The 68,240-nt window shown below is 50.8% G+C and overlaps 5 protein-coding genes, 1 long non-coding RNA gene and 1 pseudogene across 45 annotated transcripts in view; 4 read left to right on the top strand and 3 right to left on the bottom strand.

Annotated features, from left to right (window-relative positions):
- Positions 1-2,851, top strand: part of LOC107975448 (uncharacterized) — a 12,525-nt gene extending 9,674 nt beyond the window's left edge. Inside the window, exon 2 of the long non-coding RNA XR_001718996.4 lies at positions 2,035-2,851. This is a non-coding gene — a long non-coding RNA (uncharacterized LOC107975448). The remainder of the gene's footprint in view (positions 1-2,034) is intronic.
- A 19,690-nt stretch (positions 2,852-22,541) lies between these two features.
- Positions 22,542-28,569, top strand: POU5F1 (POU class 5 homeobox 1). Its single transcript, NM_001252041.1, has 5 exons — positions 22,542-22,989; positions 26,927-27,047; positions 27,281-27,411; positions 27,696-27,854; positions 28,039-28,569. The coding sequence occupies exons 1-5, from the start codon at positions 22,585-22,587 to the stop codon at positions 28,303-28,305; spliced, it is 1,083 nt and encodes a 360-aa protein (NP_001238970.1). The 5' UTR covers positions 22,542-22,584; the 3' UTR covers positions 28,306-28,569.
- A 121-nt stretch (positions 28,570-28,690) lies between these two features.
- Positions 28,691-34,553, bottom strand: TCF19 (transcription factor 19). Of its 2 annotated transcripts, XM_009450790.5 has the most exons (4): positions 34,155-34,553; positions 33,170-33,734; positions 30,873-31,431; positions 28,691-30,401 (listed from the first exon to the last, which is right to left on the bottom strand). In XM_009450790.5, exons 2-4 carry the CDS (start codon positions 33,405-33,407, stop codon positions 30,161-30,163), a joined length of 1,038 nt encoding a protein of 345 aa, XP_009449065.2. In that variant the 5' UTR covers positions 33,408-33,734; positions 34,155-34,553; the 3' UTR covers positions 28,691-30,160.
- Positions 32,985-50,489, top strand: CCHCR1 (coiled-coil alpha-helical rod protein 1). 39 transcript variants are annotated; one of them, XM_063811840.1, is made up of 19 exons: positions 34,693-34,710; positions 35,381-35,523; positions 35,796-35,862; positions 35,941-36,154; positions 38,096-38,399; positions 41,805-41,968; positions 42,067-42,202; positions 42,362-42,472; positions 42,712-42,861; positions 44,206-44,316; positions 44,423-44,529; positions 47,118-47,230; positions 47,433-47,478; positions 47,626-47,762; positions 47,855-48,043; positions 48,140-48,241; positions 49,515-49,666; positions 49,794-49,965; positions 50,212-50,489. In XM_063811840.1, the coding sequence occupies exons 3-19, from the start codon at positions 35,847-35,849 to the stop codon at positions 50,334-50,336; spliced, it is 2,349 nt and encodes a 782-aa protein (XP_063667910.1). In that variant the 5' UTR covers positions 34,693-34,710; positions 35,381-35,523; positions 35,796-35,846; the 3' UTR covers positions 50,337-50,489.
- A 1,520-nt stretch (positions 50,490-52,009) lies between these two features.
- On the bottom strand, positions 52,010-52,250 carry LOC129144361 (DNA-directed RNA polymerases I, II, and III subunit RPABC5-like; annotated as a pseudogene).
- A 749-nt stretch (positions 52,251-52,999) lies between these two features.
- Positions 53,000-54,506, bottom strand: PSORS1C1 (psoriasis susceptibility 1 candidate 1; the record flags this gene model as incomplete). Its single annotated transcript, NM_001128140.1, is given in 3 exon segments — positions 53,000-53,291; positions 54,153-54,276; positions 54,473-54,506. Coding segments are annotated over 3 exon segments (450 nt in total), but the record flags the coding sequence as incomplete, so codon positions are not given.
- PSORS1C2 (psoriasis susceptibility 1 candidate 2) lies at positions 53,906-54,981 on the top strand. Its single transcript, NM_001045505.1, has 2 exons — positions 53,906-53,960; positions 54,626-54,981. The coding sequence occupies exons 1-2, from the start codon at positions 53,906-53,908 to the stop codon at positions 54,979-54,981; spliced, it is 411 nt and encodes a 136-aa protein (NP_001038970.1).
- Positions 54,982-68,240: the final 13,259 nt, after the last annotated feature.

Below are 68,240 nucleotides of genomic sequence, written 5' to 3'. Positions count from 1 at the left end.
GAGATCAAGACCATCCTGGCTAACGCGGTGAAACCCCGTCTCTACTAAAAATACAAAAAAATTAGCCAGGCGTGGTGGCAGTCACCCATAATCCCAGCTACTCGGGAGGCTGAGGCAGGAGAATGGCGTGAACCCGGGAAGCAGAGCTTGCAGTGAGCCGAGATCACACCACTGAACTCTAGCCTGGGCAACAGAGCAAGACTCCGTCTCAAAAAAAAAAAAAAAAAAGAGTACTGAAGTTCTAAAGGAGAGGATAAGCAGGCTGCACAAACAACTTTCGCAGAGTAGATACATAATCAGTGACTTGAAACACCTGCTGGGCACTCAAACTAGGCCAAAGGAAAGAGAAACAGAATGAGTATATGCTATAAGAACTGGAGATAAGTAAGATTCCTTACTCATATCCTTATCTCCAGTTCTTGGCACATAATGGGCACTCAGTTTATTGTTAGGTGAATAGGCTGCTGTGGAGAAAGGTAAATAAATGATGGAAAAAATTACAAGGGGAATTAACTAATCTGTACACTAAACCCCCGTGACAGGCAATTTATCTCTATAACAAACCTGCTCATATACCCCTGAACTTAATATAAAAGTTTTTAGGCCAGGCGCGGGGCTCACGCCTGTAATCCCAGCACTCTGGGAGGCCGAGGTGGGCGGATCACCTGAAGTCAGAAGTTTGAGACCAGCCTGGCCAACATGGTGAAATCCCCATCTCTACTAAAAATACAAAAAATTAGCCAGGCATGGTGGTGCATGCCTGTAGTCCCAGCTACTCGTGAGGCTGAGGCAGGAGAATCACTTGAACCCGGGAGGTGGAGGTTGCAGTGAGCTGAGATCTCACTCCAGCCTGGGTGACAGAGTGAGACTCCGTCTCAAAATAAATAAATAAAATCGGTGAGAAGCTCACTTCCTAAACCACAAACCCTCCTCAAATAATCAGAATTGTCTACTCTCATCTACCCTGCACCCTGTACTCTCCCTCTCTCCACAGTGGCTGAAAGAATGATGGGGAAGAGAGGAAGAAGAAATTGCCTTAGGCCTTCTCCCTCTTCTAGGGTCTCTGTCTTTCCACCATTTTCTTTTAAAAACTTTTTGCTTTTTTTTTTTTTTTTTGAGACACAGTCTCACTCTGTCACCCAGCCTGGAGTGCAGTGGCATGATCTCGACTAACTGCAACCTCCCCCTCCCAGGTTCAAGCCATTCCCTTTCCTCAGCCTCCCGAGTAGCTGGGACTATAGGTGTGTGCCACCATGCCCGGCTAATTTTCGTATTTTTAGTAGAGATGGAGTTTCACCATGTTGGCCAGGCTTGTCTTAAACTACTGACCTCAAGTGATCCACCCACCTCAGCCTCCCAAAGTGCTGGGATTACAGGCGTGAGCCACCATGCCCGGCCAAAAAACTTTTACATGAGCAGGTTTGTTATCGAAGTAAATTACCTGTCATGGGGATTTGGTGTACAGATTAGTTAATCCCCCATGTAATCTTTCCACCATTTATTTACCTTTCTCCACAGCAGCCTATTCCCTTTGAGGGAAGAGAGAGACCCTTTCATATTGTTTTATATTGTTTTATACTCAGTACCTGTTTTAAGAAAAAACAACAAGGAAGTAAAACCAAAGACAGGCAGCCTGGCGCCAGGCCCGAAACCAGGCCTGGGCCTGCCTGGCCTAAACCCAGTAGTTAAAAATCAACTCATGACTTAGAACCTGATGTTATTCATAGATTCCAGACATTGTATAGAAGAACATTGTGAAACTCCCTGCCCTGTTCTGTTTCTCTCTGACCACCAGTGCATGCAGCCCCTGTCATGTACCGCCTGCGTACTCAAATCAATCACGACACTTTCATGTGAAATCTTTAGTGTTGTGAGCCCTTAAAAGGGACAGACATTGTGCATTCAGGGAGCTTGGATTTTAAGGCAGTAGCTTGCCGATGCTCCCAGCTGAATAAAGCCCTTCCTTCTACAACTTGGTGTCTGAGAGGTTTTGTCTGGGGCTCGTCCTGCTACATTTCTTGGTTCCCTGAACAGGAAGCGAGGTAACTGACAGACGGCCAAGGCAGCCCCTTAGGTGGCTTAGGCCTGCCCTGTGGAGCATCCCTGCAGTGGACTCTGGCCAGCCTGAGTGACGCGATCCAAAGAGCGCTCCCGGGTAGGAAATTCCCCGGGTGGAACGCCTTGCCAGAGCAGCACGTAGCAGGCCCCCGAGGAGGATTAACACAGTGGCTGAACACTGGGAAGGAACTGGCACTTGGAGTCTGGACATCTGAAACTTGGTAAGACTAGTCTTTGGAACTTGCTCCACTCCATCTGAGTGGAAGCGTGGCCTGATCACCCATGGTGTGCCTGTACTGGCACTTTTGTTCTGGTTTTGACTTGACTTAGATTGTGTGATACTTTGGTTTTGGTTTTGGTTTTGACCTGGCTTGGGTTTCTGGATACTCTGATTTTGGTTTGGTGTAAACTGCAAAAGTGTGTGTGCCCTTTTTACCTGTTTTTTTGTTTCGTAGTGTGCGTGTGGTGTGAGCGTGGTGTTTTGTCTCGAAGAAGCATGGGTCAGGCACAAATAAGCCCACCCCACTAGGAACTATGTTAAAAAAAATTTTTTTTCAAGAAAGAATTTAAGGGAGATTACGGTGTTACTGTGACACCAGGAAAACTTAGAACTTGTGAAATAGACTGGCCAGCATTAGAGGTGGGTTGGCCATCAGAAGGAAGCCTGGACAGGTCCCTTGTTTCAAAGGTATGACACAAAGTAACCTGTAAGCCAAGGCATCCAGACCAGTTTCTGTACATAGACAGTTACAGCTGGTTTTAGACCCCCTTCCCCCCACAGTAGTTAAGAGAACAGTAGCATAAGCATCTGGCAGAGGCAAGGAAAGACCAGCAGAGAGAAAAAAAGGCCATCTATACCAATTCTAAGTTAATTTAGACTAAACAAGGTCTTATTAATAGCAAAGGATAATTGAAATCCCAAACTTACAAGGTTTTCAACAAAAGTGAAGTTTGCTAAAAATTAACAGTATAACATGTATTATGGTAACTTCTAATCTTGTGGCCTTAGACAGTCTAGTCCAAAGACAAAAAAAAAAGTTCACTTAAAAAAAAAAAAGCGGGGGAGGCAGAATTTATGTAAAAAGAGGGTTATATGGTAAATTCTTGTCCTGAAATAAATTAACTGGTTGTTTAAAGAAAAAAAAAATGTTTGTAATAAGTCAGAAAGTTGAGACATGTTGAAGAATTGTTGGCGAAAGTCGTGAAAGAAAAAATGTTATAAAAAAAGTATGCAAAAAATATTGTATAATTTAAAAGTAATAAGGCCTCCTGAGTACTATGTAAAAAAAAAAAAACAGTTTATGTGCAAGGTGTATAAGAAAAGTAAAATATACCTTTGGTAAAAAGATTATAAGGAGGCATAAGAATGTGGATTTTTACCTACATTAAAAGGTTAAAAAAATTATTGTTTTGAAAGTGTAAGCAAATTTTCAAATGTTAATTGTAAAGAAAATTCTGTGTGTAAACATATTAGCTAAAGTTAAAAAGGTATCATCCAGTTTTTCTGTGAACTGGACATTAAAGTAAAAATGTGACAGGTTTTTCTTAAAGCATCAACCTGCTCTTTAACAAAAATTATAAAAGGTTAAAAAGAGTCTATAAAACCTTACCTTATGGTCAAACATGAAAAATTGGATAAATATGTCTACAAAGTTTTATTAAAATTAAGTTTAACATTAATAACACACTAATATAAAGGTAAAATTTAGCTTATCTTGTATAAAAATCATACAAGAAGCATTATTAAATATAAAATGGTGTTTAGCTTTCTTTGGTCTAAAAACTAATAAAAATAGGTGCTAAAGGAAACATTCATTTTACTAGAGGATCATAGAAGTTAAAGACTTAAAACAAACTTTGGCAGTTAAGACAGCATACCAAGATGCAAATGCCTGGTTGGAATGGATCATATATTCCATCTGCACGTTAAACAAAAGCAATTGTTATGCTTGTGCACATGGCAGGCCAGAGGTCCTGATTGTCCCTCTTCCACTAAGGTGGTCCTCCAGTCGACCAGGTGTGGGCTGCATGGTAGCTCTTTTCCAGGATTCCACAGCCTGGAGTAATAAGTCATGCCAAGCTCTCTCTGCTATATCCTGAAGTCTCTGCGGGTCAGCCCCCGAGGGCCATCCAGCTTCCGTCTCCCAACACTAAGTTCACTTCTTGTCTCTCACGGCAGGGAGGAGATTTAGCATTCCTTGGAGACCTGAAGGGATGCAGTGAGCTTAAGAGTTTCCAAGAGCTTATCAATCAGTCAGCCCTTGTTCATCCCCGAGAGGATGTGTGGTGGTATCGGGGTGGACCTTTACTGGGCACTCTGCTGAATAACTAGAGTGGCACTTGTGCTTTAGTCCGTTTGGCTATCCCTTTCACCCTGGCATTTCATCAACCAGAGGAAGAAAAAAGTAAGACATCATAAAACGAGAGAAGCCCCTTATAGGTCTTTCAACTCTCACATCTATTTAAATGCAATTGGAGCCCCGCAAGGAATACCAGATCAATTTAAAGCTTGAAATCAAATAGTTACAGGATTTAAGTCAATATTTTAGTAGATGACAGTCAATAAAAATGTAGATTAGATAAACTACATCTATTACAACCAACAGCAAAGAGCTTTTCATGAGTTAAAAAGAAAAACTCATGTGGGCCCCAGCCCTGAGGTTACCTGACCTGACAAAACTCTTTACACTCTGTGTGTCAGAAAGAGAAAAAATGGCAGTTGGAGTTTTAACCCAGACTGTAGGGCCCTGGTCAAGGCCAGTGGCCTATCTCTCAAAACAACTAGACGGGGTTTCCAAAGGCTGGCCCCCATGTCCAAGGGCCCTGGCAGCAACTGCCCTGTTAGCACAAGAAGCAGATGAGCTAACTCTTAGGCAAAACCTAAACATAAAGTCTTCTCATGCTGTGGTGACTTTAATAAATACCAAAGGACATCATTAGCTAATAAATGCTAGACTAACTAGATACCAAAGCTTGCTCTGTGAAAATCCCCGCATAACCATTGAAGTTTCCAACACCCTAACCCAGCCACCTTACTCCTGGTATCAGAGAGCCCAGTTAAACATAACTGTTTAGAAGTGCTGGACTCAGTTTATTCTAGTAGGCTTAACCTCCGAGACCACCCTTAAACATCAGTTGACTGGGAGCTGTACGTGGATGGGAGCAGCTTTGCCAACCCCTGCAAAGTGACTCTGAAGAAGGAGACAAGCCCTGCTCCAGTCACACCCGGAAGCTGACTGGTCCACGCAGGGCCGAAGCATGAGGAAACTCACTGCGGGACTCATTTTCCTTAAAATTTGGACTTGTACAGTAAGGACTTCAACTGACCTTCCTCAGACTGAGAACTGTTTCCAGTATATACATCAAGTCACTGAGGTAGGACAAAAGATTGCTACAGTCCTATTATTTTATGGTTGTTATAAGTGTACCAGGACTCTAAAAGAAACTTGTTTGTATAATGCTATCCAAGGTATGTAGCCCAGGGAATAACCAACCCGATGTGTGTTATGACCCATTTTAAGCCTCCCGTGATCACAGTTTTTAAAATAAAATTAAGGACTTGTCCTTTTCTAGGTGACACAAGTAAGGTAATAGCTAGAACAGAAAAAAGAGGGGCCCCCAAAAATGTAATCTTAAAATTTGGTGCTTGTGCCGCTATTGATAGTAAGCAGCATGGAATAGGATGCGGTTCTCTAAATTGGAAAAAAAAAAGTTACACAGTAAAAAAAAAAAAGTGTATCTGTCAAGAATCGTATTTATGTAAGATGTGTCAATACTGGTCTTGTGTCATTTGGGCTACTTAAAAAGAAGATAAAAAAGATCCTGTTTGGCGGCTTAGTTGTCTTGGGCAAAAACTGTATAATGGTACCACAAAAATAGTTACATGGTGGAGTTCCAATTACACAGAAAGAAATCCATTCAGTAAATTTCTAAAGTTGCAGACTGTTTGGGCCCACCCAGAACTCCACCGGGACTGGACAGCCCCCACCGGGTTATACACAGAGCTTATGCTAAGCTGCCTGATCAGTGGACAGGTAGCTGTGTAATTGGCACCATTAAGCCATCTTTCTTCTTACTGCCCATAAAAACAGGTAAACTTCTGGGCTTCCCAGTCTATGCTTCCTGCGAAAAACGAAGCATAGCCATAGGTAATTGGAAAGATGATAAATGACCTCCTAAAAAAAATTATATAATACTATAGGCCTGCCACTTAGACACAAGATGGCTCATGAGGATATCGAACCCCCATCTACATGCTCAACCGAATCATACGGTTGCAAGCTGTTTAGAAATTATTACTAATAAAACCCGTCAAACCTTGACTGTTCTTGCCCGGCAAGAGACTGTGATGAGAAAGGCTATCTATCAAAATAGACTAGCTCTTGACTACTTGCTAAATATATATATATATATATATATATATATATATATATATGTATACACACACCCCATCTCTACTAAAAATACAAAAAATTAGCGGGGTATGGTGGCAGGCACCTGTAATCCCAGCTACTAGGGAGGCTGAGTCAGGAGAATCGCTTGAACCTGGGAGGCGGAGGTTGTAGTGAGCCGAGATCGCGCCATTGCACTCCAGCCTGTGCAACAAGAGTGAAACTCCATATCAAAAAATATAAATAAATAAATAATAAATTAAATAAATAAAATGGGCAGGAAGAGGTCTGAACATAAAAACACTCGACTCCACAGCGACCAAGGAGAGACAACTTAAACCTCAAATTCTCTCTCTTTTTTTTTTTGAGACGGAGTCTCACTCTGTGGCCCAGGCTGGAGTGCAGTGACGCTAGCTATATCGGCTCACTGCAACCTCCGCCTCCTGGGTTCAAGCGATTCTCCTTCCTCAGTCTCCCAAGTAGCTGGGTTTACAAGTGCGCGCCAGGGTTTCGCTATGTTGGCCAAGCTGGTCTCCAACTCCTGACCTCAGGTGATCCGCCCGCTTCGGCCCCCCACAAAGTGCTGGGATTATGCTGGGATTACAGGCGTGAGCCACCGCGCCGGGTCTCAAACCCCAAATTATTTTTTAGGGGGGACGGAGTCTTGCTCTGTCGCCCAGGCTGGAGTGCAGTGGCGCGATCTCGGCTCACTGCAAGCTCTGCCTCCAGGGTTCACGCCATTCTCCTGCCTCAGCCTCCCGAGTAGCTGGGACTACAGGTGCCCGCCACCACGCCCGGCTAATTTTTTTGTATTTTTTTAGTAGAGACAGGGTTTCACAGTGTTAGCCAGGATGGTCTCGATCTCCTGACCTTGTGATCCGCCCACTTCGGCCCCCCAGAGTGCTGGGATTACAGGCGTGAGCCACCGCACCCGGCCTCAAACCCCAAATTCTTAAGTATGGATGAGCCAAATCACCCCTCCCACTGCTGAGGAGAGACTCTTGTCTCGGACTGGACTTAACCCAATGGGGTTCAAGAAAAAGGGAAAGTCCCGCCTCCCTAGCAGCTCCGGTCCAATGGGAGCCTCCCGGTACGCTCAGCTGGAAGCTGGGCGGGACTACGCTGGGTGGGAGCACGGCATGTGATGTCCGCTGGCCTGGTTGCCGGGGACCTGGACCTGAGCGAGAAGCACGATCCCCGGCCGCCCCCGCTCTTGCATCCCCCTCGTCCTACTGCTGTGCTTGCTGGCGACGGTTCGTTCCGGAAGTCAGGCCAGTGACTGCGGGGCTCTGCTCCGCCCTCCATACCTACTAAGTGTCCCCCTCCCCCACAACGCCTGATCCCCACAGCCTGGCAGCGAGAGTCCATCCCTCCGGGGAGGTTGAGGCCCGGTGCCAGCACCACCACTGGAGGCCTGACGATGCCTGACGATGCCTCACGCGGGTGCTGAGTAGTAGGGGGGCTTAATTATTTAGCACCTCTCCCCTTCCCCTGAGCCATAACCTTCCCCAAACTGTGGCCTTTATGAGGCCTCTTGGGAGTGCTTTTTGGAGCCGGGGGAGGTCTGGGGCGATGGAGGTTGCAAGATAAGGTCAGGCTTAGGGGGTAGGTAGGGCTTCCTCTGAAACTGGTTGTATCTGGTAAGTAATTGTCCCATGTCTGCCACTTGAAGCTTAAACTTGGCCGTAGGAGGTCCTTACGCCTGTAATCCCAGGACTTTGGGAGGCCGAGCTGGGCGGAGGATTGCTTGAACACAGGAGTTTGAGACCAGCCTGGGGAACATGAGGAAAACCTGTCAATACAGAAAATACAAAAACATTAGCCAGGCGTGGTGGTGCCCGCCTGTAGTCCCAGTTACTCTGGAGGCTGAGGTGGGAGGATCGCTTAGCCTGGGACGCAGAGGTTGGAGTGGGCCTCATGATTGTGCCACTGCACTTCAACGTGGGTGACAGAGTGAGACCGTCTCGAAAAAAAAGAGAAAAGGAGCCAATGATAGCAGCTATGTTTGTTAAATATATATATATACACACATATATACGTATATGTGTGTGTGTGTGTGTATATATTTGGAGACGGAGAATCACTCAGTTGCCCAGGCTGGAGTGCAGTGGTGCAATCTCGGCTCACTACAACCTCCGCCTCCCGGGTTCTAGGGATTCTCCTGTCTCAGCCTCCCGAGTAGCTGGGATTACAGGCGTGCACCACCAGGCCCAGCTAATTTTTGTATTTTTTTAGTAGAGATGGGGTTTCGCCTCATCGTGGTTTTTAACCCGGCCTTAAAAATATATTTAAACATAACTACCAGGTGTGTTTTTTGGCATGACCTCTAATCCTCTGAGATTGGTGTAATTTTCTCATATATGAAGAATGTGGCTCAAAGAGTGAAAACCTTGTCCACGGTAGTATGTCTCAAAAGAATCATCTGAGGTGCTTGTTAAAAGTAGATTATTGGCAGGGCGCGGTCACTCACGCCTGTAATCCCAACACTTTAGGAGGCCGAGGAGGGCGGATCACCTGAGGTTGGGAATTTGAGACCAGCCTGACCAACATGGAGAAACCCCGTCTCTACTAAAAATACAAAAAAAAAATTAGCTAGGCATAGTGGTGCATGCCTGTAATACCAGCTACTCGGGAGGCTGAGGCAGGAGAATTGCTTGAACCCGGGAGGCAGAGGTTGCGGTGAGCCGAGATCGCGCCATTGCACTCCTGCCTGGGCGACAAGAGCGAAACTCCCTCTCAAAACAAAACAAAACAAAACAAAACAAAAAACAGATTCTTGGCCGGGCGTGGTCGCTCACGCCTGTAATCCCAGCACTTTGGGAGGCCGAGGCAGGCGGATCACCTGAGGTCGGGAATTCGAGACCAGTCTGGCCAACATGGTGAAACCCCGACTCTACTAAAAATACAAAAATTAGGCCGGGCACGGTGGCTCACGCCTGTAATCCTAGCACTTTGGGAGGCCGAGGCGGGCGGATCACGAGGTCAGGAGATAGAGACCATCCTGGCTAACACGGTGAAACCCCGTCTCTACTAAAAATACAAAAAATTAGCCAGGCCTGGTGGCAGGCGCCTGTAGTCCCAGCCACTCAGGAGGCTGAGGCAGGAGAATGGCGTGAACCCGGGAGACAGAGCTTGCAGTGAGCCGAGATCACGCCACTGCACTCCAGCCTGGGCAACAGAGGGAGACTCCATCTCAAAAAAAAAAAAAAAATTAGCCGGGCGTGGTGGTGCGCACCTGTAACCTCAGCACTTTGGGGGGCCGAGGCAGGCGGATCACCAGGTCAGGAGATCCAGACCATCTGGCTAACATTGAAACCCCGTCTGTACTAAAAATATAAAAAAATTCGCCAGGCCGTAATGTCACGCGCCTCTAGTCCCAGCTACTCGGGAGGCTAAGGTAGGAGAATCGCTCGAACCCAGGAGGCAGAGGTTGCAGTGAGCCGAGATTGTGCCACCACACTCCAGCCTGGGCGACAGAGCGAGACTCCGTCTCAAAAAAAAAAAAAGAAAAAAGGCCAGGCGCGGTGGCTCGTGCCTGTAATCCCAGCACTTTGGGAGGCCGAGGGGGGTGGATCACGAGGTTAGGAGATCGGAGACCATCCTGGCTAACATGGTGAAACCCCGTCTCTACTAAAAGTACAAAAAAAATTAGCCGGGCGTGGTGGTGGGCGCCTGTAGTCCCAGCTACTCGGGAGACCGAGGCAGGAGAATGGTGTGATCCCGGGAGGCAGAGCTTGCAGTAAGCCGAGATCGCACCACTGCACTCCAGCCTGGGCGACAGAGCGAGACTCCATCTCAAAAAAGAAAAGAAAAGAAAAGAAAAAAATACAGATTCTTGACTGGACGAGGTGGCTCACGCCTGTAATCCTAGCACTTTGGGAGGCCGAGGCGGGCGGAACACTTGAGGTCAGGAGTTTGAAACCAGCGTGGCCAACATGGTGAAACCCCACCTCCCATCTCTACTAAAAATACAAGAAAATTAGCTGGGCGCGGTGGTGGGCGCCTGTAATCCTACGTACTTGCGAGGCTAAGGCATGAGAATTGCTTGAACCCAGGAGGTGGAAGTTGCAGTGAGCCGAGATGGCACCACTGCATTCCAGCCTGGGCAACAGAGCAAGATTCCTTCTCAAAACAACAACAAAAAGGCTGGCTCGGTGGCTCACACCTCTAATCCCAGCACTTTGGGAGGCTAAGGCGGGCGGATCTTGAGCTCAAGAGATCAAAAGCATCCTGGCCAACACGGTGAAACCCCATCTCTACCAAAAATACAAATATTAGCTGGGGGTGATGGCGCATGCCTGTAATCCTAGCTACTTGGGATGCTAAGGCAGGAGAATGGCTTGAACCCAGGAGGCAGAGGTTGCAGTGAGCCGAGATTGCGCCACTGCACTCCAGCCTGACAACAGAGCCAGACTCTGTCTCAAAAAAAAAACCAACAAAACAAAACAAAAAAAAAAACATATTCTCGAGCTAGGTATGGTAGAACGTCCCTGTAGTTCCAGCTACTCAAGAGGCTGGGGTGGGAAGATCATTTGATCCCAGGAGTTAGGCTGCAGTGAGCTATGATTGTGCCTCTGTATTCCAGCCTGGGCAACATAGCAAGCAAGACCCCATCTTTTGTTTTGTTTTGTTTTGTTTTTGGAAACAGTTTCACTCTGTCTCCCAGGCTAGAGTCACTGCAACCTCTGCCTGCCAGGTTCAAGTCTCCTGCCTCAGCCTCCCGAGTAGCTGGGATTACAGGCACACACCACCATGCCCAGCTAATTTTTTTTTTTTTTTTTTTTTTTTTTTTTTTTTTTTTGAGGTGGAGTTTTACTCTTGTCGGCCAGGTTGGAGTGCAGTGGTGCAATCTCAGCTCACTACAACCTCCACCTCCCGGTTCAAGTGATTCTCCTGCCTCAGCCTCCCGGGCAGTTGGGATTTCGGGCACCCACCACCATGCCCAGCTAATTTTTGTGTGTTTTTTTTTTTTTTTTTCTTCGAGACAGAGTCTCGCTCTGTTGCCCAGGCTGGAGTTCAGTATGGCTATCTCTGCTCACTGCCACCTCCTCCTCCCAGGTTTAAGTGATTCTCCTGCATCAGCCTCTCAAGTAGCTGGGATTAGAGGCACTTGCCACCACGCCTGGCTAAATTTTGTATTCTTAGTAGAGACAGGATTTCACCATGTTGTCCAGGCTAGTCTGGAACTCTTGACCTCGTGATCCACCCACCTTGGCCTCCCAAAGTGCTGAGATTACAGGCGTGAGCCACTGTGCCTGGCCAAGACCCCGTTTTTGAAAAACAAAATATAGGACTGGGCACGGTGGCTCACTCCTATAATCCCAGCACTTTGGGAGGCCAAGGCAGGTGGATCACCCAAGGTCAAGAGTTCAAGACCAGCCTGGCCAACATGGCGAAACCCCACCTCTACTAAAAATACAACAATTAGCCAGGTGTGGTGGCATGTGCCTGTCATCCTAGCTACTCAGGAGGCTGAGGCAGGAGAATCGCTTGAACCCGGGAGGCGGAGGTTGCAGTGAGCTGAGATCGCACCACTGCACTCCAGCCTGGTGACAGAACAAGACTCTGTCTCAAAAAAAAAAAAAAAACATAGGCTGGGTGCAGTGGCTCATACCTGTAATCCCAGAATGTTTGGGAGGCTGAAGTGGGCAGATTGCCTGAGCCCAGGAGTTTGAGACCAGCCTGGACAACATGGCAAAACCCCACTCTACAAAAAATATAAAAATTAATTGAGTGTGGTAGCACATGCCTACTGAGGTGGGCGGATCACCTGAGGTCAGGAGTTTGAGACCAGCCTGACCAACATAGAGAAACCCCCTCTCTACTAAAAATACAAAATTAGCTGGGTATGGTGGTGCATGCCTATAATCCCAGCTACTTGGGAGGCTGAGGCAGGAGAATCACTTGAACCAGGAGGCAGAGGTTGTGGTGAGCTGAGATTGCGCCATTGCACTCCAGCCTGGTCAACAAGAGCGAAACTCCGTCTCAATAAAAAAAACAAGGCAGACAGATCACCTGAGGTCAGGAGTCAGGAGTTCAAGACCAGCCTGGCCAACATGGTGAAACCCTGCCTCTACTAAAAATACAAAATTACTCCAGCCTGGGCAACAGACCAAGACTCCATCTAAATACATACATACATATGTAAGTAATTTTGGACCCAACACTTCTGAGTCAGTCTCTTAAGGGAAAAGGGCTGGGAAACAGCCCAGGTGATTCTCAGGCTCCTAGGAGCTTGGAGAGCACTGTACTGTACCCTTTTACCTCTGTCAGGAACTGGTTTTCAGGAGGACTTCCCTGCTGGATAGAGGGAATAACCAAGGGATCAAGGGGGTTGGAGGAATCAGCTCTGAACAGGAAGAGAGATGGCCCCAAGAGGGATGCACAGCCATAGACAAGTGGTAGGGTGAGTGTCACCTCTGAGTGAAAGTCAGAGCCGTCTCTGAAATAAAGGGGTACAGCAGCGTGGTAGATGGTTTGAGGCCAGGGTAAGGGTTTAATGAAAGGGTTTAAGTGGTGTTTGGAGAAGGGAAGGATGGGTCTTCCCTTCAGGGGACCATCTCAGGAAGGCACTGGGAGGTGGAACTGCAGGAGTACAGAGGTGCTCCAACCTTCCTGTTCCAAGTGGGTCAGGTGAAGGCAGGGTGTGGTGGGAGATGAGGGTGGAGACGGCAGCCTTCAAGGGGCCTTGTTTAGCTTGCTAAGGAGCTTGGAAACCATCCCGAGGACAAAAGAGGAATCCTTAGAGGAAGAGCAGAGAGGTATGCGGTCTGATATGTATTTCTGGATAGATCACTCTGATTATATCAAGGAGGACAGATTTTATATGCTTAAGACTGGAGGGAGAGGGACCAGTTAGAAAGACTCTGGCTATAATCCAAGCAAGCCATACAATGGGCTGGTTTGGTGGAGGTAGAGGAATGTCCAGATTCGAGAAACAGGAAGTTAAAAATGGGCAGGGCTTGCTGACTGTTTGAAACTAGGAGGTGTGAAGGGAGGCAGCACTCTAGGATAAACACCAGACTTGCCAATTGTTTGGGAATATCCAATTCTGCTGTAGAAGACAGGAAAACAATAAACTCAAAAGAAGTGTTACACATAGATAACTAAATTAGTCATCTGTAGATAGTACAACATATTCGTGTGTACAGAGATCAAAAGGGACAGAAAGACCAAGAGGCACTAAATATTCACGGTACCCTAAATACGTGAGACATGAGGCACTCAGGATGCAGGAGGTTTCAATTTGACAGGACGGATGCACACTGCATGACCCACAGTTCAGCTGGTGTGATCATTCCACCCAACTTGCCCCCTCTCCCGTGTGTTGACCCACCCCAGCACCTGCCTCCTGCTTCTCAGAATGTGTTTTACATTTATTTAATAAACGATGTTATTTGAGCATTTACATTTGGTCTGTGAGCCTTTTTGTTCCATGACCTCTCAGCTCACTTCATGCTATTGTGCCAGGAGGCTACATGACATCCGGTAGTTGCCCACACCTCAACCCAGTTCTGGCTTGAGTAAGCAGGCAGGTGAGAGGATGATGCCATTCACCAGGAGTATAGGATGAGAGGCAGGTTGTTCCATGGCCAGGGCCAAGAGGAAATACTCAGTTTTGGATGTGTCAGATTTAAGGCCATATGGAACCTTAGGTCCAGATGACCAACAGGTAGGTAGTTGGATATACCGATGTGAAGAACAGGGATGTAGAGATTTGGGAGTCATTACTATTTAAAACAATGAGCCTAGATGAGGCCCTGCAGGGAAACAAGAGATTCCCTTCCCATTGTTCAGTCTGCATTCCCCTTACCCACTCCTTTGGTGCCCTCAAAAATAGTCACACAGCCTCACCACACAGGCACCTTGTGCAGTGTCTCCCAGGTAAAGACTCCTGTTGGAAAATAACCCTTTCCCATCATTCTCTTTTCCTCAGCAACCCACTCTCTGTGCTATGACTTCATTATTCTTTCCCAGCCCAGCCCTGGGCAAGCCCCTTACCAAGTCTCAGGCTACCTGGATGACCACCCTTTCTTATGATGCTGCAAGGAGGGCAGGTGGGCAGAGCTCCGTGCATCCTGGGCTCAGGCCAGGGACCCAAGAGCTTGGGAGAAGCTGGTTCTCAGACTGAAGGCCAGAGCCCAGCACCTTGTCACCATCCTGGGGAGCATCATGGCACACAACAACCAGAGCCAAGGTGATTGGGCTTGGGGGCTCAGGAGGAGGCAGAAAAGAGAGAAGAGCTCAACATAGGCCTGAAGATGTGCAGCTGCATTCGTTATTGTTCAGCTAAGATGCATTGAGCTCTGCGTGGGGCACTGTGCTAGGCACTCAAATACCACCCCACTTCACAGATCCTGATGCTATCTCCTCCTGCCTGGGGGAGTTCATCCCTGACTCAAACCTTGTTTTATGTACCCAGTGGTGCCAAAAGGACTGGGTCTTAGGTATTAGCAAGAGTAGGACAGAAGTATAAGACCCTCTGGCCGGGCGCGGTGGCTCACGCCTGTAATCCCAGCAGTTTGGGAGGCCGAGGCGGGTGGATCACAAGGTCAGGAGATCGAGACCATCCTAGCTAACACAGTGAAACCCTGTCTCTACTAAAAATACAAAAAAAATTAGCCGGGTGCGCTGGTGGGCACCTGTAGTCCCAGCTACTCGGGAGGCTGAGGCAGGAGAATGGCATGAACCCGGGAGGCGGAGCTTGCAGTGAGCCGAGATCGTGCCACTGCACTCCAGCCTGGGCGACAGAGCAAGACTCCGTCTCAAAAAAAAAAAAAAAAAAAAAGTATAAGACCCTCACCCTTTCCCTCAGTCAAGGACTAGGTCTCTAAGAAAGAAGCCATTGTCCTTAAGCTCCCAAGCCTTCCCTTCAGGTGAAAAAAGTCTGTTTTTTTTTGCTCTTGTTGCCCAGGCTGGAGTGCAATGGCACGATCTCAGCCCACTGCAAACTCCACCTCCCAGGTTCAAGCGATTCCCCTGCCTCAGCCTCCCGAGTAGCTGGGATTACAGGTGCCTGCCACCACGCCTGGCTAATTTTTATATTTTTAGTAGAGATGGGGTTTCACCATGTTGGCCAGGCTGGTCTGAAACTCCTGACCTCGTGATCCACCTGCCTGGGCCTCCCAAAGTGCTAGGATTACAGGCGTGAGCCACCGCACCTGGCCAGGTGAAAAAAACTTATCCAACTTTCTCAAATCCAGGAAATGGGAAAAACTGGCCTTTTTCAGACATTCACCTCTCGCCACCACCAGTAGTTAATAAGAAACCTGGTGACCTGAGCAAAATATATTTCTAACCAATATCATTTTTTTCATCTAGCAAACATTTAAGCCTAGTAAGTGCTGTTCATTTTGCTGTTACCAATAATACACCTTACAATAGCAGCTACTAGTTCTTGAATTCTTCTTGGTAGGTCCTACATTAACACTGGCAAGGATTATCTCATGTTATCTTTACTTGTGTGGTAGAGACTATAATTGTGTCCAGTTGCCAAATGAGGAAAGCAAGGCTTGGAGAGGTTCCATTACATTTGCCGTGGGCATATAGCCAGTAGCTGATGTGTAGATCAGGGATTTAAACACAATGCTGTCTATGCTGGGCCTTCAGGAGGGTGGGTGGGTATATGTGGCTGAACAGTGCATGCTGGGTACATGGGAGGGAGCCACTTGCTGCAGGGGAGGGAGAGCGGGTGCAGTGTGACTTTGGTGGGGATGTGGTTGACAGAGAAGATATGTCTTGGAGAATGAGTGAGGGTTTATCAGTCAGAGGAAGGGAATTTCAGGCATTTTGGGAGGAGGTAGGAGCGGAGGTGGAGAGAGCCACTGTTTCGCCCTCTTGTAACTTTGGAGTTCTGGGGTTTTGGCTTTTCAGAGTCACACACCCTCCAGACCACGGTTGTCTGTGAGTTGTTGGGGAACCGGAGCAGCTGGGGACACTGGCACTACAACTATGATGGCCAGGACTTCCTTCTTAGCACACTTGAGTCTTTCAACTCCAGCAAAAGCCAGCCAGAACCAAGCAGAGCTGCAGAAGGAGAGAAGGGAAGGAAACAATCCTTCCTGACCTAGAGCTGTGTCTACCCTCTCCGGAAATACCTGAAAGCTGGGGTGGGACCACGGCCCACCGTAGGTGTGATAGGTGCGGACTGGTCCATGTGGGGAAGGTGGAGGAGCTGACGGCACTGTGGGAGGGATGGAGTGCAGGCCCCTCAGCCAGCCTTCAAAACTCCATTTCAATACCCATGTCCTAAATGAACACAGCTCTGTTGCTGACCATCCTAGCCACTCTGCTTTCCTTCCCTCTCCCGTGCCTGGTCAGCCCTTTTTCCACTTGGTGTTCAAGTTCTGACCCAGGGCTGAGCACCCAAGGGCTCTCAAGGTGGGGCATCACCTACAGTCACCAGGGAACACAGTGGAATGGTGCCTAAAGCTCTGGTGTGGAGGATGTACAGCAGCTTGATAGGACCAGAGGCAGCCAGTTTGTCTGGGACGTCTTTGCCACCACTTTTCCCTGTCCCGCTAGCCCCCTTGATGCATGGGACTCTCTGCAAAGCCCCTGGAGAGGAGCCATCCCAACATGCTAGGCCCTTGACTTCTATCCTCCAGTGTCCAGCTAACTTAGCTGAGGGATGGGCTGCCCCAGCCCCTGAGTCCCTGGAACCCTAAGCCACTTGCCCCCTTGCATGGCGCTGCTCAGATGCTCAGAGCCAGCAGTCTGCTGTGATCCCTTTGACGTGAGCATAGGCTCTCCTGTCTGGTGATGCACCAGGCTGATGCTGAGTCTCTGTGCAACCTCAGATGAGCAGCTGGGGTTTGGAGGCATGTAGCAAAGGTAGGGAGCCCGGCTGGTCTCACAGAGACCCACATACCCTCTTGCCTCTGAGAGCCTCCCCACGTGAAGCACCCCCCAGTTTGGATCTTCTGTGGGCTCCTGGCTTCTGCAGTGGTCGTTGTGGGAGCTGCAGGTGCCTTCCTCTGGAAGAAGTGGAGAAAGGGCAGGACAGCAGGTATGCTCAGAATATTAGAGCTAGAAGCAATCTTAAGCATCACTGGACATCACTCTCTCTAGGAGGCTGGGGCTTGAGAAAAGAAATTTCAAGAAGAGCAATCTAGGGAATATGAAAAGAGAGGGGAGTGGGTAAGGGGTCCTGTTTCCTCTCTAGCTGAGTCGGGTTGCCTTCTCCTAATATACACATATATTATCTCCATCTCTCTGTCTTTGTCTCTCTCTGTCTCCCTCTCCTTCCTCCCCCATCTTACCCATGAGAAGTTTTATCTCCTGAAGTATGTTTCTCTTTTTTTTTTTTTTTTGAGATGGAGTTTCGTTTCACTCTTGTTGCCCAGGCTGGAGTGCAATGGTGTTATCTTGGCTCACTGCAACCTCCGCCTCCCGGTTCAAGCAATTCTCCTGCCTTAACCTCCCAAGTAGCTGGGATTACAGGCACCGGCCACCACGCCTGGCTAATTTTTGTATTTTTAGTAGAGACGGGGTTTCACCATGTTGGCCAGCCTTGTCTCCATCTCCTGACCTTGTGATCTGCCCGTCTCAGCCTCCCAAAGTGCTGGGATTACAGGCGTGAGCCACTGTGCCCGGGTATGTTTCTTATAAACACCTAAGCAAGCAATGAAAACCAAATCAAAACTGGGCTCCCAAATTCCTCCTATCTCTCTCTCTTTTTTACTTTTACTTTTTCTTTTCTTTTCTTTTTTTTTTTTTGAGATGCTGTCTCATTCTGCTGCCCAGGCAATGCAGTTGCCGAGTGCAGTGGCTCGATCTCAGCTCACTGCACCCTCTGCTGCCTGGGTTCAAGCGATTTTCGTTTCTCAGCCTCCTGAGTAGCTGGGATTACAGGCATGCACCACCACATGCAAAAAACAACAACAACAACAACAACAACAACAAAAAACCACCTTTTGGTATTTTTAGTAGAGACAGGGTTTCACCATGTTGGCCAGGCTGGTCTCGAACTGCTGACCTGAAGTGATCCGCCCACCTCAGCCTCCTAAAGTGCTGGGATTATAGGCATGAGCCACCGCTCCCGGCCTCCTCCTATATCTCTTGATCAAACTTCAGGGGAAAACCTGCCAGATTCCCCAGGAAGGATGTTTGGAGGTAGGTGGCAGGGTACAGGGAGGCCTATGCCAACTTCTCATTGAACACCACTCCCAGCTTTCCTACCCCCATTTCTCTTCACAGGTGTGCAGAGAAGTCTACATTCCCATGTCAAGTAAGTGGGGTGGGTAGATGGGAGGGCATATGAGAGCGGGGCAGCAATTTTATGTCTGAGTTGGAAGGAAGTTTAGAGTTCATTGAGTCCAAATCCTCTTTACTAGGTGAGGAAACTGAGGCACAGGAGGGGGAGGTGCCATTAGCCAGGGAGTCAGAGCCAGGACTTAGAACCTGGTCCATGCCTCCTAGTTTGTTCCTGACCAATCCTCCCAGCTCACCCACTCCTTTGGCTCTCACCTCTGACTCCCTACAGGCTACAGCTAGAGAGTTGACTCCTCTATTTGAGGTAAGAGTGTCTGGATTTGGGATAAGGTGACCTCAGTTTGCAGGTCTCATGGGGGAGATCAGAGGGTCCTTTGTTGAGAAGAGGGGACTTGGTCCACAGTGAGCAAAGGAATTTGTCTAAATTGCTATTAAGGGAGATCATCTCCCAAGGTGGGCCAAGCCTGAACCCTCAGCCCTCCATTTCTTCCTTTCTTTTGCCTTCAGATTGACAGGCCTCGGAAGTCAAAATAAGTGGTTTCCTAGACCGGGTCGAGAGCAAGTCTCTATTGGTCCCAACTGAGTTTTTTCAGCTGGTTTTTCAACCAAACAGCACCTCATCTCCCAGTGAGGGGAAGGGAAGCCTGGGCTGACAGCAGCAAGGCTGCTCATCTCACCTCTCCCCACCCAGCCATGCCAGCCGCCACACCTGGTGGGGAGAGGTGGGCCTCACCTGGGTCCCCTGGCAGTGCTCTGTGAAGGGTCTTGACATTGCACTGCAATAATAAAGGTGTGTATGAAGTATCTTTTTATGGTGACTTTCTAAAACCCAGGGAATCATGGGACCAGTTCTGATGACTCAGCCTGGCTTCCAGTCTCCTCCAGGCCCAACGGTGGCCCCCAGCACTGGTTGGGGCCTGGGAGAGCTGGCCTTGGCTGAAGTGAAGCCACCTACCCTTCAGGCGTAACAGGACAGTGAGAAGGAAGGAAAGCATGCCTCAACCTCCCATCAGCCCTGAGCACCCCAGAAGGGGGCCGGCTAGGAGTCTAGGCATGCAGGAGGCTGACCCCTGACTGGGCTCATATCCAGCCACAAGGCAGCCAGGGACCCAGGCACCCACCCCTTGTCTGCGTCCCTCTCGGGAATGGGCCTCTTGCCCAGGCCAGAAATACACCACCTACAGTACAAATTATAATCTAAAAACAAGAGGGTGGTGTTGAGTGGGGAAATTGGGGAAGGTGTTTTAGGAGCCACTAGGAAAATGGGCAGCAGGGACTCTCTGGACTGGCTTGGGAAGAGCACTTTTGGGGAACCTGGAGGATGGCAAGCTGAGAAACACTGGTGTGGAGATTCCAGCCGAATCCCAGGCCTGCCCCTCCCCCTCCTCTGAGAGGCTGTCTTCTTGGCAGACAGCAGAGAGATGCATGACAAAGGTGCCGTGATGGTTCTGTCCTGGGGATTGAGATGGCTGGGGAGGGGCCTCCTCCTGTTCCGAAGCATGTTCCTCCCACCCCCACCAGGCCCCATAATCTGCCTGCCTTTTGGGCAGTTAAAGGCCGAGAAGTGAACACAGCTCCAACCCCACTGCCTTGTAGACCTTCCGGCAGACCTGTGGCAGGTATTGAAATGCACGCATACAATTAGGCTCAAAAAGTCTACACAGACAGGAGATGGGCACACGAACAGAGGCAACATAACAGTGCGGAAAAGTCTCAAAAGACTCACGGATGCCACCAAGATGAAGACAGCTGGCCACGGGACACCCATCCCCTTAGAAGGCAGACAGAGCCACTGACCCCAGCAGACAAGCCCAGGCAGGGCTGAGCCTGGCGCCTGCAATGAGAAGCCTTACTTAAGTCGACAGAGGTCAGCGTGCCCAGTCCAGACCTGGCCTTCTGGCCTTCGAAGCTGTGGGGAGCCCTGGCCCAGAGCCCCCTCTGGAGCCCCCAGACTTACCCCAGGCCCTCCACTGAGATCAAGTTTTGGGAGCAGACAGACAAACATCATCCCTCACAGACAGGCATTCCGTTGGCTATTCTCTTGCAAACAGAATCAAGCACTAGACCAGCAGCATGAGCCTCAGGATACTCAGGCCAGGCCCAGAAAAACAGACCCTGAAGGGGAGCTTAGGGCAGCCTTCCTGCACCCCTCCACAAATCACTCTCCACCTCCTCTGCGTCTTTCTGCCAGCCAGCCCCACTAAACAAAGCACATCCCTCAATCTGCCGGGCTGGGGGAGGGATGCACGATGAAGCTGGACGCCTGAGTCCCCCAGAGGAAGGAGGAACTAGATACCTAGGTCCCTGTGGGGGGCCCTTGGTGCCCGTCTGAGGCTCAGTCTTTGAGGGGATTGCAGAGGGGGGTTGCTGGAGCTCCTTTTAGCGTCTCTGAAGGGGATTCTGTGTGAGGGGATTGGGACTGGGGGGTTGGGGAGCAGGAAGCAGTCCCCAGGGGAGCCATCCAGGCCCATTCAAGGGTTGAGCACTTGTTTAGGGTTAGAGCTGCCCCCTCTGGGGACCGGGATTGTCCAGCCAAGGCCATTGTCCTGCCCCCTTCCCCCAGTCCCTCCCAGGCTTCTTTGAACCTGAAGTCAGATATTTTTTTCTCCACACCCCCCACCCCCTGGTTTTCCCCACCCAGGGCCTAGGGCTGGAGGCCTGGGCCAGGGAGGTGGGGGAGGGAGAACGGGGCCTACTGTGGTATTAGATGTCTGAGTTTTGGTTGAGAGGGGAGCAAGGAACCTGATGTGCAGGTTCCATAGTGGAGGGGGCCCAAAGCGGGTGTCTTATCACTCTGTTTCAGCAAAGGTTGGGAAACTGAGGCCCAGTCAGTCCAAAGTCTGGTCCCTTGAAGGGGAAGTGGGGGCCAACCCCTTAGTCTGTTAGATGAGGAGAGTCTGGAGTCTGATTCTGGAAGACGGAGGGGTGGGGGGATGGGGGGGGGTGGGGGGATATAGCACGGAGGCCTTGTCTGGCAGTCTACTCTTGAAGATGGGGTGAAATTTGGCAGGCTGGGCAGATGGTGCCAGGCACCCAGGCTGCGGGGTGGCTGGATTTGGCCAGTATCGGGATGGGAATGCCTAGGATTCTGGATGGATCAGGAGAGGGCATAAGGGAGCAGCTGGCCATTGTGCTTATGGCTGTTGATGCATTGAGGGATAGCGCCACACACACATTCAATAAATTTGAGGAGCTGAGAGGGTGACTGGCCCCTGAAGGCACAGTGCCAGAGGTCTGTGGAGAGGGGGTCAAGCACCTGGGTTCCTGAAGAACATGGAGGTGTGGGAGTGATTCCAGACCGCTGGGATGTGCAGAGCCTGAGAGAGTGCCAGGGAGCGGGTTGGGAGTTGAAAGTTGGGTGTGGTGGCTCACGCCTTTAATCAAGACACTGGGAGGCAGAGGCGGGAGGATTTCTTGAGGACAGGAATTCAAGACCAGCCTGGGTAACATAGCAAGACCCCATCTCTACTAAAAATAAAAAAATTAACAGGGCATGGTGGTCCAAGCCTGTAGTCCCAGCCACTTAGGAGGCTGGGGCAGAAGGATTGCTTCGGCCCAGTAGATCGAGGCTACATTGAGCCATCATTGTACTCCATTGCACTCCAGTCTGGGCAACAAAGTGAGACCCTGTCTTAAAAAATAAAAATAAAAAAAGTTTCTGTGGGGGACCTGCACTGAGGTCCTGGAGGGGCGCCAGTTGTGTCTCCCGGTTTTCCCCTTCCACAGACACCATTGCCACCACCATTAGGCAAACATCCTTCGCCTCAGTTTCTCCCCCCACCTCCCTCTCCTCCACCCATCCAGGGGGCGGGGCCAGAGGTCAAGGCTAGTGGGTGGGACTGGGGAGGGAGAGAGGGGTTGAGTAGTCCCTTCGCAAGCCCTCATTTCACCAGGCCCCCGGCTTGGGGCGCCTTCCTTCCCCATGGCGGGACACCTGGCTTCGGATTTCGCCTTCTCGCCCCCTCCAGGTGGTGGAGGTGATGGGCCAGGGGGGCCGGAGCCGGGCTGGGTTGATCCTCGGACCTGGCTAAGCTTCCAAGGCCCTCCTGGAGGGCCAGGAATCGGGCCGGGGGTTGGGCCAGGCTCTGAGGTGTGGGGGATTCCCCCATGCCCCCCGCCGTATGAGTTCTGTGGGGGGATGGCGTACTGTGGGCCCCAGGTTGGAGTGGGGCTAGTGCCCCAAGGCGGCTTGGAGACCTCTCAGCCTGAGGGCGAAGCAGGAGTCGGGGTGGAGAGCAACTCCGATGGGGCCTCCCCGGAGCCCTGCACCGTCACCCCTGGTGCCGTGAAGCTGGAGAAGGAGAAGCTGGAGCAAAACCCGGAGGAGGCAAGTGAGCTTCGACGGGGTTGGGGTGTGGGGAGGTGGTCATGACAGGGCAGCCTGATGGGGAAGTGGTCACCTGCAGCTGCCCAGACCTGGCACCCAGGAGAGGAGCAGGCAGGGTCAGCTGCCCTGGCCAGGGAGGGGTGTGTATCAACTGCAGGCAGCCCTGGCAGGCAGGGGCCAGGTGGGAACTGGAAGCTGGATTTCGAAGAGACAACTGCAGGTGAGGGCAGAGCAGCCTGGGAGAGTCGGAAGCTGGCCCAGGCTGGCCTTTGCTCCGGCCCAGCCCTTGTCAGGGTCTCTCACATCTCCTAGGCCTGCCCAGGGTCTGGTCACTCATTACTGGCCCAGCACCAGACCCAGCTTGGGGTTGGTTTGAGCCCCTTTTTCCACCCTTAGTCCTGCTTGAAAATTTGATCCTTATCAGACCCAAGATTTTGGCCTTAGGGTTAAGCATAGCCTGAGGGCAAAAACAGTGCTCATTCCAGGATTATTGTTCCTGAAAGTCTAGGGTGTGACTCGTTTCTGATAGGATCTCCTGTTTGGGCTGTGTGTGTGCGCGTTGTGAGCTGGGTTTACCTCCAGTCAAGTATAGGGCTTGTCTTCCCCGGATCTCTGCCTCAGGCCAATGACTGGCCACTGTGTTAAGGTGCACACCCTGGCACCCCTTGTAGAAAGCTGGATTTTGATTGACTTCAGCCTCAGTTCCAAAGTTGTAAACAAGAAAAACGGTGAGAGATTTCTCCAGGCCATTTGCAAATATAGAGCTGCTGCGGGATTGAAGGCATCCAGCCCTGCTGAGGACTATTAAAGATGTATCTTCCAGTCCTCCAAGGCGACAAGTGTAAGCAATTAGAGATTAAATACTAAGCCTTGAGACCTCACAGAAAGGTGTGACTGGTTTCTGGAGTGACCGAGAAGCCCCAACCTCTTCGCAGGAGGTCACTGCTGAGCCTTGAATGATAATGGCGGCAATTGTGGTCCACTTCCTAAGTGCCTGGCTGTGTGCTCCGTTTATACATCATTATCTCATTAACCAGCACAAAATCTCCTAGGGGGAGGTATTATTATCCTATTTAACGGGTTTTAACTGCTAAATGATGATGAGGATTTGGACCAGTGTTTATTCCAAAACCCCAAAACAGAATTTGGAAAATCCAAGATAGCAGAGGGCATTTATCAGTTTGAGTTATTGGCTGAGCAGAAGTTGGGGATGAAAACAGCCTATTTGAAATTGGTATGATCAAGCACCATTGAAACACTTCCTTGAGGCTTCAGGACTACAAAAAGGCCTTGTTTTTTTCTCACTAGCTGTGCACCCGGCAGCCTCATATGGCGTGCCCCAGGGCTCAGTCCTTCAACCTCTGCTCTATCTACCCTTCCTTCCTCTCACCCACCCTCAAGGCTTAAATGCCATTTAGACACCAGATGACTACCGCGTTTTCTGTCTCTTGTGATGGCTCCCTGAACTGCTCCACCCTGATCACCCAGTTGCTCAAGGCCAAACCCAGTCATCCTCAGTTTCTTTCACGTCCTACATCCTATCCTTAAGAAACATCCTGAATCAATCACAACCTAACCCTGGCCTCAGCCACCATCATCTCCGCTGGGATTACCGCAGTAGCTTATCAAATTATACTGCTTCCTTCCTACTGTCTGTGGCCAACACGTCAACTAGAGTCAGTGTTTTAAAAGGTGTGGCCAGGCACTTTGGGAGGCCGAGGCAGGCGAATCACCTGAGGTCGGGAGTTCGAGTCCAGCCTGACCAACATGGAGAAACCCCATCTCTACTAAAAATACAAAATTAGCTGGGCGTGGTGACGCATGCCTGTAATCTCAGCTACTCAGGAAGCTGAGGCAGGAGAATCGCTTGAACCTGGGAGGTGGAGGTTGCGGTGAGCCGAGATCGCGCCAGTGCACTCCAGCCTGGGCAACAAAAGCGAAACTCTCAAAAAAAAAAAAAAAAGGTGAGGCTAGGTGCGGTGGTTCACACCTGTAATCCCAGCACTTTGGGAGGCCAAGGTGGACAGATCACTTGAGGTCTCCTGACCAGCCTGGCCAACATGGTGAAACCCCATATCTACTAAAAATACAAAAATTAGCCGGGCATGGTGGTGGGTGCCTGTAGTCCCAGCTACTCAGGCGGCTGAGGCAGAATAGCTTGAACCCAGAAGGCGGAGATTGCAGTGAGCCAAGTGTCACCCTCCTCCATAATCTCCTTCCCTCCTTTACCCTACTCCTATAGACTGCTTTATTTTTTTTTTTAATTTTTGAGATGGAGTCTCACTCTGTCCCTCAGGCTGGAGTGCAGTGGTGCGATCTCGGCTCACTGCAACCTCCACCTCCTAGGTTCAAGCAATTCTCCTGCCTCAGCCTCCTGAGTAGCTGGGATTATAGGGGAGCGCCATGATGCCCAGCTAATTTTTGTATTTTTAGTAGAGACAGAGTCTCACCATGTTGACCAGGCTAGTCTTGAACTCCTGACCTCAAGTGATCTACCCACCTCGGCCTCCCAAAGTGAAGGGATTACAGGCGTGACCACTGCGCCCGGACTGCTTTACTTTTTTCCATAACATTTTTTTTTTTTTAATAGAGGCAGCAGGGGTGGGAGAAGGGGCGGCACGGGTCTCACTATGTTACCCAGGCTGCTTTCCAACTCTTGGGCTCAAGCAGTCTGCCCACCTTGGCCTCCCAAAGTGCTAGGATTTACAGACATAAGCCACTGTGCCTGGCCATTTTTTATTTTATTTACTTTTTTATTTTTCAGAGTAGGAGTGGAAGTTTATTATTAAAAAGTTATAGGGCAGGGAAAAAAGGAAAGTGCACTTGGAAGAGATCCAAGTGGGCAACTTGAAGAACAAGTGCCAAATAGCACTTCTGTCATGCTGGATGTCAGGGCTCTTTGTCCACTTTTTATAGCCGCTGGCTTATAGAAGGTGCTCGATAAATCTCTTGAATTTAAAAATCAATTAGGATGCCTCTATAGTGAAAAAGATACAGTAAAGATGAGGGATAATCAATTTAAAAAATGAGGAGTAAGTACACACAAGGCACTTTATCCATTCTTATGACACCTGTTACTTTTTTGCTGTGTTTGTGTGTATGCATGCCATGTTATAGTTTGTGGGACCCTCAAAGCAAGCTGGGGAGAGTATATACTGAATTTAGCTTCTGAGACATGATGCTCTTCCTTTTTAATTAACCCAGAACTTAGCAGCTTATCTATTTCTCTAATCTCAAAACATCCTTAAACTGGGGGTGATACTTGAGTGAGAGAATTTTGCAGATATTAAATGAGCTATCTTCTTTTTTTTTTTTTTTTCTTTGAGACAGAGTCTTGCTCTGTCACCCAGGCTGGAGTGCAGTGGCGTGATCTCAGCTCACTGCAACCTCCGCCTCCCGGGTTCAAGTGATTCTCCTGCCTCAGCCTCCTGAGTAGCTGGGATTACAGGTGCGTGCCACCGTGCCCAGCTAATTTTTGTGTTTTTAGTAGAGACGGGGTTTCACCATGTTGGCCATGCTGGTCTTGAACTCCTGACCTCGTGATCTGCCCACCTCGGCCTCCCAAAGTGCTGGAATTATAGGCGTGAGCCACCGCGCCCAGCAAAGAGCTTCTAACCTTCATAACCTGACAGGTGTTCTCCTCGAGGCCAGGGTCTCTCTTTCTGTCCTTTCACGATGCTCTGCGTCCCTTGGATGTGCCAGTTTCTGGGGGAAGAGCAGTCCTTTGTTACATGCATGAGTCAGTGAACAGGGAATGGGTGAATGACATTTGTGGGTAGGTTATTTCTAGAAGTTAGGTGGGCAGCTTGGAAGGCAGAGGCACTTCTACAGACTATTCCTTGGGGCCACACGTAGGTTCTTGAATCCCGAATGAAAAGGGGAGATTGATAACTGGTGTGTTTATGTTCTTACAAGTCTTCTGCCTTTTAAAATCCAGTCCCAGGACATCAAAGCTCTGCAGAAAGAACTCGAGCAATTTGCCAAGCTCCTGAAGCAGAAGAGGATCACCCTGGGATATACACAGGCCGATGTGGGGCTCACCCTGGGGGTTCTATTTGGTGGGTTCCCCTCTGCAGATTCTGACCACATCTCCCCTCTAAGGAGTATCCCTGAACCTAGTGGGGAGGGGCAGGGGCAGACTCTACCCTCACCCATGAAGAGGAGTAGGGAGAGGGAGAAGATGCTTGGGCTTTGAGCTCCCTCTGGGAAGAGGTGGGAAGCTTGGATCTCAGGGTCACAAGGGCCGTGCGTGCTCCCTCACTTTGCTTCTCTTTTGACTGGCCTCCCCCAGGGAAGGTATTCAGCCAAACGACCATCTGCCGCTTTGAGGCTCTGCAGCTTAGCTTCAAGAACATGTGTAAGCTGCGGCCCTTGCTGCAGAAGTGGGTGGAGGAAGCTGACAACAATGAAAATCTTCAGGAGGTGAGGGTGGGAGGGGGATACCCGGGGACCTTCCCTTTCTTGGCCTAATTTCCATTGCTTCCATCCCTGGCTCGTAGCTCTCCGTCTTTGGTGCAGTGGTTCTCAGTGGGATGGAGTGAAATTCCTCAGTTCTGCTGGGATAAGGTCCAGAGCCAACCCTTCCAGGATCCTGCCTTTTCACACCACCACCTGGCTCTGCTGACACATCTAGTCACAGACCCCTGTGATGCTGTTACTCAGCAAGTCCAAAGCTTGCCCTTGTCACCCCCTTCCCACCTGCACAGATATGCAAAGCAGAAACCCTCGTGCAGGCCCGAAAGAGAAAGCGAACCAGTATCGAGAACCGAGTGAGAGGCAACCTGGAGAATTTGTTCCTGCAGTGCCCGAAACCCACACTGCAGCAGATCAGCCACATCGCCCAGCAGCTTGGGCTCGAGAAGGATGTGAGTGCCATGTCTCTTTGCGGGCTCCATCTCTTTCCCCTGTCACCACCTCGCTTTCCCTAGCTCTGGCTCCTCCTCCAACTGCTCTAGGGCTGTTGGCTTTGGACAGAATGTCCAAGCAGAGTCAGGCCCGTCTCTCAGCTCATTGTCTAATGTCATTCTCCTTTCTGTCATTCACTTGCAGGTGGTCCGAGTGTGGTTCTGTAACCGGCGCCAGAAGGGCAAGCGATCAAGCAGTGACTATGCACAACGAGAGGATTTTGAGGCTGCTGGGTCTCCTTTCTCAGGGGGACCAGTGTCCTTTCCTCTGGCCCCAGGGCCCCATTTTGGTACCCCAGGCTATGGGAGCCCTCACTTCACTGCACTGTACTCCTCGGTCCCTTTCCCTGAGGGGGAAGCCTTTCCCCCTGTCTCCGTCACCACTCTGGGCTCTCCCATGCATTCAAACTGAGGTGCCTGCCCTTCTAGGAATGGGGGACAGGGGGAGGGGAGGAGCTAGGGAAAGAAAACCTGGAGTTTGTGCCAGGGTTTTTGGGATTAAGTTCTTCATTCACTAAGGAAGGAATTGGGAACACAAAGGGTGGGGGCAGGGGAGTTTGGGGCAACTGGTTGGAGGGAAGGTGAAGTTCAATGATGCTCTTGATTTTAATCCCACATCATGTATCACTTTTTTCTTAAATAAAGAAGCCTGGGACACAGTAGATAGACACACTTATCTTGGTTTGTCCTTCAGTTACTGAGGTGGGGATGGGAATATCCAATGCTCATACCCAAGTGACCCTGAAACTAAGGTGCCATTTACACTCCTTAAGGTCACACAACATCAGAGGGAGAGCTGGGATTGCAGCCAAGTTTATTTGTACAGGGCCCTGTGATAGGCTAGTTTTGCCCATAGACTCAGTCACCATGTAGCTGTTACCTGTTCAGAGCTGGCTTTTTGCTTTCCCACCCTACTCTGGAATTCTTAAATGGCTTTAAACTTAGAAATCATCTTATTTCTGTTGAACCTAGATCACCCCAACCAGAAACTTCTACTAATACTTTGTGCTTTCTTGATACCAGGGTCTATTTGGTTTCCACTTAAGGTTTTTGCATACTCTGCCCATAAGTGACTCATTAGTTACTCAAGTTTTATTCCTGGCTCTGCCACTAGTTCATTAGGGGTCTTTGCCCGAGTCATTTCTTCCATGTAAAAAAACTTGGGCTCATTAAATCTAGGTAGGAAAGGGCGGATGTGGCAGGTTTTAATAGAACAGGTCAAGATAAGTCTTTATTTCTATAGAAATGATGCTTTGACAATAGTTTGGCTTGGTGTAAGGCTCACAAAAGAAAATCACATGTACCATGTGTGGGTTAAGCGGTTTGATTCACACTGGACCAGGCCAGCCCAGTTGCCCTCTGCTGTGTCCACCCGTGGAGTGGAGCTGTGTCACAGCCATCACACTGGTAAACTGTAGCTGGTTTACCAGGCTTTCTCTTGCCCTGACGGTACAGGTGAAGCCTGTAAATAAATCTTCTGCTATCTTTGTGAACTTAACCAAATCCCAGTTACCTTATTTAAATGGCAATAGATCTGTTTTCCCTTAAACTAGAAACCTTAATTACCTGTATTCCTACCTCCAGCTCAACCCATATATTTGCACCTTTCCAGTAAGCAGGTTTGTATTTCCATCTCTCCCCTTCCCCTAAGATTCTGAATTAGTTCTCCAGACCTTGCCAAGCACATTCTCCCTGGAAAGCAAGGAATATCACAGACCCACAAGAAGAGTAAATGCCCAGGAGTGAATGAAGCGGCTTGTCCTTGACTTGGAAATAAAAGCAAAGCTGTGAAAAGCCAGGTCACTACGATTTTGTTGGCAGCAGGACTAGCCACAGAGTAGGGAAGTTTTGGGGCCAGGCCCTAGGTTTTCCCAGAATGCCTTGGGTGATGCCACCAAGAACCTTAAGAACTCCCTCTTACTTTTCCATCGGTTGCAGGCATGGCTTTTGCAACTGATAGGTGCTCTGACTACAGATATTCTGGTGTCCATGGCAACATGGCCTTATAGCTTGTAATAGTGGGAACTTCCAGCTCACTGGCAATTTCCTGGAGGTGGCAATATCTTTGGCAGGAAACCATCTCTTCTGTCACCTTGGCCACCAGGGTCTGCTCCAGGCCCTGAATGAGTCCACATCAATCCACCCTTCTTCCCTGTAGTCATTCCCTCCTGGGGAGGGAAGGGAAGGGGGGTATTTATCAGACCCATTTGCTCGCTGCTGTGTCTACTCATGGGCAGGTGTGTCCGATGGTGCCTTGGCGGTGGACCTTAGGTCTGGATGCCAGCCCGGCACCCTGGGCATCGGAAGTCGGCCTCCCTGGCAGCCTGGATGCTGCAGCCAACACAGGCCACATGGAACCAGACGTCACAGCCATCACACTGAACCCAGGCCACTGTCTCTTCCTGGGGCAGGCAGCAACAAGGAGCTGCACAGGGCTCCCCGCCCCCAACTGCAGGGGGAGCCACGGGAGCGCTCACTGGGTACTTCCGAGGACGGCCACGTCGATTTCTGAAGGAAGTGACACAGACACAAGGGTCACCGGAAACCTGTAGGAGAAGGCCTAGACCTTGCCACCCTATGGCTGGTCATAGGGTGAGGCCACAGAGGCACAGTGGTCTGAGAACTAAGGTGAGCCTGGACTCTGTCCTTAAAAACACATAGGGTGGGCCTAAAAACCTCTAGTGTGAGCCTGAAAGTTCCCCATCCTTAGGCACTAGAAGAATGGGGTTAAAGCCATATGAATGTAAAAAGCAGGACATGCTCACTCTGGTTGTTTTATAAGCACTGACCCACCCCACCTCTCATGTTCTCCTGCACATATTTTTCTTTTCCTATCAGAGCTAACCCAGGTCTTGCCATTCCATCTATTCCTCCTCCGGTGCCCATCCGCCCAGGCAGGGGGACCTCCTCACAGCCTAGGGATACAAGGAATCGAAAAGCAGTAAAACACTGAAAGGGCCAAGTGAGGACTCCACTTACCCAGTGGGAGTCAGTGGGGCTTTGTCTACACGGAGTTTCTTCCTGCGCTCCATAAGGACCGGTGGCGGGTTCTCAGGAGGCTCACTCTCATCATCCAGTTCCGCCAACACTCGGTGAACAGATTTCCTCCGATTGCGTTGGGGTGGAGCAGAAGGCGTGGTCCCCACTTCCCCAGGTGGGGCGGGAACAGGCAGGCTCTTTGGTCCACCCCAACTAGGGGAGAAGGTGAGGGGCTGGGGCCGGAGCTTGCTGAGGCTGCCTATGGAGTTCAGGATCAGTGTGGCCTTGGGGGCAGGGGAGAGGGTGCTGAGAGGCCGCTGTGGAGCCCCCTGCGAGGGCAGCATAGGCCGGAAACCAGCCCCAACGCGGGCTTCTCCCCTAGACCGTGGGATGGTAATGGCAGCAAAGTCCTGAGGCTTGACTCGTACTTGTTGGAACATGAAGTAGAACTCCGAGGGGCTGGTTCCTGGGGGCCCTTCAGGGCCAAAGGTCAGGAGGTCTCCATCACTCAATTCCAGCCTGTGACCTCTTGGGAGTCGGACATTATTGACCAAAGTACCTGTTGATGGTGGGGCACCAGGCAAATACGGAGGACAAAAACAGGAATGACCAGAGTCAGGAGTGGAGAAATCTGTATGATTTCTGGGGAAGAATATGAAACTGTAGTCAGATTCTCCCTCACATCCTAAGCCCCTCAGCAGGTGACAGGTACCAGGCAGTACGCTCCTTGTCAGCTAGGAACAAGTCTGTGTTTCTTGTGCTTTCCTACAAAGGATCCCTGCGCTCACTGTCCTAAGGTCCAATTTTCTTTCTTTCTTCTTTTTTTTCTTTCTTTCTTTTTTTTTTTTTTTTGAGATAGAGTTTTGCTCTATTGCCCAGGCTGGAGTGCAGTAGTGCAATCTCAGCTCACTGCACTCCGCCTCCCAGGTTCAAGCAATTCTCCTGCCTCAGCCTCCTGAGTAGCTGGGATTACAGGCATGTGCCACCACGTCTGGCTAATTTTTTTATTTTTAGCAGAGACAGGGTTTTACCATGTTGGCCAGGCTGGTCTCATACTCCTGACCTCCTGATCTGCCCGCCTCAGCCTCCCAAAGTGCTGGGATTACAGGCGTGAGCCACCGTGCCCCGCCCTAAGGTCCAGTTTTCAAACATGCTCACTCTCCCCCAGCTCCAGCTCGTTCAGATCCTAGCTCTACCACTTACCAGTTATGTGACCCTGGGCAAGCTTTTTGTTTGTTTGTTTGAGATGGAGTCTCGCTCTGTCGCCCAAGCTGGAGTGCAGTGGTGCGATCTCAGCTCACTGCAACCTCCGCCTCCCGGGTTCAAGTGATTCTCCTGCTTCAGCCTCCTGAGTAGCTGGGGTTACAGGTGCACGCCACCACACCTGGCTAATTTTTGTATTTTTTTTTTCAGTACAGATGGGGTTTCAACATGTTGGTCAGGCTGGTCTCGAACTCCTGACCTCGTGATCTGCCCATCTCGGCCTCCCAAAGTGCTGGGATTACAGGCGTGAGCCACCGCGCCCAGCCTTTTTTAAAAAAATTAATTAATTTTTTGGTAGAGACAGGTTTTCACCATGTTGCCCAGGCTGGTCTCGAACTCCTGAGCTCAAGTGATCCACCCTGCCTTAGCCTCCCAAAGTGCTGGATTACAGGTGTAAACCACCATGCCCAGCCCTGGACAAGTTCCTTAACCTCTTTGTGCCTCATTTTCCTTTACTGTAAATGAGGATAATATTAGTACCACCTACATTCAATACACTTAAAATAGTGCCTGGCTCATAACAGTAAGCACTAGATGAATGTTGGCTACTATAGTCTAATAACCACAACACTCCTACAGCTGACTTTACCAAGAGGCAGTGGCAGAACTCAAATGTGAATCTAGGCTTTCTGAGGCTAATTGCCTCAAGTCAGGGAGAAAGACACATGCCCAGATTATTAAAAACATTATTCAACATAGAACTGCCCTAACCCAGGAACAGAGTGCCTCAGCAAAGCTGGAAACTGAATCAAGTCTAAACTTGGCCTCTAGTGGCCTCAGAACATCCCCACTGTGACATCTTTCTGATGATACCCCAGGTCCTGTATGAGCTAAACGGGACCAAAAAGGGTCAGTCTGGCAGAGAGCTTCTGACTGTGCACACTTCTGGTGGGAAGATGAAGGTCTGGACCACGACCATCCATCCGATCTGATGGGAGTATGGGAGGCAGGGAGCAGGGTCTTGTGGAGACCTTACTCATTCCAGCCTGGCGCTTCAACCACCCAGGGGCAAAGCTGCCCTGCTTAATGCTCACCTTGGCTGCTGTGGTCTTCCAGGCTGACCCTCCAATCATCACCCCGGGGCTCGGCATGCAGTTCGGCGTGGATCCCAGAGATCAGGCCAGGCTCCTGCTGGGGCCGCAGAGCCACATCACACAGGTCGGCCCTGTGGCCCAAGCGATAGGTGCAGCCAGCCCCGGCGGGGGGGTGGAAGGTGTAGAGATCACCGCCCCTGCCGTCCCCTATGCGCAGCAGTTGGAAGCAGGGCAGCATGGGCGGTGCCCCCTCTGCACCACCTCTTCCACTTCAGGCATCCATTTCCTTTCCCACTCCTGGGCCACGCACCGCTGGCTTAAGTTCGCTTCCCAGTCTGATGCAAACTTGAGTTGTGCTGTATGCGGTTTCAACTTTGAGCACACTACCTGAATAGCCCAAATTCAGAGTGCAAGCAGCCTAGGACTCAATGCAAAATTGGTTAAGCCGACTTGCAAATGAAAAATTCCAGGAAGGTCTCCGTGCAATGCAAACTCAGGAACACGTCCTATGGCACCTCACTTGAGCTGGATCCTCAGATCGCAAAATATTTGGGGAGCCTCCAATCTGCAAGGCAAGGATACTTTAGGCAGCTCCTGTGTGTGTCGGGGTGGCGGGGCGCGGGGAAGGAGGTCCTGTTATACACACGTCTACGTGCAATACGAACATATCACCTCTGTGTAATTCGGAGAAGAGCAGCTTCTTCCTGTCAAACTTGCTTATCCTAATAGAGCACTCCTGCTTGCCTGCGCCCCGATCTTCTGGCCAATCCCTCACTCATAACTAGTTGAACCTCCGAGGGCAATGAATCCACTGTCATCCCCCAAAAGAAAGTGCAAACGAGTCCTTAAGTACTCCAACAAATTGGACCTAAACCCCTACTTCCCGGCTTCTCTAGGTGGGATAAAAACAGGAAGGAGCTCCCCGCGATCATGCAAGGCATACCCGGCCTTTTCCCACTCCGCCCCAGCCCCGTTTCAGATCTACCCGCGCGGCGCAGTCTCCGAGTAGCCTCCTCTTCAAGCAGTGCCAGCCTGTGCGGCGGGTCCCGGGACCCCTTGGGCTCCTCGGCCGGAGCCGACGTTGCTGCATCTGTTTGACAGCCAAGAAGCCGGGGCCAGGAGGGGCGCGGCCTCTGCGCGCGTGCAGCGCCTACCCCTCCTTCGGAATTCCCGGGCCCGAACTTCGCGCCGAGCGAGCCCGCCCCTGTGCCGTTTCCGATTGGCCAGCTCATTTGTTCTCTTCCGCGCCATTGGACAGCGCCCCAAGATCTCCCGCCTTCCACTTTTTCTGATTAGTTCACAAGTTTTCCCGGGTTGCCGCAGTGAGGAGGAGCCGCCTGGGCGCGGAGATGCTCCGACGCACGCATATAGTGGGCCCAAATTTAGACGCCACTGCGCCTGCGTACACCTTTCTCCCTCCTCCCAACAGAGTGAAATAGGACTTTAGGGCGCCCGCCTTGCGCAGGCGCAGTCAGGGACAGAGGCGGGGCCGGGAGCGAGGCGTAGGGGGTGTGGCCAAAGCGCAGTAGGGGGCTCTCGCGGTTGGTAAGGGACGTTCGGGAAGAGTCGGTTGGGGGCGGGAAGGGGCTGAGCGGGGGTCCTGGGAGGGTTCAAGGGGTCCAAAGGGGAAGGGGGTACAGGGGCCAGGTGAAGGGACAGATGAGGAGATCAGAACAGCCTTAGAGCTCAGGGGCTAACTGGGTGAAGCCTCGGGTATCTAGGGGAGCAGTGGTGGGAGAGTAGAGCCGGCTAGCGTACAGGGGGCGAGGGCAGGCTATTGAGAGATGGGGGTGAGGGTCAGGACCAGAATAATTCCTTCAGAAAAAAGTAGATTAGGTTGTAAAAAGGCACGGGAGTAGGGATCCCAGATTCGGGTAAAAAATAGATTAATGAGGGTGGGAGGGTGGGAGGAAGATCTTAAAGTGCCCACTATGTGTTAGGACTCGAGAAAGAGGAGGCGGGCTGCAGGCATGGAAGCTGAGGGGATAGTAGAGAGAAGCTGAGAGAACAGCCGCAGGAAAGATTTGAATAAGATGTCAGGACGCTGGCTTTTCTGCCTGGGGATCTAGGCTGCCTAGATTCCCAAGGTCTTGGGGAGGGTCTAGCCCTGCATGTGGCCACATTCAGCTGGGGCCAGGCCTTGGGCCAGCACTTTAACAGGGAAGGACCCAAGAGTTATGGCCTGGTGGTGTCTGGATGGGCTTCCCTCAGGCCTTGCTGAGCCATGGAGAGAACTCTGGAGATGGCGCTCAAGACCCCTGCACTGTGTACCTCCTTTCTCACCTCTGGCCAGGAGCAGCAGGGACCATAGAAACTTAAGGAGGAGGGTAGAGGCACTGCCCAGAATCCTGAAAGTATGAGTAAAGCCTCAGAGTCCCTCTCAGTCTGTCTCTTTCAGTAAATTCTCTCCACTTGATAGTTAGTTGCTTGGGTTCCATGAGGAACCAGATTGAGACAAGCAAGTGAATTTGGGGTATCTCCTACTTTGGGGAAGTAGGAAAAGAGCTGAGCATCGGGTGGACCTGGCTATAATTCAAGGATTATGACTTTGTTATTGTAGGGGCTTTCTCTTTGGAAGGTGGCCTGAAAATTGAATTGGAGTGTCTTTGTTTCTCCTCTTGTCCAGGGGAACATAGATGGCTGGAGACAGAATCTAGAGCCTTCAAATAATGTGGAGATGTTTCCACCTTCAGGTCAGTGGGACCAGACAAGGGGAGTGGTGGTTGTCTCTGCCTGGGAAACTGACCATCTTTGTTTTTGTAATTCTTCAGGTTCCACTGGGCTGATTCCCCCCTCCCACTTTCAAGCTCGGCCCCTTTCAACTCTGCCAAGAATGGCTCCCACCTGGCTCTCAGACATTCCCCTGGTCCAACCCCCAGGCCATCAAGATGTCTCAGAGAGGCGGCTAGACACCCAGAGACCTCAAGTGACCATGTGGGAACGGGATGTTTCCAGTGACAGGCAGGAGCCAGGGCGGAGAGGCAGGTAGGGATCCATCCACGCCGTTTTCTCAGGCTTGCTTGCTAGTGACCCTTCCTCACTGGAATAAACTCCTTACCCTATTTCGGCCCTAGTTTCCAGAACGTACTCATTTTTATGTAAGCAATTAGTTCCTACAGTGCATAAATAATAAAGCAGTGTGCTAAGTGCTAGGGATGAGGATAACAATAGTGAATAAGACAAATCCTGACTTAAATTTGTAATTAATAAGGAATCTAAAATCCTAAGAGGGGAGATAGATTGACCACCAGCTGATGGTAAAGCATAGCATGAGGCAAGATGAAGAAGTGCAAACTAGAGGTAGAGACCCAGCACTGTGGCAGTGTGGGTTCATTCTGATGGAAGAAAGCCTTTACAGAGGACGTGCTGTGGGAGCTGGCCATGCTGTCGTATTGTCTGTAAACATTCTTATTCTTGTTTCATGTGTCTTTTCCCAGATGTACTGGGATATCATTCTGCCATTTTGCTCCAGAGTAGGATTACATTAGAAGAAGCAGCATGATAAAGAAGGAATACTAGACTGGGTGTCAGGAGACAGAGACTCTATTTCTAGTTTGGCTACCAGCTAGAGGACATTTGGCAAGTCACTTAATTTCCCTAGCCTACAGATCCCTGCTACTAAAAAAAGAAAGAAAGAAAGAGCCAGATATGGCAGCTCACACCTTAATCCTAGCACTTTGGGAGCTGAGGCAGGAGGATCACTTGAGCCCAGGAGTTCAAGACCAGCGTGGGCAACAAAGCGAGACTCCGTCTCCACAGAAAATAATTAGCTGGCTGTGGTGGCATGCATTCGTAGTCCCAGCTACTCAGGAGGCTAAGGTGGTAGGACCCCTTGAGCTCAGAAGTTGAAGACTGCAGTGACCTATGATCCAGCCACTGCATTGAGGCCTGGGTGACACAGTGCTACCCTCTCTCTAAAAACAACAACAGCAACAACAATCTCTCATAGTCCTGGGTCTCAGAGAGCTGCCTCAGGAGCCATGTTCCAAGCTGGATTAAACTTCACGTGACATTGGTAGACGATTTCTCTAAAGGCTGGCACTGTGTTATTTATGTACTGTTCTCTCAGACTCCTCATAAAGTATACCTAACACTCAATAAATGCCTTTTTTTTTTTTTTTTGAGATGGAGTCTCACTGTGTCGCCCAGGCTGGAGTGCACTGGGGAGATCTTGGCTCACTGCAAGCTCCGCCTCCCGGGTTGACGCCATTCTCCTGCCTCAGCCTCCCAAGCAGCTGGGACTACAGGCACCTGCCGCCACGCCCAGCTAGTTTTTTACATTTTTAGTAGAGACGGGGTTTCACCGTGTTAACCAGGATGATCTCGATCTCCTGACCTCGTGATCCGCCCGCCTCCGCCTCCCAAAGTGCTGGGATTACAGGCATGAACCACTGCGCCCAGCCAATAAATGCCTTTTAACTAGCACCTGGCCTCACCATATTGATACTGGAAGCTCACGACCTCTCTATGCCCATTCCTCCCTCAAACTTCTTGCCCTTAAATTAGAATTGAGAAGTCCCTGTGTGTTCTTCCAACCTTTCCACTTAAAATGTGTGGCCTAAAAATAAAAAAATAAATAAGACAAAAAAACCACCAAAAAACAAAAAGAATGTGTGGCCTAATGATATACACATTTGATGTTGAATCCTCCTGTATGTAGCTCTCTCTAGGGAGATCATGTTCCATGATCTCAGCCCGACTTTAGGTCCTGTGAGTCCAGGCACTGGACTCAACATGCTCAATAGAGCTTTGATGAATGATGATGATGTCAATGCAGACATCCCCATACCCCAGCTTCAGCACCCCCTTCACGTCCCCACACGGAAGCAGAGGGGTCCTCTTTTCCTTCTCCTGGCTATGTTTATGCCCTCAACTATCCTTCCAGCACTGGAGACAAGTCTCACCTGCACTAACCTGTCTTTGAAGGTCCTGGGGGCTGGAGGGGTCACAGGCCCTGAGCCAGCAGGCTGAGGTGATCGCTCGGCAGCTGCAAGAGCTGCGGCGGCTGGAGGAGGAGGTTCGGCTCCTGCGGGAGACCTCGCTGCAGCAGAAGATGAGGCTAGAGGCCCAGGCCATGGAGCTAGAGGCTCTGGCACGGGCGGAGAAGGCCGGCCGAGCTGAGGCTGAGGGCCTGCGTGCTGCTTTGGCTGGGGCTGAGGTTGTCCGGAAGAACTTGGAAGAGGGGAGCCAGCGGGAGCTGGAAGAGGTTCAGAGGCTGCACCAAGAGCAGGTGAATGCAGGGGTAGAAAGGATTCAAATTCATAACGGAGAGCTGGGCAGTAGCTTCCAAGCAAAGAACAGGTATTGCAGAAAAGACCCTCCATGAGTAGTGAGTAGTAGAGTGATGAGACCTTTGGTGAAAATAAACACACATGGCCTAGAAAGATGGAGAATTTGGGTACTTTTATCTTAATTCAGGTTGCACTTTTCCCCCAAGACTCAGGTGGCCTCCCACCACTTGAAGCCCTGCTTCCCTTTCTAGTAGGAAATAGTTTGCCTCCCTACTTTACTCCAGGTACCAATTCATCAGGGGTATTGTGGAGGCCAGTGAGGAAGGTGGGTATAAGGGGGCTATGGTGGACTGGGAGAGAGAGATTATTCAGTCTGCAAACTCAGTGCTTACTCTTTGCCATCTCTAAGACTCAGTGACCAAATTAGCCTGAGTCCTGCCTTCGTGGATGGAACTGACAGCCTCGTGGGGGATATACACATCCACATTTAATTTAATCATAATTAATTGCAATCAGGAGGAATGCCTTGAAGGAGAAGGACTAGAAAGCACTAACTTAGTCTGGGGTTCAGGGAAGGCCACTGTAACCAATTGACATGTCAAGGAAAGAAACCATAGGGCTGGGTGCAGTGGCTCCCGCCTGTAATCCCAGCATTTTGGGAGGCCGAAGCAGGCAGATCACAAGGTCAGGAGTTCAAGACCAGCCTGGCCAACATGGCGAAACCCTGTCTCTACTAAAAATACAAAAATTCACCAGGCATGGTGGTGCACACCTGTAATCCCAGCTACTTGGGAGGCCGAGGCAGGAGAATCACTTGAACCTGAGCAGTGGAGGTTGCAGTGAGCCGAGACTGTGCCATTGCACTCCAGCCCGGGCGACAGAGCAAGACTCTGTCTCAAAAAATAAAATAAAATAAAAAAGGAACTGGGAGAAAACAAGGGAGAATTCCTTTATAACCTTGTAGTGGGCAAGGCCTTTCTACCTGTGAGTCAAAATCCAAAATCTAGAAGCCGTAAAGGAAAAGATTGATCCATTGACTTTATAACATGAACATTAGGAATAGCCAAAAAGAAAAAAAAAAAGCTATATTTATAGCTCAGATCACAAGAAAAGGGTAATATCCCTAACATAAAATGTGTGCCTAGAAATTGGTAAGGGAAAGACCAGCAATCCAATCAGAAAATGGACAAAGGAGATTCATGAAAGAAACTTAGAAACAAGAAGCTAGGCCAAGCACAGTGGCTCATGCCTGTAATCCCAGCACTTTGGGAGGCCGAGGTGGGCGGATCACTTGAGGCCAGGAGTTCAAGACCAACCTGGCCAACATGAAGAACTCTACAAAAAAATACAAAAATTAGCCGGGTATAGTCGTGGGCGCCTGTAATCCCCCAGCTTCTTGGGAGGCTGAGGCAGGAGAATTGCTTGAACCTGGGAGGCAGAGGTTACAGTGAGCTGACATCACACTCCAGCCTGGGCAGCAGAGCGAGACTAAAAAAACAACAAGCTACCGTTTGTGCTGAATAGGAGTTGGCCAGTGAAGAGGTATGTGAGGTCCAGTGGTAGCTGGAACCCACTTGGTGGGACAACAGGTGAAGGCGGGGACAGGAGGCCAGAAGGCTGGGGCACAGAGATGAGGGGCACAGAGATGAGGGGCACTGAGTGTGCTGCAGAGCCCAGGACCCAGGGCACAAGGCCTTGACCACTTCAGAACTTGCTACTTTCCCTTAAGAGCAATGAGCAGGCTGGGCACAGTGGCTCATACCTGTAATCCTAGCACTTTGGGAGGCCAAGGTGGAAGGATCATTTGAGCCCAGGAATTTGAGCCCAGGAGTTTGAGACCAGCCTGGGCAACAAAGCGAGACCCCCATCTCTATTTTATTAAAGAAATTAGGGCTGGGCATGGTTGCTCACATGTGTAATCCTAGCACTTTGGGAAGCTGAGGCGGGTGGATCACTTGAGGTCAGGAGTTCAAGACCAGCCTGGCCAACATGGTAAAACCTCATCTCTACTAAAAATACAAAAATTAGCTGGGCGTGGTGGCTCATGCCTGTAATCTCAGCTACTCGGGAGGGTGAGGCAGGAGAATCGCTTGAACCTGGGAGGCAGCGTTTGCAGTGAGCTGAGATTGTGCCATTGCACTCCAGTCTAGGCAACAAAGTGAAACTCCATCTCCAAAAAAACAAAAACAAAAAAAATTGTTTTTTCAAGTAATAAGCAACTGTCGAAAGGTTTTTTTTTCTTTTGAGATGGAGTCTCGCTCTGTCGCCCAGGCTGGAGTGCAGTGGCGCGATCTCGGCTCACTGCAAGCTCCGCCTCCCGGGTTCATGCCATTCTTCCGAGTAGCTGGGACTACAGGCGTCCGCCACCACGCCCAGCTAATTTTTTGTATTTTAATAGAGACGGGGGTTTCACCATGTTAGCCAGGATGGTCTCGATCTCCTGACCTTGTGATCCACCCACCTCGGCCTCCCAAAGTGCTGGAATTACAGGAATGAGCCACTGCACCCGGCCTGTTGAAAGGTTTTAAGCAGGGAAATAACATGATTAGATTTGTATTTTATGTCTAAAAAGTTTTGTCATTTATGTCCCCCAAATTAACTTTATTGTTGTATGGAGACAGGGCTAGAGGAGGCAGACCAGGAAGCAGGGTGGGCACTTTGCCCTCCTTTCCAGTCCATTCCATGACTCTTGGTGGCTCTGACACCCCTGCAACCCTTTGAGGTGCCATGAGCAAAAGACACAAAATTCCTCCTTTCCTGGAGCTTTCCTTCCAGTGTGGTCCGACAGATAGTAACACATACACATAAGCAAGATAGGGTCAGTGCTAAGTGCTCAGGAGGACGTGAATAGCTGATGGGGCAGAGTAGGGTGGGGAGGGACGGTATTAGAGGGCCCAGTGAAGCCACCCTGAGGAGGGGCTATCGCCTGGGGTCTGTGGAGCAAGGAGGGGCCGCTGTCTGGTTCTCAGCAGACTCCCCGTGGCCGGAGCGGGGAGCAGTGGGAGAGCCTCCAGGGTGAGCTCAGGAGGTAGGTAGAGGCCGGGTCCCCCGGCCTGCAGGTGTGGAGAGACACCTGGGTTTTGTTGTGAATGCTGTGAGAAGCCACTGAGGGTTTGTAAAGACTAGTTAGGAGATGGTCGCTGTTGCCCAGGCAAAAGATGAGGGTTGGTGGCAGTGGAGACGGAGACAGAGAAGTGAAGATATGTTTTGGGGGAGATCGGACAAGAACTCCTGATGGGTTGTGGGGCAGCTGCGGAGAGTGAGTTGCCAGCTCTCCATTTGCTGTGCACAATTGGCTGATTGGTTGGGTCATTCTCTAAGGTCACAGAAAGTGGGAGTGAAGGGAACAAGGAAGGCCTCCATGTGGGGTCGAGCCTCTGCTGAACCCCCTCTTCTTTCCGCAGCTGTCCTCTTTGACACAGGCTCACGAGGAGGCTCTTTCCAGTTTGACCAGCAAGGCTGAGGGCTTGGAGAAGTCTCTGAGTAGTCTGGAAACCAGAAGAGCAGGGGAAGCCAAGGAGCTGGCCGAGGCTCAGAGGGAGGCTGAGCTGCTTCGGAAGCAGCTGAGGTAGGTGGGCGGATGCCGACGGGAGCCCAGCAATTAGTGATGTGGTGGATCTGCAGGGCGCCCCACTGATGGCTGTCCCATTCCCACCCCAACCCTAGCAAGACCCAGGAAGACTTGGAGGCTCAGGTGACCCTGGTTGAGAATCTAAGAAAATATGTTGGGGAACAAGTCCCTTCTGAGGTCCACAGCCAGACATGGGAACTGGAGCGACAGAAGCTTCTGGAAACCATGCAGGTGAGGGTGCAGGAATGTATCTGTGTGCAGACTTGGGGATCAGGTTGGGAGGCAAGCGTGGCCCTTGGAGGAGCATGTAGAGCACAGCCTCCGGGAGGGAAGGTGGTACCTAAGGTGGCATGGAGGCCCTACAGAGGGGCTGCTTCCCTCTGCCCGCAGCACTTGCAGGAGGACCGGGACAGCCTGCACGCCACCGTGGAGCTGCTGCAGGTGCGGGTGCAGAGCCTCACACACATCCTCGCCCTGCAGGAGGAGGAGCTGACCAGGAAGGTACAGCCCAACCCCCAGACCCCTCACCCTCAGCCGCATCCTGCATCTACTGTCCCCTGCCTCCCTCCCTGTGGGCAGGAGGGGTCAATGTGCCCCAGAACCTGCTTAGATCTCCTTCCTGTGAACTCCTCTTGCTGTAGCTCATGTTGCCCAGGCAGGACAGAGGAGAAACAAAGATGCCACCTCCTTCCTCTCCTCCCCCAGGAGCCCACACTTTTCTCCCACTCCTTCTCCCTCAGGTACAACCCACAGATTCCCTGGAGCCTGAGTTTACCAGGAAGTGCCAGTCCCTGCTGAACCGCTGGCGGGAGAAGGTGTTTGCCCTCATGGTGCAGCTAAAGGCCCAGGAGCTGGAACACAGTGACTCTGTTAAGCAGCTGAAGGGACAGGTCACTGCACTCTCTTTTCTCCCGGTATTCCCTCCCAGCACCTTGCTCCTTCCATGAAGGTGGCATCCATTCAACCAATGTTTATTGAGTGGTTGCCACATGCTGGGCACACAGCCCTGAACAAAACTGAAATGTGGAGCTTGCATTCTAGAACAGAGACACAGAACACGCAAGTAAACAGATAATGTTGGGTAATTATATGTGCGATAGAAAGATTGAAGCCGGGTGCAGTGGCTCACACCTATAATGCGATCACTTTGGTCTCGAACTCCTGACCTCAGGTGATTCACCTGCCTCAGCCTCCCAAAGTGATGGGATTACAGGTGTGAGCCACCGTGCCCAGTCAAGTAATGCCAACAGTTTGGGAGACCGAGGCAGGTGGATCACTGGAGGTCAGGAGTTCGAGACCAGCCTGGGCAACATGTGAAATCCCGTCTCTACTAAAAATACAAAAAATTAGCCGGGCATAGTGGCTCATTCCTGTAGTCCCAGCTACTCTGGAGGATGAGGTGGGAGGATCACCTGAGGCTGGGAGGTCGAGGCCACAGTGAACTGTGATCCCATCACTGCACTCTAGCCTGGGTGACAAAGCGAGATCTTTTCTCAAAAAAAAAGAAAGTAGTAAGAAAAATTCAAAAGATAATGTGACGGAGAGACTGTGGGGTGAGTCAGCCTCAGGTAGGATGCTCAGAGACAGCCTCTCTGAGGAGGTGACAGCATCTGAGGAGAGTGGCATGGTCAGTTGGTGGGTCTTGTGGGGTGGGTCAAGGGCTATTCCCATCTTCAAGTGGACACATGGAACGTGGAACATGGAACACTGGGCTCAGATTCCATCCTCAGAACCTAAGCTTCTGTCTCCCTGCGTGGCATTCATTCTTTTTCTTTTCTTTTCTTTCTTTCTTTCTTTTTTTTTTTTTTTTTTGAGAAGGAGTCTTGTTCTTGTCGCCCAGGCTGGAGTGCAGTGGCCTGATCTCAGCTCACTGCAACCTCCGCCTCCCAGGTTCAAGTGATTCTCCTGCCTCAGCCTCCCGAGTAGCTGGGATTACAGGCACATGCCACCATGCTCAGCTAATTTTTGTATTTTTAGTAGAGACAGGCTTTCACCATGTTGGCCAGGCTGATCTTGAACCCCTGACCTCAAGTGATCCATCTGCCTCGGCCTCCCAAAGTGCTGGGATTATAGGTGTGAGCCACCGTGCTGCGACCCGCCCCCGTCCCCCGCCCCCTCCCCCCAGCCCCTGCATGGCATTCTTACAGAGATCTCTGCACCTGCCACTTTGCTTCCAGTACCCCCCTCAGCTTTTAGCTCTAGAGGGCCCTGCCCAGCTCTCTCTCCTCCCCCAGGTGGCCTCACTCCAGGAAAAAGTGACATCCCAGAGCCAGGAGCAGGCCATCCTGCAGCGATCCCTGCAGGACAAAGCCGCAGAGGTGGAGGTGGAGCGGATGGGTGCCAAGGTTGGTGTCAGCCTACTAGAGACTCGGGGAGGGCAAGGGAGCCCCTGTTCCGGGGCTGCAGCCAGGACTTAGGGAGGGACCCTGTCCTTTGCTGCATCCTCCCCAGGGCCTGCAGTTGGAGCTGAGCCGTGCTCAGGAGGCCAGGCGTCGGTGGCAGCAGCAGACAGCCTCAGCTGAGGAGCAGCTGAGGCTTGTGGTCAATGCTGTCAGCAGGTATCAGGGATGGAGGGGTGGGTGGAGTAGTGTTTCTGCCACCTCAGGTTCCTGGGCACCTTGTTGCTGAGGATCCTCAGGCAAGAGGGGCTGGAAAGTGGCCACTGGAGGCTACAGGGCTGGGCAGATTTAGCTCTATCAATGTTCCTGTGTTCGTTTCTTTTCCTGGGGAAGCCCCTTCTGCATTCATACCTGATTGCTTGTTATGAATTTCCCGTTGCATGTTTGGCTGGAGGTGAGGCCTTGCTTCATCCTGCAGTTCAGTCTAGTAATGGCTTGAGCTAAATAGAGCACCCGGGAGGATCTTCACTTGCAGTATTGTTCAAGGATGGAGAGTGTAGACACTTCATCTTCCTTTTTTTTTCTAAAATTTTACGGGCAATCCGTTTCACTGGAGAAAAATTTAGTCTATTTATTTATTTATTTTGAGACAAAATCTCGCTCTGTCACCCAGGCTGGAGTGCAATGGCGCAATCTTGGCTCACTGCAACCTCTCCTCCCTGGTTCAAGTGATTCTCCTGCCTCAGCCTCCCGAGTAGCTGGATTACAGGCATCCTCCACCAGTGTCCTCCACTACGCCCGGCTAATTTTTGCATTTTTAGTAGGGACGGGGTTTCACCATGTTGGCCAGGCTGGTCTTGAACTCCTGACCTCAGGTGATCCACCCACCTCAGCCTCCCAAAGTGCTGGAATTACAGGTGTGAGCCACTGCACCTGGCCTAGTCTATTTATTTAAAGCTATATACTTACTTGCTTATTATATACTTAACTTACTTACTATTCCATCTAAAATATAAGCCAGTTAGTTTCCTTCTAAATCAATTGCCAGCCTTTGTCTCTCCTACCAACTTCCTAGTTGTTTCATTACCTACAATTGTTATATGACCTTCAGAAAAACCTCTAAGAAAACAGCAAAGCTTCTTTGTGCTGGTGATGACTTCCCCTCAGCCTTAGACACTGAGGTACCCAAGGCAGGTAGTTCTTTTTTTTTTTTTTTTTGAGACGGAGTCTCGCACTGTCACCCAGGCTGGAGTGCAACGGCACGATCTCAGCTCACTGCAACCTCTGCCTCCCGGGTTCACACGATTTTCCTGCCTCAGCCTCCTGAGTAGCTGGGATTACAGGTGCACACCACCACACCCGGCTACTTTTTTGTATTTTTAGTAGAGACAGGGTTTCACTATGTTGGCCAGGCTGGTCTCGAACTTCTGATCTCGTGATCCGCCTGCCTCGGCCTCCCAAAGTGCTGGGATTACAGGCTTGAGCCAGCGTGCCCGGCCGGCAGGTAGTTCTTAGCACAGTCTCTGGCTTGTAAATGTTTATTGTTATCATGAGGCTCTTCTTGATGGGTTAATTTAGATAAAGATAATTTTTGGTTTAGCGAAATTAAGATGCAGGATGAGTCCTTGCCCACCACTTCCTTCTCTTGGATTTGTACCTTAGGGACTAATTTAGCTTTAAAAATTATGAAAAATTTCAAACATGCACGGAATTAAACTAGTTATAATGACCTACCACCCAGGTTCAATCCATTGCGGGTGCCCCCTACCTCCAGGAGAACAGAAAGATACACTGTGGACAGGGTTTGACTTTGGTACCAGGCGATCACAGAAATGGCCTGTGTAATGATGCATTTGCCGAAAGTCCTCCAGGCTTAAAGCAGTCCAAACTCGGATTGTTGCTGGGTTTATTAGATTGTCTCTAGGTAATTGGAGACTTTAATAAGAGCTGTGATAGGTGTTGGAAGCATCTACTGGAACAATTTCCAGATCAAAGTGAACTTTGCTGTGCTGTTGGGGATGCAGCTGCAAGCCTTCATCATCATGTGTTTTTCTGTGGGTGCAGACCTGGACTCTCCTGAGGAAACCCCAGCCTGGCCCCAGACACTCCTTGGCCTCCTGGGGCCTGTTTAAGCTGCTCAGTTTTCATGAGCCAGGTTGGTCCTACTTTTGGCACAGCCAGCTGGTAAAGCATGTGGACCTGCCCGTCATTGGTGCTAGATCGACACTCCTGGGCTTGGAGAGGATAACTTTGTTTTCTTTTGTTTTTTTGAGATGGAGTCTCGCTCTGTCACCCAGTCTTGAGGGCAGGGGTGCGATCTTGGCTCACTGGAACCTCCATCTCCTAGGTTCAAGTGATTCTCGTGCCTCAGCCTCTGGAGTAGCTGGGATTACAGGCATGAGCCACCATGCCCGGCTAATTTTTGTGTTTTTAGTAGAGACAGAGTTTCACCATGTTGGCCAGGCTAGTCTCCAATTCCTGACTTCAGGTGATCCGCCTGCCTCGGCCTCCCAAAGTGCTGGGATTACAGGCAGGAGCCACTGCCCCTGACCAGAGAGGATAACTTTACTCTTTGATACACGATAGTGAGCAAAACACAGTTGTGAGAAACAAGCTTAACAGGTTGCTTAAAAAGATAGTCATTTAATGCATTCTTGGGGCAAGGGTCCTTTAGATAATTGACGGAAGCTGTGCGTTCTGTACTTGTATAATGGGACAGGATTAGAGGGAGTTGTCTATACAAGGCACAGCAAGTCCTTTGGGAATGAGGGGAGGCATGGAGGATCAGTGACTTGTGCCCTCTCCAGCTCTCAGATCTGGCTCGAGACCACCATGGCTAAGGTGGAAGAGGCTGCCGCCCAGCTTCCCAGCCTCAACAACCGACTCAGCTATGCTGTCCGCAAGGTCCACACCATTCGGGGTGCGTAGGACAACTGCGAGCCACGTCCTGCCCCCACCCCACCAGCTCGGACTTTCTTCTTCCTGACCCAGCTCTCTCTGATCCCACATCCATTCACCTTCCTCCTTTCACCAGTCCTTGTATCTCTTTTTCCCTTACTCCCTGTCCCCACTTTCTCCCATGCAAACTTCATCTCTTTTTCTCCCTGCTTTTTCCCTCCCAGGCCTGATTGCTCGAAAGCTTGCCCTTGCTCAGCTGCGCCAGGAGAGGTGAAGTTTGGGCACTTTGAGGTGGATGGGGCTTTAGGGCATTGGCTGCTGGGACCCCCAAAACCATGAGGACTGAGGCGGGATGGGGGCTTTGGGATCAGGCAGCTGGGTGATTTCTCCTGACTCTGTTTCTCTTCCCCGTCCCAGCTGTCCCCTGCCACCACCGGTCGCAGACGTGAGCCTTGAGTTGCAGCAGCTGCGGGAAGAACGGAACCGCCTGGATGCAGAACTGCAGCTGAGTGCCCGCCTCATCCAGCAGGAGGTGGGCCGGGCTCGGGAGCAAGGTACACCTGGTTGCCAGGGGGTGGAGAGGATGAGGAAAAACCCAGTGTCTAGGGTGCTGGGAGAGGCCTGACCCAGCACCCCCTCCTTTTAGGGGAGGCAGAGCGACAGCAGCTGAGCAAGGTGGCCCAGCAGCTGGAGCAGGAGCTGCAGCAGACCCAGGAGTCCCTGGCTAGCTTGGGGCTGCAGCTGGAGGTAGCACGCCAGGGCCAGCAGGAGAGCACAGAGGAGGCTGCCAGTCTGCGGCAGGAGCTGACCCAGCAGCAGGAACTCTACGGGCAAGGTGTCGAGAGGGAAAGGGGTGCTTCCCTTGGAGGGTGGGGTGGGAACTGCGAATCAAAGCCCCTGCTGATATGCCCCGTCTGCACTTTCACCCCAGCCCTGCAAGAGAAGGTGGCTGAAGTGGAAACTCGGCTGCGGGAGCAACTCTCAGACACTGAGAGGAGGCTGAACGAGGCTCGGAGGGAGCATGCCAAGGCCGGTGAGCCTTGCCAGGGTGGATAGGGCCTTCCAGGAAGAGGGAAGTGTTAAGACATAAGGTTATTATTTTCCCCTCAAAGTTTGTTCAAAGCTTCATTACAGGAAGTAATGAAGGTATCCAGGAATAGCACAGATGAATTATCACATCGTGAACACACCCATGTAGCCAGCACCAGATTAAGAAACAGCATATGGCCGGTCGCGGTGGCTTATGCCTGTAATCCAAGCACTTTGGGAGGCCGAGGGGGGTGTATCACCTGAGGTCAGGAGTTTGAGGCCAGCCTGGACAACATGGAGAAACCCTGTCTCTACTAAAAATACAAAAATTAGCTAGGCCTGGTGGTGGGCACCTGTACCCCAAGCTTACTTGTGAGGCTGATGTGGGAAGATTACATGAACCCGGGAGGTCGAGGCTGCAGTGAGCCAAGATTGTGCCACTGCACTCAAGCCTGGGTGATAGAGAAAGACCATGTGTCAAAAAAAGAATTGTGTAATGAATATATCTTCTCTAACTAAATATAGCAGTTAACATTTGCCACATTTGGCCTTTTATCTATATACATGCATATTTGTACATCTTTTGAATCACTTTAAGTTGTAATCATTTAATGTTTTGTTGTTGTTGTTGTTTGAGACAGAGTCTTCCTCTGTCACCAGCTGGAGTGCAGTGGCATGATCTTGGCTCACTGTGACCTCTGCCTCCCGGGTTGAAGCCATTCTCCTGGCTCAGCCTCCCAAGTAGCTGGGATTACAGGCGCCCACCACCATGCCCAGCTAGTTTTTGTATTTTTAATAGAGACGGGATTACACCATGTTGGCCAGGATGGCCTCGAGCTCCTGACCTCGTGATCCGCCCGCCTTGGCCTCCCAAAGTGCTGGGATTATAGGCCTGAGCCACCGCGCCCAAGTAAGTTGTAAACATAAGTTGTTCAGCCGCATCTCCCAAAGCCAGTAAATTCTCCTATACAGCTGCAATCATCACACTTTAAGACAGTGAACACTAATTGCACAAAATCTAACCCAGTTCATATTCAGATTTCCCCTGAGGAACTCCAGGATGGTTCAGGGATGAGGAAGATACTTAGGTTCAGATTCCCAGGCTCCTAGAGCATCAGCCCACCCCTCCAACTGTACAGAAGAGACAGATCCACAGAGCAGAACAGCCTCCCCAAGTCACAGAGTTGGTGACCCAGCGTTTGTTCCTGTCTTCATGGTGCCTGGCTGCCTCTGGCCTGACTCACACCTGCCTCCTCTGTGCCTTGGCCTCTCTGTAGTGGTCTCCTTGCGCCAGATTCAGCGCAGAGCCGCCCAGGAAAAGGAGCGGAGCCAGGAACTCAGGCGTCTGCAGGAGGAGGCCCGGAAGGAGGAGGGGCAGCGACTGGCCCGGCGCTTGCAGGAGCTAGAGAGGGATAAGAACCTCATGCTGGTAGGAGACAGGAGGGCAGACAGGCAGACACTAGGGCCCATCCTGGGCTGGTTCCTGGGCTAGAGGTGTGGAAAGAGGATGGTGAGGGAGGCTCTATCCGGGCTAGGTTTAACCCTCTCCTTCCCAGGCCACCTTGCAGCAGGAAGGTCTCCTCTCCCGTTACAAGCAGCAGCGACTGTTGACAGTTCTTCCTTCCCTACTGGATAAGAAGAAATCTGTGGTGTCCAGCCCCAGGCCTCCAGAGTGTTCAGCATCTGCACCTATAGCAGCAGCAGTGCCCACCAGGGAGTCCATAAAAGGTCTTGGGCCAAGCACAAAGGGACAAGGGACAAATGCGCGCACTTCAGGAATCTCCTCTTCAGACTCTCGCATGATGAGTGTTGTTCTCTGCAGTCCTTCGAGGCCCTTAGCCTCTTTTAGCGATGCCCAGCTTGGACCAAAGAGCATCCTGTCTCCCATTCCTCATTTCCTGTGCCAGCCCTGTTTCCTCTGTAACCACGAGCACCTTCCCTTGTCTGGTGCTCATCTGCTGTCTTCCTTCCCAGGGTCCCTCTCTGTCCTGCTCGATGACCTGCAGGGCCTGAGTGAAGCCATTTCCAAAGAGGAAGCTGTTTGTCAAGGAGACAACCTTGACAGATGCTCCAGCTCCAATCCCCAGATGAGCAGCTAAGCAGCTGACAGTTGGAGGGAAAGCCAGCCTGGGGGCTGGGAGGATCCTGGAGAAGTGGGTGGGGACAGACCAGCCCTTCCCCATCCTGGGGTTGCCCTGGGGGATACCAGCTGAGTCTGAATTCTGCTCTAAATAAAGACGACTACAGAAGGAGCCATTGTTTGGAAATGTTATTTCTGGGAATCTGTGGGAATTCTCCCTGCAGCCATCTCTCTTGGAGATGTGAGAAGTGGTCCCACCCATAGCTCTCTCTATGGGTGGCACCTTTTCAAATCCTTTTTCTAGGCAGCTTTGGAAATGTTTGGGAAGCTCCTGCTTTTCTTTATTCTCAACTTTTGTTTTAAAACTCTTTTCTTCTGGAAGATGATAAATGCTAGGAGTGGGGAAGATGAAACATTCACTCGTTCAACAGGAATGTCAGAGCCAGGCACTGTATTAGCCTGGGGGCCACTTGGACCCTGAGAGCCTACATCCTAGTGGGAGAGAGAGCGAGCAGATGGGACCTAAACAGATGAATGAGATCATTTCAAATAAGTGCTTGAAGAGAAAGTACAGTACGATGATGTGATAGAAACTGACTCTGGGGAGAGGCCTCTGAGCAGGGGACCTTGTGCAGAGGCCTGCCTGAAGTGGGCTCCTGTGGTGGCCAGGAGGGCTCTGTAGAGAATGCTCAAGGATGCTGCTGCAAGGCCGAGATGTGGCCAAGTCTGGATTTTACTGTAAGTCAATAGAAAACCATTGGAGTACTTCTTTAAAAACGGGGAAGAAAGCCAGGTGTGGTGGCTCACGCCTGTAATCCTGACACTTTGGGAGGCTGAGGCAGGCGGATCACCTGAGTTCAGGAGTTTGAGACCAGCCTGGGCAACATGGTGAAACTTCGTCTCTACTAAAATACAAAAAATTAGCCAGGTGTGGTGGTGTGAGCCTGTAGTCCCAGCTACTCAGGAGGCTGACAGGAGAATTGCTTGGACACGGGAGGTGGAGGTTGCAGTGAGCCGGGATCATGCCACTGCACTCCAGCCTGGGTGACAGAGCGAGACTCAGCCTCAAAAGAAGAAGAAGAAAAAAAAAAAAAAAAAAACCAGGGAAGGGGGCCTGGTGCTGTGGCTCCCGCCTGTAATCCCAGCACTTTTTTTTTTTTGAGACAGTTTTGCTCTTGTTGCCAGGCTGGAGTGCAGTGGCACAATCTCAGCTCACTGCAACCTCCACCTCCCAGGTTCAAGCAATTCTCCTGCCTCAGCCTCCGGAGTAGCTGAATCCCAGCACTTTTTTGGGAGGCCGAGGTGAGCAGATCGCTTGAGCCCAGGAGTTTGAGACCAGCCAACATAGGGAGACTCCATCTATATAAAAAATAAAAATAAAAAACATTGGAGGGCATGGTGGCGTGCACCCATGGTCCTAGTTACTCCAGAGGCTGAGTTGGGAGGATTGTTTGAGCCCAAGAGGTTGAGGCTGCAATGAGCTGTGATCGCACCACTGCACCCCAGCCTAAGAGAGCGAGAACCTGTCCTCACTCTCCAAACAAAGGGAAGACGCAACATGATTTGGTGTACATTTTTTTTCCTGAGGGACTTACTGGATGGTCCCTTCCAGAGTGAGGTACACACATCCACGCACTGTGGTCAGCGATTGCTCCCGGCACCCAGCACAGCAGATGGGTGGGTCTAACAAGGTCACTTCCCCAGGAGGGCATAATTGAGCAGTTTCCGCATCAGGTCCACGTGGGCCAGCAGCATGCGGCAGGCAGTGGCTGTGGCGCTTCAGGCCCAGGGCGTCCCCATCAGTGTACTTGGCCTGCAGCAGCCCCAGGTAGGCCTCCCACGTGTTGCCCACAGTCTTGCTGCAGGTGAAGCAGCGCACACAACTCCTGAGCTCAAGTGGTCCTCCTGTGTCAGCCTCCCAAAGTGCTGGCATGAGCCACTACGCCTGGCCTGATAGATATATATATATGGTTTTTTTTTTTTTGAGACGGAATTTCACTCTTGTTGCCCAGGCTGGAGTGCAATGGTGTGATCTCAGCTCACCACAACCTCTGCCTCCTGGGTTCAAGCGATTCTCCTGCCTCAGCCTCTTGAGTAGCTGGGATTACAGGTATGTGCCACCATGTCCGGCTAATATTTTTGTATTTTTAGTAGAGACGGGGTTTCTCCATGTTGGTCAGGCTGGTCTTGAACTCCCGACCTCAGGTGATCTGCCCGCTTCGGCCTCCCAAAGTACTGGGATTACAGGTGCGAGCCACCACACCAGGCCCGCCTGATGTATATTTTAAGACCTCTTTTGCTGGTGGAGGACAGGCTTTGTGTGAGGGGGAGGGATAAAGAGTGGGAGCAAGGGGGCCAATTAGAAGGGTGTTGGGGAGGCTCAGGGGAGGTGGTGGCTCAGGATGATGGGCTGGGTTTGGACAGGGTGTGGAGGGGCTTGCAGGTGGATGGACTGTGGATAGTGGAGGAGTTTAACGAAGGTTTCTGCGTGAGCCCTGGAGGGAACAGACGAGATCACGCCATTGCATAATAAGGTGTTCCTTACTGTGGGGTAGCGGACCAGGCAGGGAACAACCTGGGAGGAATCAAATTTTATTTTGGACATGTTACTTCTGAAAGGCTAACAGACTTCCAGGCAGAAAGGTCCTTGAGGGAAACGTTCTAGGGGTCTCTCTGGGAGGCTTAGATCAAGGAGCTGAGACCAAAAGGAGAATGGGAGGGGGGAGGCGAGTACAATAGAGTTGGAGCCGAGGTCCTAGAGGCGGATAGGTGGATTCCTGACGGAGGAGGAAGGGGCTGAGGTTGCTGGAGCCTGGCAGCTTCTTCCAGAGCCATTGGCAGGACTGATGAAAACAGCTCTGGGTGGGAAGAGGGAACCAGGATATCCTCCTGTGTCCTTCCTTTTCTGCAGTCATCCTGGGTGGCTGCCAGATGGAATTCCTTGGATGTCATTGCTTGGAGGTCCCCTGCATGCCTGAAGAAGGACATGGTGGAGAGCAGGATGCCTGGATCCCATGGGGGAAGGGAAGTGCCCAGGAAAGCACGAAGCCCCAGGGGGAGCTTTCAGTGCGGGGGTGAGTGGGGAGGCTGGGGTAGTAGCTGACACTGTCCCAGCTGCATCCCAGGTTTGAAAGGCACCTCCTTCCCCAGCACAGGCATCCTGCCTCCCAACCCTGTAATTACGGTGCTTCCCAACGCCCAACGCGTGATTTGCTCCCATTCTTTGGCTTCCAATAGTTGCAAGGGATGAAGGTGGACATCTCTGTGATTACGGAGATGCCAAGTGGGTATTGACTGCTCCAGGATGTGGATGGAGGGTGTGAAAACCAGGGTGGGGTGACGCAGGCTCTGGGTCATGATAGGGAGAGCAGGCAGCTGGGTCCTGGGCTGGAGGACTAAAATAAGGGACGCCACCTTCAGGGGTGACACATCAGCCCAGGCCTTCCCAACGGGTTTGACCAGTTCTGTTCTGATGGTATTCCTGTGCCACTGGGCTGGCACCTCCTCCACTCCTCCCCTATAAAGCCTCTTGGGGTTCCCAGGCACCCAGACTCAGCCCACCCCAGCTTTGGGGGCCAGTACATAGCCATGATCCTCAACTGGAAGCTCCTGGGGATCCTGGTCCTTTGCCTGCACACCAGAGGTGAGGTGGGAACAGAGGCAGGGACTGCAGTTTGGGGTGATGAGGGATACTCAAGATGGCGGAGGTGAACTGGACGCATGGGGTTGGGGACAGGAATTCAGGGGATGCAGAAGGTGCATCTGGCTCACCAGAAATGGCTTTCTGGACACATTGGGTGGGGGACATGGTGCAGAAGGTGCATTTGGCTCTCACCAGAAATGGTTTGCTGGCTCCATGTGGCAAAGTCGGTCAGGATAAACGTGGGGGGGACGAGTTTCCTCGGAGCTGGGATCTGTGTTAAGGAGCTGGGGTCCTTGTAAAGCTGGGGTCTGTGTGCCTGGGGGCCAAGGTGTAACCCACTTTGGGTTGCAGGTTGGCCTGAGGACAAAGCTAGTGGGGTACCCCAACCAGGGGTGGATGGAGCTTATTTGGAGAAGTCTGGTCAGTTTAAAGTGGGTCAAGTGAACGGTTCAGATCCATTGGGGGTAGGGGTTCATGCCATTTTACCATCAGTTAAGTATTTACAAACCTACCAAGAGCTCTTTGAGAGTGACTTTTTTGGTCTGTTTGTGGGTCAGTTGAGGCTGCGTCCATCCAGACAGGCTCCTCCTCCTGGGGCTGGGGCTGGGTGGGGCTGGGGAGAGAAGCCCTCACCACCTCTTACCTTCCTCCTTCCTCCTTTACAGGCATCTCAGGCAGCGAGGACCACCCCTCTCACCCACCCGCAGAGGACCGAGAGGAGGCAGGCTCCCCAACATTGCCTCAGGGCCCCCCAGTCCCCGGTGACCCTTGGCCAGGGGCACCCCCTCTCTTTGAAGATCCTCCGCCTCCCCACCCCAGTCCTCCCTGGAGAGACCTGCCTGAAACTGGAGTCTGGCCCCCTGAACCGCCTAGAACGGATCCTCCTCAACCTCCCCGGCCTGATGACCCTTGGCCGGCAGGACCCCAGCCCCCAGAAAACCCCTGGCCTCCTGCCCCTGAGGTGGACCACCGACCTCAGGAGGAGCCAGACCTAGACCCACCCCGGGAAGAGTACAGATAATGGAGTCCCCTCAGCCGTTCTGCTCCCAGGCATCTCCAGGCACCCACGCCCTCTCCACCCTCTGATTCCCCGTGAATTCTTCCCAATTTAGCCAATCTCCTTAAACCTCTTCCTCATTCCCTCGGTTTTATTCTGAACCCGTAAGGTGGTGTTCTCAATATTTCCTGTCCCCTCCTGAGATCCATACTTAGTCCTCACATCGCCCGTTTTTCCCTCTGACAGCCTAAGCCTACTCTCCTACCTCACCTCCAGGCCTCGGCCCCACCTACCTCCCACCCGGTCTTCCTGCCCGCGCGATCGCTGGGGCAGGGCTATGGTACTGTGTTCCCTTCTGCCACCTGGTGGCCGGCGGCAGGAACTATCAGTAGACAGCTGCCGCTTCCATGAAACGGAAAAATAAAAATCATGTTTTCTTAATTCTGAATCTAGGCTGCTGCTTTAACTAACACTTAGGGTCTTTTTTATTTATTTTTATTTATTTGTTTTTTTCTTTTTTGAGACGAAGTCTCGCTCTGTCGCCCAGGCTGAAGTACAGTGGCACGATCTCGGCTCACTGCAAGCTCCGCCTCCCGGGTTCATGCTATTCTGCCTCAGCCTCCCGAGTAGCTGGGACTACAGGCGCCCGCCACCACGCCAGGCTAATTTTTTGTATTTTTTAGTAGAGGCGGGGTTTCACCGGGTTAGCCAGGGTGGTCTCGATCTCCTGACCTCGTGATCTGCCTGCCTGGGCCTCCCAAAGTGCTGGGATTACACGCGTGAGCCACAGCGCCCGGCCTCTTTCTTCTTTTTCTTTTTTTTTTTTTTTAGACGGAGTCTCACTCTATGCCCAGGCTGGAGTGCAATGGCACGATCTCGGCTCACTGCAACCTCCGCCTCCCGGGTTCAAGCCATTCTCCTGCCTCAGCCTTCTGAGTAGCTGGGATTACAGGTGCGCACCACCATGCCCGGCTAATTTTTGTATTTTAGTAGAGATGGGGTTTCACCATGTTGGCCAGGCTGGTCTCGAACTCCTGACATCGTGATCTGCCCGCCTCGGCCTCCCAAAGTGCTGGGATTACAGGCGTGAGCCACTGTGCCCGGCCAACATTTATGTTTTTGACTATTAGGATGCCCTCTTCACAGTCCTAAACTTACAGAGACCTGGAAGTAACTTGAGTTCCTATCTTGCCCATGTCCAGCATGTAAGGCTCTGGGGCTCAGCAGGAGGAGGGTTGGAAATGTCACTATGCAAGTCACAATAACATTCGGGCCCACATTTCTCCCTTTCTGAGAACACTATATTAAAGAATGGGAAGGCAAGTTTCATCTCTGTTTAATGGCCTATGGCTTGGATACCCCTAGTGGTATATGCAAACCTTCCCAGGGGTGTGTCGGCAGGACCAGTTTTAAGGGAATCAGTTTCCAGATTAATATGTGCCCCCACCCCAGAATGAATCTCCTGCTTCTCCTGGGCCTGACCAGAGTGTCCTTCCCAGAGCCGCCAAAGGTCAATAGGAAACAAGTCAACCTTTCCCATCTCATTAAGAGATTCATTTTTCTTTCTTTTCTTTTTTTTTTTTGAGACGTATTATCTCTCTGTCGCCCAGGCTGGAGTGCAGTGGCACGGCAGATATCAGCTCACTGCAACCTCCGCCTCCTGGATTCAAGTGATTCTCCTGCCTCAACCTCCCGAGTAGCTGGGATTACAGGTGTGTGCCACCACACCCAGATAACTTTTCTATTTTTAGTAGAGATGGGATTTTGCCATGTTGGCCAGGCTGGTCTCGAATTCCTGATCTCATGGGATCTGCTTGCCCTGGCCTCCCAAAGTGCTAGGATTACAGGTGTAAACCACCACGCCTGGCCAAGAGATGCATTTTCAATAAGTTACTTTTCATGTCTTTTTGTGTGTTTATTTGAAACAGGGTCTCCATCTGTCATCCAGGCTGGAGTGCAGTGGCACGATCATGGCTCATATAGCTTCAACCTCCTGGGCTCAAGCAATCCTCCTATCTCAGCCTCTGGAGTAGCTGAGACTACAGGTGCACCACCCCTGACTAATTTTTTGTATTTGTTTTGTTTTGTTTTGTTTTTAGAGATGGGGTTTTACCATGTTGCCCGGGCTTGTCTCAAACTCCTGAGCTCAAGTGATCGGCCCATCTTGGCCTCCCAAAGTGCTGAGATTACAGGCACGAGCCACCGCGCCTGACCAACTTTTTAAGTTTAATCCTTGTGAATATTCCTAGTTTTGATTAATTGCAATAATTGCAATACAAATAGAATAACTGTTTCTAACACTTGTTCAAGGGCTTGTTCACGTATTTTTTAAAAGGATGCTAACAGATATGAAAGTTCTATGGCATTATATTCAATTTGCTACACTTAGAGTGATGTGCAGTCTCCGACAGACTGAACACAACAAATTGTTTTTAATTTTAAAAACTGACATGGCCAGGCATGGTGGCTCACGCCTGTAATCCCAGCATTTGGGAGGCCGAGGTAGGCAGATCACTTGAGGTCAGCAATTCAAGACCAGCCTGGACAATGGTGAAACTGTCTCTACTAAAAATACAAAAAACTTAGCTGGGCATCCCAGCTACTCGGGAAGCTAGGGCATGAGAATTGCTTGAACCTGGGAGGCAGAGGTTGCAGTGAGCTGAGATCGCACCACTGCACTCCAGCCTGGGAGACAGAGTGAGACTCCATCTCAAAAATAATAAGTAAATAAATAAATACATAAATAGTGATGTGATTTTTAACATGTATTTGCAATTCCCTGAAAAGCATACCCTTTGGAATGCTATTAAATTATTACAAATGTTAAATGTTGACTTAAAAATGTGCAAGGGGCTGGGCGAGGTGGCTCATGCCTGTAATACCAGCACTTCGGGAGGCCGAATCGGGTGGATTGCTTGTGGCCAGGAGTTTGAGACCAGCCTAGGCAACATGGCAAAACTGTTTCTACAGAAAATTTAAGAAATTAGCCAGATGTGGTGGCCCACGCCTGTAGTCCCAGCTACTCAGGAGGCTGAGGTGGGAAGATTGCTTGACCCTGGGAGGTTGAGGCTATAGTGAGCCAAGATGGCACCACTGCACTCCAGTCTGGGCAACAGAGTGAGACCCTGTCTCAAAACAATACAAATGTGCAAGGGACATAGTTTTTCAAAATCCTTTAAAGAGGCAGTCAGGTTAGAAGGACAGGAGCTCAGAGATCCCAATGGTCTACTGTCAATCAAGTATCCGACCAGGGTTAGGGATGAAGAGGGGTTAAAAGAAACTGAGGTTGCATAACCTTAAATTTCACCACTTAGAACCCAGTTTGCTTATGTGGTAACTCTCATTAAAAACTACATATGAGAGGCTGGGCGCGGTGGCTCACGCCTGTAATCCCAGCACTTCGGGAGGCCAAGGCGGGCGAATCACGAGGTCAGGAGATCGAGACCATCCTGGCTAACATGGTGAAACCCAGTCTCTACTAAAAAATACAAAAAAAATTAGCCGGGCATGGTGGCTGGCGCCTGTAGTCCCAGCTACTCGGGAGGCTGAGACAGGAGAATGGCGTGAACCTGGGAGGTGGAGCTTGCAGTGAGCCGAGATCGTGGCACTGCACTCTAGCCTGGGCAACAGAGCGAGACTCCATCTCAAAAAAACAAACAAATAAAAAACCAAAAAACTACACATGAGATCAGGCGTGGTGGCTCACACCTGTAATCCTAGCACTTTGGGAGGCTGAGGCGGGTGGATTACCTGAGGTCAGGAGTTCGAGACCAGCCTCACCAACATGGTGAATCCCTGTCTCTACTAAAAATACAAAAAAATTACCTGGGCATGGTGGCGGGCGCCTGTAATCCCAGCTTCTCGGGAGGCTGAGGCAGGAGAATCCCTTGAACCTGGGAGGCAGAGGTTGCGGTGAGCCAAGATCGTGCCACTGCACTGCAGCCTGGGCGACAGAGCAAGACCCCGTCTCAGAAAACAAAAAACAAAAAAAAACTACATGTGGCCCGAATGAAACAAAACTAAGCTTAGGGTTTAGGAATAATCTGAGAACACATAAGAATTGTAGGGTGAGCCTAGTAGAATTAAATAGGCCCCAAGCTGGACTGGATTCACCCATTCATTCATTCATTATCTTACTTCCTCAATGTGTCCACGAATGCCGGGTGCCATGGGAGAATATAAGAATATAAATAATAAAAATATGTAGTTTCTACTCGGAACTTAAAATTGAGAGAGACAGAATTTACAGGCAAGTTTAAATAACATCAAAGACAGTAAAAATGCATATTTCCTAATAATGACATGAGCGAGCGCCAACGTAATAGCCTTGGCAGTAAACGCCGTGAGTTCAGAAGAGTCACGGTGAGCTGGACTAGTCAGGGGAGGCTTCTGGGAGGAGGGCCCGGAGCGGGACCTGAGAGAAGAACAGGCAGTGTGTCTGGAGGATGGACCAGGAAGGGCAGACCCGGAGCCTCATGCAGGGTGCAGGTACAGAAGCTGCCCCCAGGTGATGAGCTCTCGTGGCCAGAACCACCAGCTCTGGGGACCAGCCCTTGCGCGTATGTGCATCAGCCTTCATGTGTGCTGTTCCCTATGTCTGGAATGGCCGTCCTCTCCCAAACCAGCTGCATTTCTCCTCAGGGATGCCTCTGCCTACACCACTCCTTCCCACACCCCACCCGACCCCCAACGCCCTTCACCCCAGTCACCCTATGGCAATGATTTATTCATGTCTGTCTTCCCTTCCCAGGCCATGAATCTTGTGGGGCAGGGACTGTGTTCTACGCATTTCTTCTTGAACCCCTTTACCATTTTTGTGCCTACGGACTCCCAGAGTGCTAAATCACTCCCAACAGCCCCGCCTATGCCTCTGCCGGGACCTTTTCCAGGGGCAGAGAGCTGGAAGCACTTGGAAATTTTTCTCTCCCACATCCTCACATGCCACCACCCTCCCACTCCCCCAGCCCGCCCCCAGGCCTTAACCAATGGTGGACAAATATGAAGGTGTCAGTACCCCAGCCCTCCATGAGACTTAGCTTGGTTCCACTCATGTGCTTGGGTCCCACTTTCCCACTCCCTTTCCACTCCTCCCCACCCTCATTACTTTTTTTTTTTTTTTTTAAGACAGGGTCTCACTCTCACCCAGGCTAAAGTGCAGTGGCACAATCATAACTCATTGCAGTCTCGACCTCCTGGGCTCAAGTGGTCCTCCTGCCTCAGCCTTCTGAGTAGCTGGTACTATAGATGCACTCCACTCACTGGGCTAATTTTTTAATTTCTTGCAGAAATGATGTCTTGCCATGTTGCCCAGGCTGGTCTGGAACTCCTGGACTCAAGCAATCCTCCTGCCTTGGCCTCCCAAAGCACTGGGATTGCAGGTGTGAGCCATCATGCCCAGTCCCCTCATTACTTTTATTTATTTATTTATTTATTTATTCAATTTTTGAGACGGAGTCTCCCTCTCGTTGCCCAGACTGGAATGCAGTGGTGTGATCTTGGCCCACTGCAATCTCCGCCTCCTGAGTTCAAGCGATTCTCCTGCCTCTGCTTCCTGAGTAGCTGGGATTACAGGCATGCGCCACTATGCCCAGCTAATTTTTGTATTTTTAGTAGAAACAGGGTTTCACCATGTTGGCCAGGCTGGTCTCGAACTCCTGACCTCAGGTGATCTGCCCGCCTTGGCTTCCCAAAGTGTTGGGATTACAGGCGTGAGCCACTGTGCCTGGCCTATTTATTTTTGAGACAGTTCTCACTCTGTTGCCCAGGCTGGAGTACAGTGGCACGATCACAGCTCACTGAAGCCTGGACCCAAGCGATCCTCCCACCTAAGCCTCCCAAGTAGCTGGATCACAGGCGCACGCCACCACGTCTGGCTAATATTTTTTGTAGAGATTGGGTCTTACTATATTGCCCAACCTGGTCTCAAACTCCTGAGCTCAAGAAACCCTCCTCAAAGTGTTGGGATTATAGGCGTGAGCCACCGTGCCCAACTTCTCATTAGTTTTAAATAAATCTCTTTTACTTGAATCTTTGTCTCAGGGCCTGCTTCTGGGGAATCCAACCTAGGATGCAAAGTATTTGCTACACACTATTGCAACTACTCTCTACTGCACATGTGCCATAGGGCACTGTTGGTACACACTCTACAGCTTAAGCTCTCGTTTAATTTGCATAACAATGCTATCATGATCACTTCACAGAAGACAGAAACAGGCCTAGAGAGGTACAGTGACCCATGCAAGGTCACACAGGGGACAAATGGCAGAACTGGGATTCGAATTTAGGTCTGTGCTATGCTAACAGCACTGATTTTAACCACTACATCATCCCAGCTCTTTTTTTTTTTTTTTTTTTTTGAGACAGAGTCTTGCTCTTTTCACCCAGGCTAGAGTGCAATGGCACGATCTTGGCTCACTGCAACCTCCGCCTCCTGGGTTAAAGCAATTCTCCTGCCTTAGCCTCCCACATGGCTGGGATTACAGGCACCCGCCACCATACCTGGCTAATTTTTGTAGTTTTTTTTTAGTAGAGACGGGGTTTCACCATGTTGGCCAGGCTGGTCTTGAACTCCCGACCTCGTGATCCACCAGCCTTGGCTTCCCAAAGTGCTGGGATTACAAGCATAAGCCACCGCGCCTGGCCCATCCCAGCTCTTTATTCATCTGTGTAACCCTGACACAGAATACAGTGCCTGGGCCGTCATGCACACTTAATGTGTGTTTTGTGAAAGGCTAAATTATTTAATGAAGGGCCCAATTAACAAAGAGTAGATCAGAATGATTGGAGTAAAATAACCCGAAGAAGAGAGAGACATGTTGGAGAGACAGGTCGGGGGAAAATTAGGGAAGATCTTGGTGCCAAGTGCAGGAGCTCATATCTGAAAGTCTCTCTCCTCTATTAGAACTGTGCCTGGGCCTGGACAATATAACAAGACCCTGTCTCTGAACAAACAAAATAAGTTAGCTGAACATGGTAGGGCGCACCTGTAATCCCAGCTATTCCAGAGGCTGAGGTGGAAGATTGCTTGAGCTCAGGAGGTCAAAGTCAGCCTGGGCAACACAGCAAGACCCCATCTCTAAAAAAAAAAATTAAAATTAAAAAAGGGCCAGGCACAGTGGCTCACACCTGTAATCCTAGCACTTTGGGAGGCCAAGGCAGGAGGATCGCTTGAGCTCAGGAGTTTGATACCAGTGTGGGCAACATAGTGTGACCTCACCTCTACAAAAAAAATGTTTAACATTTAGCCAGGTTGCCAGGCGCAGTGGCTCACGCTTGTAATCCCAGCACTTTGGGAGGCCGAGGTGGGCAGATCGCGAGGTCAGGAGATCGAGACCACGGTGAAACCCGGTCTCTACTAAAAATACAAAAAAAATTAGCCAGGAGTGGTGGCAGGCGCCTGTAGTCCCAGCTACTCGGGAGGCTGAGGCAGGAGAATGGCGTGAACCCGGGAGGCGGACGTTGCAGTGAGCCGAGGTCACACCACTGCACTCCAGCCTGGACGACAGAGCAAGACTCCATCTCAAAAAAAAAAACAATTAGCCAGGTCATGGTAGTGCATGCCTGTAGTCCCAGCTACTCAGCAGGAAGATCACCTGAGCATGAGAGGTTGAAGCTGGAGTGAGATATGATTGCACCACTGCACTCCAGCTTGGATGACAGAGCTGTCTCAGAAAAAAAAAAAAAAATTGTGCCCAGGGTGGGGAGAAACACATACATCTCTGGGTATACTGTGTCAGGAAGCTAAGGATAGAAAGGAAGAAGGAGGTCTGGACCCCTCAAACTGACCCTCAAGCCAATAACGTGGAGTTAGTTAGGAGGAAAAAAAATAATTAATTAATTTTTTTATTTTTTGAGACAGGGTCTTGCTCTGTTGCCCAGGCTGGATAGTGCAGTGGTGCAATTACAGCTCACTGCAGTCTTGACCTCCTGGGCTCAAGGGATCCTCCTACCACAGCGTCCTGAGTAGCTGGGACCACAGGCATGTGCCACCACGTCCAGCTAAGAGAAATTCTTAAAGAAGAGAGAAAGGAGGGAAAGGAACTGAGCCCCTGATGTTGTCTAGGGGAAAAGTTGGGGCTCTTTACAGCATGCTACCTTCTTTAATTCCACAGCACTATGTGGGTTTCCATGCCTTTATTTCCTTGGAAAGTATGAGCTTCTTGAAGACAGCAACTGTGCCTTGTCTTTCTTTGTATCCCTTCCTTCTCTCTTAGTACCCGGCCCAGAAGGCACTCAATAAAGCAAATGATTAGCCCCATTTCACAGATGAGGAACCAACACTGAGAGAGGTAACTCACCTGTGCAAGTCATATCACAAGTGCCAAAGTCAAGACTGGATGCAGGACTGCCTGGCTGCAAACCAATTCTTCCCAGGCTGACATGGCAGGTAGATGAGTGGGAAAGAGAAGGGGGAGGCATGAGGCAATTGGAGATTTTAGTACCTATTAATAGGCAGTGGATTTTGGCACTCAAACAGGCTGTCTTCATTAGCTGGGGAGGAGACTGAGTGGGCCTGGATGGTATGGAGGTATTTGCACAGGGAAACCCATTGTGCTGGCTTATCCATTCAGATTAGACAATGCTGGTTCCTCTCTACCTGCCTTGGCTAAGCTCACCTAGGAGTAAATGCCGCAGGGACACCGTCACGTCTATGTCAACACAGAGTCATGGAATTAAATAACAGAATAGGATCACAGATTTACAGAACAATAGCCCAGAACCTTGGACATGACAGATAGTTATTAAATGCTTGGCCAATGAAAAAAAAAGAACCTAGAACTAGTATCACGGTAAAATCTAATTATACAAGCTAAGTTACCTTGAGAAAGCACCAGGCACAGCCCTGAGCCTTGGGCAGCGAATGATGTCTTTGGACTAGATAGAAGAGATGGTTGTCTGCCCTGCTTTGAAGCTCTCTGGCCAGGGAAACTCCAAACCATTCCTTTGTTCATCCATTTGCCCACACAATCAACATTCATTGAGCATCTGCTCTGTGGGGTGCTATGTGATGGTGACAGTCCCAGGAAGCAGTTTCAGTCCTCCCTGCCCTCAAGGGGCTCTGTGTTTAGGGAGGACAAACATATACATCATGACAATAAAATTTGATAAAAAGTTAAATTAGAGAGGGGGCAAACCCTGATGCAGGAGCCCAGGAGGGACTCCTAACTTCTCTGCCAATTTCATGTTTCAAAATCATTAGACCCAAGACTCGCTTTGTTATAAACTTAAGCTCTCTTACTGTACATTTTTCTTCTCTTGCTAATCTTTAATTAAGTGCCCACCAGGTGCCTGGCACTGAATCAAAACTCAAAAAACTTGCTGAATTAAGCCAAATGCACCTCCTGTGGGTTTTTTCCCCTAATATCCTCAGAGGCAGTAATCAATTCCCTCCCCAAAATCCCCAGTCCCCACCCCATCCCCACCTTTCCTTTTGCAGTATAATCTCAACTCCTGTGATGGGGGCAGGCAGGATAGCATGGTAGTGAGATCAACAGACTGTGACTTGGGTTCTTGTCGCTACTTAGCCATTCGTTCTCTGTGTGACCTTGGGATGGGACTTTAGGGGGATTTCTTTAATAACCTCTAAACTCCCGTGCCATGCTGAGAGCCAAGGTAGCGGCTCTCAGGTCTTGTTCCAAGAACTGCCACCAGAGGGCAGCCTAGAGACTCCTCTCAGGTGTTTTCCTCCAGAGCCTTTGCTCTTTCCCTCACTAATATCATCCACTCCCTGGGTCCACCATCAAGGCACACAGGTGTCCCCTTAGCCGTCAAGGTGACCGTTCTAAGGTGAGCCAGGCATGTGAGGCGAGGCGAGACAGGCTCTGAAGCCCTCAGGAAAATTCAGGCACAGGCTGCTTGTCCAAGTGGACCTCACGATCATCATTTACACATTCTCTCCCTGATTATTTCATGAGCCAGTGGTCTACAGGAGAGGATACCACAGCCAGTCAAAGGGATCAGGGCCCTGCCCTCAGGGAGCTGCCTTCCAGTGAGGGAGGAGAGAGATACACAGATGCTTACAAGGTATCTGTAGTAGGATGTCACCTAGTGATGAATGGTGTGACGCAGCTTAGGCAGAGCGAGGAAATAGGGATGGTCCAAACATGTGTGTGTGTGTGTGTGTTTTTGAGACAGAGTTTCGCTCTTGTCGCCCAGGCTGGAGTGCAGTGGTGCGATCTCAGCTCACTGCAACCTCTACCTCCCGGGTTCAAGTGATTCTCCTGTCTCAGCCTCCCGGGTAGCTAGGATTACATGTGTTCACCACCACACCCAGCTAATTTTTGTATTTTTAGTAGAGACGGGGTTTCATCATGTTGGCCAGGCTGGGCTACGAGCAAAACTCCATCTCAAAATAATAATAATAATAATAATAATAATTCCTGTCTCCTAGGGTCATTGAGAGAATGGAGATCAGTCCTGCATGGGCAGACGTCGGCACCGAGCTGAATGTTACACACTGCCAAGGAGTCGGCGCCGGTCTCTGGTGAAGATGTTCTAGTCCCAGGGCCCAAGAGAACAGAGCAGGACACGAGATGCCTCTCTAACAGGAGTCTGTGTTTCCTGGTCACCTCTGTGTGCTGGGTGATGCCTCAGGTGCCAGGGAGACACTGGGCAGTAGGAGAAGCTCCCTCCTGTGAGGACTCTCACCCAGAGGCACTCAGACAGCCCAGAACACAGGAGGGAAGATGGGCCACCAAGTCCCATTCCCAGGCGCTCCAAGGGCCAGCCCAGCCTAGAAGTCCCTCCTGGTACAAGTCTTTCCGGCCTCTCCTCTCCCGAGAGCACGTTCAGACGACTGCACCCTGGCCCTCTCTTTCACCCTGTCGAGGAAGCTGTGACTCTAATTCTGGGCGACCAGTAACAATAAAAACCACTAATAGCCCCAGTGGAAAGAATGACTATTTAACAGGTGCACATAATGAGCAGACAAGGAGCGCTCTTTTCCCTCACACTCACTCCGCAGGACAGAGAGGGGAACAGTCTTGCTACTGTGAGAGCTAATCACAGCCTCTGTGTGCCTCCCTTCTCCCAAGATAAGAGGGGTGGCCTCAGGGTGTGACTGAAACAGCCAGGAAGGCTTCGGCTCAGGGAGTGACTGCCCTGCAGCTGACTCCCTGCCGCTTTTGGGAAGTGGGGGTGAAGGGAAAAGACTCAGGGGAGCGGGGGGGAAGAAAGCTTGGTGGGCAGAACCCCACTTGCCGAATTCTTCCTCTTTCAGGATTCAGTGGCCAAAGGTGCGCCTGGCTCTGGCCCCAGTCTTCACTCCCAAGTGCCGGCTGCAGTGCCCTGGGCCCGTCGGAGGCTGGCAGGGCTGCTGGGAGGGTGAGGACAGGCATGGGAAGAGTGGAAAGTGGGGGCTGACCCAGCCAAGCTCCAGGAGGCCATTCCATAGAGGAGAGAGCCATGGACCAGGAGCCAAGCAGGGAAGAAGGAAGGAAAGGTAGAGCCGAGCACCGCCCACACCAGGAATAATCTCAGGAAGAGGATGGTGTGGACAGGCCCCAGGACAGGGCTTCTCAGCTAGGGGCAACTCGTTATGCTGCAGTGGGGGCACCTAACAGAACCCCCTAGGGTTTTTTTAAAGCATACAGCACGGTCCTGCCCACCCCTGGCATCAGATGAATGCTATGTCCAGGGGAAACCCCAGTACGTCCTCATCACAGCCATGTGAACACTACTGTTTGTTCATAAAAATGTGTTGCATCCCTAGGGGGAAATAAAAGGAGCTAATCCAATAGAAAGAAGAGTGGCTCAGGGGAGACAGTCACCCGTGAGGAATGAGGGCAGGACAAACAGGCCCAGGCCGAGATTGCACAGGGTGTTGCATGAGTGGCTGTGTCAGAGCCAAGTGCACGTGCCCACTGCCACCTCCGCCAAGGCCATCAGTGAATCCCTCCAGCACCTACAGGGGCTTTGCACATAAGAGCTGTGCTTGCAGGGGGCGGGGGGGGGGGGCACAGGGCAGGAAACCAGAGAGGAGGGCACCATGTCCCTGAGTAAGGTAGAAAGGGGAAGCACAGCCTGGACACATTCTTCCATTCTTTTATTTCAAAATATCACCAAGTGCCTGCCACAGCTATGTGCTGGGAACTCAGTGAACGCACCTGTGCTTTGCCCACTGGCATGGAGCCCATGGTCCAGGGGTGATGGTTTCTGTTGCATTTCAAAGCCACTGGGGCGCTGCATAGATGGCTGGCTGCAGAGTCTATTTGAGAGGAAGGCAAGAAGTCAGGGCCCATGGACTGTAGATTCCACTCTTGATCGTCTACTACAGGAAAGAAGCCACAGAAGTGAGGGGGCATTCCCAACAGGAAGGCAGAGAAGGAGAGATTAAAACTGAGTCAAGAAGTGTAGCCAGTCCCATGGGAGCACCTGGGCTGAGGAGGGTCAGTCCCGGCAGAGATGTTCGGAAAGCCTGATTGGGGATGTGCCCTCTCCTTCTATGTTCTTGGTCACCAGAGGAACCAGGTGAAGAGTGTGGATGACTCAGTCCACCCCTCCCCGCACAGGAAAAACAACTCAGAGGACATCCCCTACTGGGAGTGGGCCAGGAGCGCTGGCTTCCACGCCAAGGAGAGGAGGGTGTTGTTGTGGCTGCAGAGGTGAGTCCACAGGGAAGCGTGGGTGTCATGGAGAAAGAGAGAGGAGGAGAGGAAACGGCCTCTCGCTGGAGCCAAGCAGAGAGGAACAAACGAGGGGAGGAGCCCACAGGCCCTGGAGCCCCAGAGCAGCTCTGGGTGACCCCTTTCCTTCTCTCCCCAGCACAAAATAAGCTGCTTTTCCAGGCTTTTTCTCTTCCTCGTGCTCACTCCATTTTCCTTCTTCCAAGCCTAAGCCCTGGTCTACCAAGGACCCTTATGTGAATCACTTGTTCTAGAACTTCTGTCCTGACTCTCAGGCCCCCAGAGGAGGAAAGCTGTGGAGGAGGGACCTCATGAGCCAGTAACCTTCACTTAGGAATTCTTCACTTTTTTTTTTTTGAGACGGAGTCTCACTCTGTCACCCAGGCTGGAGTGCAGTGGCACGAAATCGGCTCACTGCAGCCTCCGCCTCGCTGGTTCAAATGATTCTCCTGCCTCAGCCTCCTGAGTAGCTGGGATTACAGGTGCCTGCCCCCGCACCCGGCTAATTTTTGTATTTTTAGTAAAGATGGTTTTGCCATGTTGGCCAGGCTGGTCTCAAACTCCTGAGCTCAAGTGATCCACCTGCCTTGGCCTCCCAGAGTGCTGGGATTACAGGCATGAGCCACCATACCTGGCCAGCTTTGACAGCAGAAATCTTCT

The sequence above is a fragment of the Pan troglodytes genome, chromosome 5 (genome assembly GCF_028858775.2).
Source record: "Pan troglodytes isolate AG18354 chromosome 5, NHGRI_mPanTro3-v2.0_pri, whole genome shotgun sequence".
Taxonomy (NCBI): Eukaryota; Metazoa; Chordata; class Mammalia; order Primates; family Hominidae; genus Pan; species Pan troglodytes.
Note: the sequence above shows the minus strand (reverse complement) of the source record. Positions and strands in the feature narration are given on the sequence as shown.

Excerpts from the sequence above, each read along its gene's own strand:
- POU5F1 (NM_001252041.1), top strand. The coding sequence starts at position 22,585 with ATGGCGGGACACCTGGCTTCGGATTTCGCCTTCTCGCCCCCTCCAGGT. Across the intron at positions 27,412-27,695 it reads ACAATGAAAATCTTCAGGAG|ATATGCAAAGCAGAAACCCT; the intron begins GTGAGGGTGGGA and ends CCACCTGCACAG. Across the intron at positions 27,855-28,038 it reads AGCTTGGGCTCGAGAAGGAT|GTGGTCCGAGTGTGGTTCTG; the intron begins GTGAGTGCCATG and ends ATTCACTTGCAG.
- PSORS1C2 (NM_001045505.1), top strand. The coding sequence starts at position 53,906 with ATGATCCTCAACTGGAAGCTCCTGGGGATCCTGGTCCTTTGCCTGCAC. Across the intron at positions 53,961-54,625 it reads CCTTTGCCTGCACACCAGAG|GCATCTCAGGCAGCGAGGAC; the intron begins GTGAGGTGGGAA and ends CCTCCTTTACAG.
- TCF19 (XM_009450790.5), bottom strand. The coding sequence starts at position 33,407 with ATGCTGCCCTGCTTCCAACTGCTGCGCATAGGGGACGGCAGGGGCGGT. Across the intron at positions 31,432-33,169 it reads GGAAGACCACAGCAGCCAAG|GTACTTTGGTCAATAATGTC; the intron begins GTGAGCATTAAG and ends CACCATCAACAG. Across the intron at positions 30,402-30,872 it reads GCCCCACTGACTCCCACTGG|AAATCGACGTGGCCGTCCTC; the intron begins GTAAGTGGAGTC and ends CACTTCCTTCAG.
- CCHCR1 (XM_024356926.3), top strand. The coding sequence starts at position 35,281 with ATGTGGCCACATTCAGCTGGGGCCAGGCCTTGGGCCAGCACTTTAACA. Across the intron at positions 38,400-41,804 it reads AGAGGCTGCACCAAGAGCAG|CTGTCCTCTTTGACACAGGC; the intron begins GTGAATGCAGGG and ends TTCTTTCCGCAG. Across the intron at positions 47,231-47,432 it reads CAAGGTCCACACCATTCGGG|GCCTGATTGCTCGAAAGCTT; the intron begins GTGCGTAGGACA and ends TTTCCCTCCCAG.